This window comes from Carcharhinus amblyrhynchos, chromosome 13 (assembly GCF_965287045.1).
Source record: "Carcharhinus amblyrhynchos chromosome 13, sCarAmb.v2.hapA, whole genome shotgun sequence".
Taxonomy (NCBI): Eukaryota; Metazoa; Chordata; class Chondrichthyes; order Carcharhiniformes; family Carcharhinidae; genus Carcharhinus; species Carcharhinus amblyrhynchos.
In genome coordinates, this window is record NC_137336.1 from 71,978,214 (window position 1) to 72,050,302 (window position 72,089).

General features: G+C 52.0%; 1 protein-coding gene across 1 annotated transcript; it reads left to right on the top strand.

Moving 5' to 3' along the window:
* Nucleotides 1-6,346: 6,346 nt before the first annotated feature.
* Nucleotides 6,347-30,625, top strand: igsf8 (immunoglobulin superfamily, member 8). The gene is made up of 6 exons (XM_080201170.1): nucleotides 6,347-6,426; nucleotides 14,444-14,818; nucleotides 20,748-21,176; nucleotides 28,892-29,293; nucleotides 30,232-30,375; nucleotides 30,514-30,625. Exons 1-5 carry the CDS (start codon nucleotides 6,372-6,374, stop codon nucleotides 30,345-30,347), a joined length of 1,377 nt encoding a protein of 458 aa, XP_080057296.1. The 5' UTR covers nucleotides 6,347-6,371; the 3' UTR covers nucleotides 30,348-30,375; nucleotides 30,514-30,625.
* Nucleotides 30,626-72,089: the final 41,464 nt, after the last annotated feature.

The window sequence follows — 72,089 nt, forward strand, 5'->3', positions numbered from 1 at the left end:
GACATGTGAAATTTCCTTAGTCTTCTGAGAAAGTAGAGGACTTTCTTAACTATAGCGTCAGCATGGAGGGATCAGGATAGGTGATCTGGACACCTCGAGATCTGAAACTCTCAAACATTTCCACTTCATCCCTGTTGATGTAGACAGGGTAACGTCCTCCTCTTTGCTGCCTGAATTTGATGTCTATCTTATTAGTTTTGTTGACATTGAGGGAGAGATTATTGTCTCACTTCACCAGATTCTCTACCTCTTTCCTGCACTTAGACAGGCAAATGACTGAGTTGGAGATGGGTGGATATAGAACCTTTAATTAAGGGTCATTAGCATTGGGGTGTCCCTAGAAATGTAAATGGGTATAGTATGATAATAATGTTTTTCTCTTTTCATTCATAGGTTTTAAGTCGGTCCGCCTCGTGTCCAACGAGGGGCATACACGCGATGGGTCGTACTGGGGCTGCTCTTGGTTGTTCAAGATTGGCCTAGTGCTTCATGTCGTTAGTGTGTGCCTAAACTGGACAAGATACTGGGCAAGACGACAGCTCAGTGACTATCACTGTTTGCTGTGCAGACACATGGATTGGGGCCAGTGTCTGTGGGAGATTGCGCATTCTCCCCGTGCTTGCGTGGGTTTTCTCCGGGTGCTCCGGTTTCCTCCCACACCCCAAAGATGTGCTGTTAGGCTGATTGGCAGGAATAAATTATCCCTAAATCAGTTTTCCCTCAATCTGGATGTCCATAAAACATTAGATAGGGGTCATGGGTAGAGAGGTGGTGTTGAGATGGCAGCGTGGGCTCGTTGGGCCGAAGGGCCTGTTTCCCAGGCTGATTTTGTTCTTTGTTCTTTGTTACTCCAGCTCATCATTGTTGGAGTTCTGACCCAGTACCATGGTGTCATCAACAAACTTGAAAATCGAATTGGAAGGGAATTTGACCACACAGTCATAGGTAGAAAAGGAATATAATAAGAGGTTGAGGATATAGCCTTGTGTTGAGGATAATCGTGGAGGGGTGTTATTACCTGTTATGGTTCAGGTTAGAAAGTGTTTTATGAAATCTGCCTCAATCATAAGTTTTGCATCTTGAATTTGGCAAGAACAAGCATATTTCCCACTTCAGGTATGATTCAAAAGACCCACTAGAGAGCTTTTATCAAACAAAATTTATTGAAGAGGATAATTAACATATACAGAAGGAAAATTAGCAAGAACTTTTATCAATCACAAGTGAAAACAAAACAACCACCAATAATGTATAACCCTTAACCAATATATATCAGATGTTCGAATCAAAACCAATATCCAATAAACAAAACCCTTTAAACAGATCTATCACTGCACAGGCTAGAGCTCACATGATACTGGAATCCAGTTCCCTGGGTTGAACGCTGATTTCAAATGATCTTGAAAACTCCGATCAGCCTGTAGTCGGATCCACTCCCCCAAACACCAAAGCACAGCTTCTTCACTGCAGCATGGCAACGAGCCTTTCTTTCAGCTAACTGGTAAAAATTTCAAAGCAAAGTAGAGAGAGAAAGAGATTTCTTTTCCAGCTTGCTTCTAACATTGCCTCTAACCCTGCAGCCAACATGAAACTGAAAGTTGAAAAATTTTGGTCACCTGACCTGCCCACAATTTCTTTCCTTCTTCCAGCAAAGACATCACCCAAGGCTGTGACAATGATTTAAAAAAAAATCTCTTCAAGGTACACTGACCTCACACCTACCCTTACAGATTATGGTCTGTGAGTTAGGAAGCCTAGGATTCTAGTCACAGAGGGAGGAGCCGAACACTAGGTCACAGAGTTTGGAGACTGGTTTTGTAGGAATAATGGTGTTGAACCCTGAGAGTACAGCATTCTCTCAATACTGACCCTCTGACAGTGCAGCACTCCCTCAGGACTGACTCTCTGACAGTGCAGCACTTTCTCAATACTGACCCTCTGACAGTGCAGCACTCCCTCAGGACTGACTCTCTGACAGTGCAGCACTCCCTCAGGACTGACTCTCTGACAGTGCAGCACTCCCTCAGTGCTGACCCTCTGACATTGCAGCACTCCCTCATTATTGACCCTCTGACAGTGCAGCACTCCCTCAATACTGACCCTCTGACAGTGCAGCACTCCCTCATTATTGACCCTCTGACAGTGCAGCACTCCCTCAATACTGACCCTCTGACAGTGCAGCACTCCCTCAGTACTGACCCTCTGACAGTGCAGCACTCCCTCAGTACTGATTCTCTGACAGTGCAGCACTCCCTCAGTACTGACCCTCTGACAGTGCAGCACTCCCTCATTATTGACCCTCTGACAGTGCAGAGGGACCTCGGGGTCCTTGTGCATGAGTCGCAAAAACCCAGCTTGCAGGTGCAGCAGGTGGTCAGGAAGGCGAATGGGATGCTGGCCTTCATAGCGAGGGGGATTGAATATAAAAGTAGGGAGGTCTTGCTGCAGCTGTATAGGGCATTGGTGAGGCCGCAGATGGAGTACTGTGTGCAGTTTTGGGCGCCGCACTTGCGCAAGGATATTTTGGCCCTGGAGGGAGTGCAGAGGAGGTTTACTAGGCTGATACCGGAGTTGAGGGGATTGAGCTATGAGGAGAGGCTGAATAAACTAGGCTTGTACTCGTTAGAGTTTAGAAGAATGAGGGGAGATCTCATTGAGACGTATAAGATGATGAATGGGATGGATAGGATAGAGGTGGAGAGACTCTTCCCGCTCAAAAAAGACAGTAGGACTAGGGGGCACAGCCTCAAGATAAAGGGGAGGCGGTTTAGAACGGAGTTGAGGAGGAACTTCTTCACTCAAAGGGTGGTGAATCTCTGGAATTCTCTGCCCGTTGAAGTGGTGGAGGCTGCCTCGCTAAATATTTTTAAGAAGCGGGTTGGTGGGTTCTTGATAAGAGAGGGGATTAAGGGTTATGGGGAGAGGGCGGGAAAGTGGAACTGAGCCACAACAGATCAGCCATGATCTTATTGAATGGCGGGGCAGGCTCGAAGGGCTAGATGGCCTACTCCTGCTCCTATTTCTTATGTTCTTATGTTCTTATGTTCTCCCTCAGTACTGACCCTCTGACAGTGCAGCACTCCCTCAGTGCTGACCCTCTGACATTGCAGCACTCCCTCAGTACTGATCCTCTGACAGTGCAGCACTCCCTCAGTACTGACCCTCTGACAGTACAGCACTCTCTCAATACTGACCCTCTGACAGTGCAGCACTCCCTCAGTACTGACCCTCTGACAGTGCAGCACTCCCTCAGGACTGACCCTCTGACAGTGCAGCACTCCCTCAGGACTGACCCTCTGACAGTGCAGCACTCCCTCAGTACTGACCCTTTGACAGTGCAGCACTCCCTCAGTACTGACCCTCTGACAGTGCAGCACTCTCTCAATACTGACCCTCTGACAGTGCAGCACTCCCTCAGTACTGACCCTCTGACAGTGCAGCACTCCCTCAGTACTGACCCTCTGACAGTGCAGCACTCCCTCAGTACTTACCCTCCGACAGTGAAGAGCTCCCTCTGTATCCCTGCGGGGATCTTATAGAGACGTATAAGATAATGAAGGGGATGGATAGGGTAGAGGTAGAGAGATTCTTCCCACTTAGAAAGGATAGCAGGACTTGAGGGCACAGCCTCAAGATAATTGGGGGGGGGGGGTGCGCAGTTTAGAATGGAGTTGAGGAGGAACTTCTTCACTCAAAGGGTGGTGAATCTCTGGAATTCTCTGCCCGTTGATGTGGTGGAGGCTACCTCACTAAATGTATTTAAGACACAGGTAGATAGGTTTCTGATAGACAAGGGAATTAAGGGTTATGGGGAGAAAGCAGGAAAGTGGAACTGATCCACTTCAGATCAGCCATGATCTTATTGAATGGCGGGGCAGGCTCGAAGGGCTAGATGGCCTACTCCTGCTCCTATTTCTTATGTTCTTATGTTCTTATTGAGACTCTTATGGTGCAGTGCTCCCTCATTATTGACCATGCAACAGTGCAAACTCCCTCTTACAGTGCTACACGCCCTCAATACTGACCCTTCCTTTTTGGAAATTGAAAACGGAAAAGGCTTTTGAGGAATACCAGGAAAGTAGGAAAGAGTTAAACACGGACTTTGGAGGACAAAAAGGGGCCACGAACTGTCCTTGGCAGGCAGGATTAAGGAGAATCCCAGAGTTCTTTATGCATCTACAAGGAGGAAGAGGGTAGCTAAGGAAAGTGTGAGTCAGCTCAAGGACAATGGGGGGAATTTGTGCATGGAGCCAGACAAGGTGGGTGAGATTCTTCATAGGATCATAGAAACCCGACAGTACAGAAAGAGGCCATTTGGCCCAATGAGTCTGAACCGACCACAATCCCATCCAGGCCCTATCCCCTTATCCCAACATAATTACCTGCTAATTCTTCTAACCTGCACGTCACAGGGGCAATTTTAGCATGGCCAATCAACCTGACCCGCACATCTTTGGACTGTGGGAGGAAACTGGTGCACCTGGAAAAAACCCATACCGACACGAGGAGAATGTGCAAACTCCACACAGACAGTGACCCAAGCTGGGAACCGAACCCAGGTCCCTGGAGCTGTGAAGCAGCAGTGCAAACCACTGTGCTACCGTGCCACCCATAATGAGTACTTTGCATCAGTATTCACAAAGGAGAAAGATATGGTGGAATGTGGAAAGGAGTATAGAACATAGAAAAACTACAGCACAAAAACAGGCCCTCAGGCCAACAAGTTGCGCCGAACATGTCCCTACCTACTAGGCTTACCTATAACCCTCCATCTTACTAAGTTCCATGTACTTATCCAGAAGTCTCTTCAAAGACCCGATTGAATCCACCTCCACCACCACTGCCAGCAGCCGATTCCACTCACCCACAACCCTATTGTCATGCAGGGACATGTTAAGATGAAAAGGGAGGAGATATTATAGGTTTTGAAAAATATGTATGTGTACAAGTCCACAGGGCAAGATTCCTGGCTTGGGTGACTGTGAGAAGTCTGTACATTTTCCCCATGTCTGCATGGGTTTCCTTCAGGTGTTCCAGTTTCCTCCCACACTCTGAACATGTGCAGCTTAGGTGGATTGGCCATTCTCCTCAGTGTCCCTGGACAAGCACCAGAGTGTGGCAACAAAGGGATGTTCAGAGTAACTTCATGGCAATGTTAATACAAGTTGACTTCTGATACTAATGAATAAATTTTATTTTACTTTCTTTTTACTGACCCTCTGACAGTGCAGCACTACCTCACACTGACCTTCTGACAGTGCAGCGTTCCCTCAGTACTGACCCTCTGACAGTGCAGCACTCCCTCAGTACTGACCCTCTGACAGTGCAGCACTCCCTCAGTACTGACCCTCTGACAGTGCAGCACTCCCTCAGTACTGACCCTCTGACAGTGCAGCACTCCCTCAGTACTGACTCTCTGACAGTGCGGCACTCCCTCAGTACTGATCGTCTGACAGTGCAGCACTCCCTCAGTACTGACCCTCTGACAGCGCAGCGCTCCCTCAGTACTGACCCTCTGACAGTGCAGCACTCCCTCAGTACTGACCCTCTGACAGTGCAGCACTCCCTCAGTACTGACCCTCTGACAGTGCAGCACTCCCTCAGTACTGACCCTCTGACAGTGCAGCACTCCCTCAGTACTGACCCTCTGACAGTGCAGCACTCCCTCAGTACTGACCCTCTGACAGTGCAGCACTCCCTCAGTACTGACCCTCTGACAGTGCAGCACTCCCTCAGTACTGACCCTCTGACAGTGCAGCACTCCCTCAGTACTGACCCTCTGACAGTGCAGCACTCCCTCAGTACTGACCCTCTGACAGTGCAGCACTCCCTCAGTACTGACCCTCTGACAGTGCAGCACTCCCTCAGTACTGACCCTCTGACAGTGCAGCACTCCCTCAGTACTGACCCTCTGACAGTGCAGCACTCCCTCAGTACTGACCCTCTGACAGTGCAGCACTCCCTCAGTACTGACCCTCTGACAGTGCAGCACTCCCTCAGTACTGACCCTCTGACAGTGCAGCACTCCCTCAGTACTGACCCTCTGACAGTGCAGCACTCCCTCAGTACTGACCCTCTGACAGTGCAGCACTCCCTCAGTACTGACCCTCTGACAGTGCAGCACTCCCTCAGTACTGACCCTCTGACAGTGCTTCTGTGAAGCAATGTATGGTTGTGTCTTGGAGAATTGGCGAGTGTGTGCCTGTAAGGAGTAGGTGAGGGAGTGTGAGGGATGGCTTCATGAGGGAGGAGTTGTGGCGAGGGGAGGGCCTGATCAGCTCCTGCCCCTTTCCTGGATTGGGTTTTGACATCGGACCGTGTTTGCTACTGATCTCTAGCTGTTTGGCTTTGACACACTGCCACCTGCAGCCATGCAGAGTCCACACAGAGAACACAGCATATTTCTCATCCTGGTTTTCATTATCGGTAAGTGGATTTATGAGGCCTCTACTTTATATAATATTGATGTGAGAAATGATTGAGAGGGAGGAAGAGATGCAGAGACAGAGGGATAGGTAGAGGCACAGAGAGAGGGAGAGATAGACACATAGAAAGGGAGGGAGAGATAAAGGCAGAGAGATGGAGTGACGGAGGGAGAGATGCAGACACACAGAGAGATGGAGGGAGAGAGAGATAGAGGCGCAGAGAGATTGAGGTGGATATTGAGGTACAGAGACAGAGTGGGGAACAGACACTCAGAGAGATAGTGAGAGGGAAGGAGAGATAGAGGCACAGAGAAAGAGGGAGAGTCAGAGACACAGAGAGCTAGGGAGAGGGTGGTACCAACAGACAGTTGAAAGTGAGAGAGAGATCAAGAAAGGCAAAGACAGCTTGATGGTGAGCAAGGATGTGAGGGAGGGAGAGTGCAACGATCGAGTGATGGAGAGACAGAGGGGCAGAGATAGCAGACTGATGTGAAGTGAAGGGAAACAGCGAGAGAGAGAGAGAGAGCGACAGAGATACGGAGAGAGGGAGGAACAGAGAGAGATTCAGACAGACAGCGATATTGTAATTGGGAGTGGGAGAGATGACAGATTGAGAACAGAAGGGATGCAGTTATTGTGTGATTGAGTAATAAGGGGTCCACCTAATTGTGGTGTGACTGTTCCAGTGTGGAAGAGGGAGTGTTGTCTGTGGGGAGAGGATTACACTGGGGAGCTTGCAGCCTCCCCTGGGTAATCAGACACTCCGCCATGCCCTGACATTGCAGGAAACGTCACTCATCCCTTCCCTTCGATCCCCCTCCCCTCTGATCCCCCTCCCCTCCCAATCCTCTTCCCTCAAATTCCCCTTCCCTCCAATCCCCCTCCACTCTGATCCCCCTTCCCTCCGATCCCCCTTCCCTCCAATCCCCCTCCCTCCAATCTCCCTCCCCTCCGATCCCTTTCCCTCCCCTCCCCCTCTCCCCTGATCCCCCTCCCCCTCCAATCCCCTCCCCTCCGATCCCCTCCCCTCTGATCCCCCTCCCTCCGACCCCCTTCCCTCTGATCTCCTCCCCTCCGATCCCCCTCCCTTCCGATCCCCCTCTCCTCTGATCTCCCTTCCCCTCCAATCCTCCTCCCCTCTGACCCCCCTGCATGCCAATCTCCTTTTCCTCCGATCCTCCTCCTCTCTGATTCCCTCTCCCCTGCGATCCCTCTCCCCTCCAGTCCTCCTCCTCTCCAATCCTCCTCCCCTCTAATACCCATTCCCTCAATTCTCTGCCCAATGCCCAACTCTCAGGCTCTCCTCTCTCCAAACCCCATGTTTGAGCGCGTGCCAAAGTATGACTGTGTGTGTCAGATCACATGTCTCTCTGTGTGAATTGTGTGTTTCGTGTATGTGAGTGTCAGTGTCTGGATGTGTGAGTATGTCTCTGAGTGTGTGAGAATGTGTGTGTGTGTGTGTGTGTGTGTGTGTGTGTGTGGGGGGGGGGGGTGGTGTGTATGCCTCTGAGAGTGCATGACAATCATAGAAATTATAGAAATCTACAGTAGAGAAGGGCCATTCAACCCATCAAGTCTACTCCAACAATAATCTCACTCAGACCCTATCCCTGTAACCCCACAAATTTATCCTGCTAACCCCTCTAACCTATGCATCCCGGGTCACTAAGGGGCAATTCAGCATCACCAATGCACCTAACCTTCACACCTTTGGATTGTGTGTGTCTGTATGTATGTATGTCTGAGTCTATGTGTGTGTGTGTGAGTGTCTGGGTGTGTTTGAGTGACCGTGTATGTGTATCTCTGAGTGTGTGTCTATGTGTGTGAGCGTGTGTATGTCTCTGAGTACGTATGTGCATGTCTATCTCTGAGTATGTGTGTTTATGTTTGAGTGTGTGTGTGTGTGTATGTCTCTGAGGATGTGTGTGTGCATGTCTGTGTGTGTGTGTGTATGTCTCTTAGTGTGTGTGTGTGTATGTCTCTGAGTGTGTGTGTGTGTGTGTGTCTGTGTGTGTATGTCTCTGAGTGTGTGTGTGTGTGTGTGTGTATGTCTCTGAGTGTGTGTGTGTGTCTCTGAGTGTGTGTATGTGTGTGTGTCTCTGAGTGTGTGTGTATGTCTCTGAGTGTGTGTATGTGCGTGTGTCTCTGAGTGTGTGTGTGTGTGTGTGTGTGTGTCTGAGTGTGTGTATGTGTGTGTGCCTCTGAGTACGTGTGTATGTCTCTGAGTGTGTGTATGTGTGTGTGTCTCTGAGTGTGTGTGTGTCTGAGTGTGTGTATGTGTGTGTGCCTCTGAGTATGTGTGTATGTCTCTGAGTGTGTGTATGTGTGTGTGTCTCTGAGTGTGTGTGTATGTCTCTGAGTGTGTGTATGTGTGTGTGTCTCTGAGTGTGTGTGTATGTCTCTGAGTGTGTGTATGTGTGTGTGCCTCTGAGTACGTGTGTATGTCTCTGAGTGTGTGTATGTGTGTGTGTCTCTGAGTGTGTGTGTGTGTCTCTGAATGTGTGTATGTGCGTGTGTCTCTGAGTGTGTGTGTGTCTGAGTGTGTGTATGTGTGTGTGCCTCTGAGTATGTGTGTATGTCTCTGAGTGTGTGTATGTGTGTGTGTCTCTGAGTGTGTGTGTATGTCTCTGAGTGTGTGTATGTGTGTGTGTCTCTGAGTGTGTGTGTATGTCTCTGAGTGTGTGTATGTGTGTGTGCCTCTGAGTACGTGTGTATGTCTCTGAGTGTGTGTATGTGTGTGTGTCTCTGAGTGTGTGTGTGTGTCTCTGAGTGTGTGTATGTGTGTGTGTCTCTGAGTGTGTGTGTATATGTCTCTGATTGTGTGTGTACGTCTCTGAGTGTGTGTGTCTCTGAGTGTGTGTATGTCTCTGAGTGTGTGTGTATGTCTGAGTGTGTGTGTGTGTTTCTGAGTGTGTGTGTATGTCTCTGAGTGTGTGTGTCTCTGAGTGTGTGTATGTCTCTGAGTGTGTGTGTATGTCTGAGTGTGTATGTGTGTGTGTATGTCTCTGAGTGTGTGTGTCTCTGAGTGTGTGTATGTCTCTGAGTGTGTGTGTATGTCTGAGTGTGTGTGTGTGTTTCTGAGTGTGTGTGTATGTCTCTGAGTGTGTGTGTCTCTGAGTGTGTGTATGTCTCTGAGTGTGTGTGTCTCTGAGTGTGTGTATGTCTCTGAGTGTGTGTGTATGTCTGAGTGTGTGTGTGTGTTTCTGAGTGTGTGTGTATGTCTCTGAGTGTGTCTGTGTGAGATGAAGAGTGTCAGGCTGATTCTATTTTGATGGCTTTACTCCAGGGAACTGGGACAATCAAAACAACATTAATAACAGATGGCGAGTGACTCATCGCCCTCATTACCCGAATCTGAACAGCGTGCATTTGACATCGATTATACAACAGCCTTCAATAGTGTAGATTTATAAAGCTCCCTCTACACTGACCCCATCAAACACTCCCAGGACAGGTACAGCGCGGGGTTAGATACAGAGTAAAGCTCCCTCTACACTGTCCCCATCAAACACTCCCAGGACAGGTACAGCGTAGGGTTAGATACAGAGTAAAGCTCCCTCTACACTGTCCCCATCAAATACTCCCAGGACAAGTACAGCACGGGGTTAGATACAGAGTAAATCTCCCTCTACACTGACCCCATCAAACACTCCCAGGACAGGTACAGCGCGGGGTTAGATACAGAGTAAAGCTCCCTCTACACTGTCCCCATCAAACACTCCCAGGACAGGTACAGCGTAGGGTTAGATACAGAGTAAAGCTCCCTCTACACTGTCCCCATCAAACACTCCCAGGACAGGTACAGCACGGGGGTTAGATACAGAGTAAAGCTCCCTCTACACTGTCCCCATCAAACACTCCCAGGACAGGTACAGCATGGGGTTAGATACAGAGTAAATCTCCCTCTACACTGTCCCCATCAAACACTCCCAGGACAGGTACAGCACGGGGTTAGATACAGAGTAAATCTCCCTCTACACTGTCCCCATTAAACACTCCCAGGACAGGTACAGCACGGTGTTAGATACAGAGTAAAGCTCCCTCTACACTGTCCCCATCAAACACTCCCAGGACAGGTACAGCACGGGGTTAGATACAGAGTAAATCTCCCTCTACACTGTCCCCATCAAACACTCCCAGGACAGGTACAGCGCGGGGTTAGATACAGAGTAAAGCTCCCTCTACACTGTCCCCATCAAACACTCCCAGGACAGGTACAGTACAGGGTTAGATACAGAGTAAAGCTCCCTCTACACTGTCCCCATCAAACACTCCCAGGACAGGTACAGCACGGGGTTACATACAGAGTAAATCTCCCTCTACACCGTCCCCATCAAACACTCCCAGGACAGGTACAGCACGGGGTTAGATACAGAGTAAATCTCCCTCTACACTGTCCCCATCAAACACTCCCAGGACAGGTACAGCGCGGGGTTAGATACAGAGTAAAGCTCCCTCTACACTGTCCCCATCAAACACTCCCAGGACAGGTACAGTACAGGGTTAGATACAGAGTAAAGCTCCCTCTACACTGTCCCCATCAAACACTCCCAGGACAGGTACAGCACGGGGTTACATACAGAGTAAATCTCCCTCTACACCGTCCCCATCAAACACTCCCAGGACAGGTACAGCAAGGGGTTAGATACAGAGTAAATCTCCCTCTACACTGTCTCCATCAAACACTCCCAGGACAGGTACAGCACAGGGTTAGATACAGAGTAAATCTCCCTCTACACCGTCCCCATCAAACACTCCCAGGACAGGTACAGCACGGGGTTAGATACAGAGTAAATCTCCCTCTACACTGTCCCCATCAAACACTCCCAGGACAGGTACAGCGCGGGGTTAGATACAGAGTAAAGCTCCCTCTACACTGTCCCCATCAAACACTCCCAGGACAGGTACAGTACAGGGTTAGATACAGAGTAAAGCTCCCTCTACACTGTCCCCATCAAACACTCCCAGGACAGGTACAGCACGGGGTTACATACAGAGTAAATCTCCCTCTACACCGTCCCCATCAAACACTCCCAGGACAGGTACAGCAAGGGGTTAGATACAGAGTAAATCTCCCTCTACACTGTCTCCATCAAACACTCCCAGGACAGGTACAGCACAGGGTTAGATACAGAGTAAATCTCCCTCTACACTGTCCCCATCAAACACTCCCAGGATAGGTACAGCAAGGGGTTAGATACAGAGTTAATGTGACTAAAAAAGCAGTTGGCCTGAAGATTGGGGGCTTTTTGAAATTCAATAAAGGGAAAGTAGGAAAACAAAATAGAAAGTGAAATAGATTAAGCTTGCCAAAGCCATAAAAACAGGCTGTGCGGCAGACAGTAATGATTAGTCAGACAAATGTGGGCCCATTACAGAGAGAACAGAGATTTTATTATGGTGAATAAGAAAACTGCTGAGTAACATTCATGCCAGGCAATGACCATCTGCAACAAGAGAGGACCTAACCATCTCCCCTTTACTTTCAATGGTGTAACCATCGCTGAATCCCTCACTATCAGCATCCTTGGCCAGAAACTGAACTGCATCAGCCATATAAATGTATGGCTACCAGAGCAGGTCAGAGGCTGGGTAACCTGTAGTGAGTATCTCACCTCCTGATTCCCCAACTCCTGTTCACCATCTACAGGGCATAAGTCAGGAATGTGATGGAATTACATAGAACATAGAACATTATAGCGCAGAACAGTTGCGCCGATGTTGCGCCGACCAGTTAAAAAGCAATGACCCTCTAACCTAAACCAACATGACGCTGCGGCTCCTAAATTCAATCCCCCTACCAATAAACGCCAAGACACCGTATGCCTTCCTAACAACCCTATCCACTTGATTCCCAACTTTCAGGGATCTATGTACACATACACCTAGATCCCTCTGCTCGTCCACACTATTCAGAGTCCTACCGTTAGCCCTATACTCGACACATCTGTTATTCCTGCCAAAGTGAGTTACCTCACACTTTTCCGCATTAAACTCCATCCGCCACCTCTCGGCCCAGCTCTGCAACTTGTCCAAGTCTCCCTGTAAACTATGACACCCCTCCTCACTTACTCCCAACTTGTCTGGATGAGTGCAGCTCCAACAATACTCAAAAGTTCAACACCGTCCTGGCAAAACAGGCCCCTGATTTGTTATCCTACCCACAAACATTCACTCCCTCTATCGCTGACACCCAGTGACAGCCGTGTGTACCATCTACAAGGTGCACTGCAGCAACTCACCAAGGTTCCTTAGGCAGCACCTTCCAAACCCACCACCACTTCCATCTAGAAGAACAAGAGCTGTAAGTACCTGAGAACACCACCACTTGGAGGTTCCTCTTCAAGTCACTCACCACCCTGACTCGAAAATGTATCCTTCACTGTCGCTGGGTCAAAATTCCCTCCCTAACAGCACTGTGAGTGTACCTACACCTCAGACACTGCATGTTCAAGAAGGCAGCTCACCATCACCTTCTCTAAGGGCAAACGGAGTCATATAGTTTTACAGGATGGGAAGAGGCCCTTCAGCCCATTATGGCCTGTGCTGGCTCGCACAGGGATGTACAGTGCAGCCCAGATCTCTTGATTAAATTTTAAAAAAAAACAACCAAAACTGTCTTCATGGAGGGAGATATGAGAAAAGTCCCTAAAATACTGCAAAACCAAGGAACTGGTGGGAATGAGGAACTGAGAGAACTTAGTATTCAAAACAAAATGTAGTGCTGGAGAAACTAATGGGGCTGAAAGTTGGTAAATCTCCTGACGATCTACGTCCCCGTTGAAAGAGGCGGGTGTTGGTTCCCGCAGATTGGAAGGTGGCCTAAGTCACCTTGATATTTAACTAGGGGGGGAAGTGAAAATGACAGACCTAGCATCAGGAGTAGGGAAAATGTGTGAGAATCTATTCCGAGAGAAATGACAACTTGGCCCTTAAAAAAATAACGGTAGGAGTGGGGCAGGGTCATCATGGACTTATGGAAGGGAAATTGTGTTTGGAAAACACCATGGGTGTTTTTTGAGGATGTAACAAGCAGAATCGATCAGGGGAAGCAGTGGGTGTGGTGCATTTGGAGTTTCAGAAGACTTTTGCTAAGATTCCATCTCATCCCCACCCCCCAGGAAATCAGGAAACAAATACTAAAGCTCTCTCCATGGTTTTACTGTTCCCTCATGTCTGCTGCACTTTTCCTTCTAAATTGTAGTGCTTGTGGGTTTGCTGCCTAAGGAACCGCGGTGAGTTCCTGCGACGCAACTCGTAAAGCTTTAGTAAGACCAAATGTGGAGTATTGAGTTTACTTGTGGCCTCTTTCCCCAAGGAAACCCCTTTGCTGTGAACTGGGCTGACTCCCCCCTCCTTCCCACCACCACATAACCTGCACTTCAGGCAGCACCCCCCTACTCCTGCAAGTTCTGACACCCCTGCCTCTGAACCCAGGTCCCCAACCCCCTCCCCCCATGAGATATTAAGAACGTAAGAAATAGGAGCAGGAGTAGGCCATCTAGCCCTTCGAGCCTGCCCCGCCATTCAATAAGATCATGGCTGATCTGAAGTGGATCAGTTCCACTTACCCGCTTTCTCCCCATAACCCTTAATTCCCCTGTCTATCAGAAATCTGTCTATATACTATAAAATGTCTATATTAAAAGACTGTTTCCCTTCTGTTTAGGAAATATAGGGCTGAGGGTGGGGGTCACTGTTTCCCGATAAGGGAATGGCTATTTTGGACTGAGATGTCCCTTCACTTGGAAGGTTTGTGAACTTTGGAGTTCTCTGCCCCAAAGTTGTGGATGTTCAGTTGCTGAATAGATACAAGACTGAGAGCTTTTAGTTGCTTGAGAGAGCAGAGGGAACTGGGAAGTGGGCGTGAAGGCAGAGCTAAGGCAGATGATCGGCCGCAAGCTGTCAAGCGTGGGGTGGGCCAAGAACGATGGGCCGAAAGGCCTCCACCAGCTCCCATTCGTTAGGCCTGAGAGGATTTCTCTCTGCCAATCCGTGCAATCTTTTCATTCCCACAGGAATATCGAGTCTCCGGCTAGTTCGTGTCCCCAGGGGGCCTCTTTACAGGGTCGAGGGGACCCACGCTATCATCCCTTGCAATGTGACAGATGACAAGGACAGCGGTGAACTGGACTTTTGGTGGTCAGTCTTCAAACCGAAGACCGCCATCGCCTCAGCCGCGGTGATCAGCTCCCAGGATCCGGAGTACCCCGATTCAACCTATGGGCCCCGCGTGAGGGCAAAAGAGATCTACCTCCAGAAACTCTCCCGTAACTCCATTCAGTTGCATATTTCCAACCTTCGGAAGGACGACGAGGGAGACTATGAGTGCAGGGTGGCCATCAACAACAGAATGAACCTGGCCTCACCCAATGCCAAGGTGGAGCTGAAAGGTTGGCACGGGAAACTGGGTGGCAAGTGAATTGGGTCCATTGGATTGTGGGAGTGAATGGGAAGAGATTTGGGTCCATTGGGATTGTGTACAGTGGGAGTGAATGGGAAGGGGTTTGGGTCCATTGGGATTGTGTACAGTGGGAGTGAATGGGAATGGGTTTGGGTCCATTGGGATTATGTACAGTGGGAGTGAATGGGAAGGGGTTTGGGTCCATTGGGATTGTGTACAGTGGGAGTGAATGGGAAGGGGTTTGGGTCCATTGGGATTGTATACAGTGGGAATGAATGGGAAGGGGTTTGGGTCCATTGGGATTGTGTACAGTGGGAATGAATGGGAAGGAGTTTGGATCCATTGGGATTGTGTACAGTGGGGGTGAATGGGAAGGGGTTTGGGTCCATTGGGATTGTATACAGTGGGAGTGAATGGGAAGGGGTTTGGATCCATTGGGATTGTGTACAGTGGGAGTGAATGGGAAGGGGTTTGGATCCATTGGGATTGTGTACAGTGGGAGTGAATGGGAAGGGGTTTGGATCCATTGGGATTGTGTACAGTGGGAGTGAACGGGAAGGGGTTTGGGTCCATTGGGATTGTGTACAGTGGGGGTGAATGGGAAGGGGTTTGGGTCCATTGGGATTGTGTACAGTGGGAGTGAATGGGAAGGGGTTTGGATCCATTGGGATTATGTACAGTGGGGGTGAATGGGAAGGGGTTTGGATCCATTGGGATTGTGTACAGTGGGGGTGAATGGGAAGGCTTTTGGCTCCATTGGGATTGTATACAGTGGGAATGAATGGGAAGGTGTTTGGGTCCATTGGGATTGTGTACAGTGGGAGTGAATGGGAAGGGGTTTGGGTCCATTGGGATTGTGTACAGTGGGAGTGAATGGGAAGGGGTTTGGATCCATTGGGATTGTGTACAGTGGGAGTGAATGGGAAGGGTTTGGATCCATTGGGATTGTGTACAGTGGGAGTGAATGGGAAGGGGTTTGGATCCATTGGGATTGTGTACAGTGGGGGTGAATGGGAAGGGGTTTTGGTCTATTGGGATTGTGTACAGTGGGGGTGAATGGGAAGGGGTTTGGATCCATTGGGATTGTGTACAGTGGGAGTGAATGGGAAGGGTTTGGATCCATTGGGATTGTGTACAGTGGGAGTGAATGGGAAGGGGTTTGGATCCATTGGGATTGTGTACAGTGGGGGTGAATGGGAAGGGGTTTTGGTCTATTGGGATTGTGTACAGTGGGAGTGAATGGGAAGGGGTTTGGATCCATTGGGATTGTGTACAGTGGGGGTGAATGGGAAGGGGTTTGGATCCATTGGGATTGTGTACAGTGGGGGTGAATGGGAAGGGGTTTGGGTCCATTGGGATTGTGTACAGTGGGAGTGAATGGGAAGGGGTTTGGGTCCATGGGATTGTGTACAGTGGGAGTGAATGGGAAGGGGTTTGGGTCCATTGGGATTGTGCACAGTGGGAGTGAATGGGAAGGGGTTTGGATCCATTGGGATTGTGTACAGTGGGGGTGAATGGGAAGGGGTTTTGGTCTATTGGGATTGTGTACAGTGGGAGTGAATGGGAAGGGGTTTGGATCCATTGGGATTGTGTACAGTGGGAATGAATGGGAAGGGGTTTGGGTCCATGGGATTGTGTACAGTGGGAATGAATGGGAAGGGGTTTGGATCCATTGGGATTGTGTACAGTGGGGGTGAATGGGAAGGGGTTTGGATCCATTGGGATTGTGTACAGTGGGGGTGAATGGGAAGGGGTTTGGATCCATTGGGATTGTGTACAGTGGGAATGGATGGGGAATGACCATAGAAACATGCATAGAACATAGAAGCAGAAGTAGGCCATTTGGTCCCTCGAGCCTGCTCTGCCATTCATTATGATCATGGCTGATCATCAAATTTAATACCATGATCCTGCCTTCACCCAATACCCACTGATCCCTTTCGCCCCAAGAGCTATATCTAATTCTTTCTTCAAATTACACAATGTTTTGGTCTCAACTAAATTCTGTGATAATGAATTCCACCCATTCACCACCGCCTGGTTGAAGAAATTTCTCCCCACCTCAGTTCTGAAAGGTTATCCATTGTCCTCAAACTATGACCCCTAAATATAGACTCTTCCACTATTGAGAACATTCTTTCTGAATCTATCCTGTCTAATCATTTTATAATTTTATAAATTTCTATGATATCCTCTCTCAATCTTCTAAACTCCAGTGAATATAATCCTAACTGACTTAGTCTCTCCTCAAATGACAGACCAGGAATGAGCCTGGTAAACCTTCGCTGTACTCCCTCTATAGCAAGGACATCCTTCCTCAGATAAGGAGACTAGAACTGCACACAATATTTCAGGTGTGGCCTCACCAATGCCCTACACAATTGCAGCAAAACATCCCTATCCCTATACACAAATCCTCTGTCTATGAAGGCCAATATGCCATTTGCCTTCTTTACTACCTACTGTACCTTTTAGCGACTGATGCACAGCAATGTTTCACTGAGTATCCACCTTTCTCAATTTACACCCTTCCTATTATTGCTAACAAAGTGGACGACCTCACATTTATTCACATTATTTAGCCTCTGCCATGCAAATGCCCACACACTCAGCCTGTCCAAATCAGGCTGAAACATCCCTGCATCCTCCTCACAACTCACTCTCCCACCAACTTCGTAACATCTGCAGATTTGGAGATAACACGTACAGTTCTCTCTTCCAAATCATTAATACCTAATGTGAACAGTTGGGGTCCTAGCACAGGTCCCAGCAGAACACTATTAGTCACTGACTGCCAATCAGAAAAAGATCCATTTATGCCAAGTCTTTGTCTCCAATCTGCTCACCAGCTTTCTAACCATCTCAAGACATTACCTGCAACCCCCTGTGCTTTAACTTTATGTACTAGTCTATTATATGAGACCTTGCCAAAAGCCTTTTGAAAGCCTAAATAAACCACATCCACTGGCTCTCCTCGATCAATTCTATTTCTTACATCCTCAAAAAATTCCAATAGATTTGTGAAAGCATGATTTCCCTTTTGTAAATCCATGTTGATTTTGTCTCTTTATACCACTGCCTCCAAATGCTAAGCTATAAAATCCTCGATAATGGACTCTAGCAACTTCCCCAGTACAGACGTTAGGCTCACTGGACTGTAGTTCCCTGTTTTCTCTCTATCTCCTTTTTTACCTTACCTATCCTCCAATCTGTAGGAACTATTCCAGAGCCCAAAGAATTTTGGAAAATAATGACCAACTATTTCCAGGGCCATTTCCTGAAGTACTCTGGGATGAAGATTATCAGGACCTGGAGATTTATCCACCTTCAGTCCCATCAATCTCCCCAAAACTCCACTAATGCTGATTTCCTTCAGCTCCTCACTAAAACATGTTTCTCTCAGCACTTCTGGTACATTATTCATGTCTTCCTTTGTGAAGACTGAAGCAAAGTACGGGTTTAATTCCTCAGCCATTGATTTGTTCCCCGTTATGAATTTCTCTGTTCCTGACTGTAACAGACTTAAATTCACTTTTGTCAATCCTTTTCTCTTTACGTACCTACAGGAACTTTTACAGTCAGTTTTTACATTCCCCACTAGCTTACTTTCATACTTTTTTTCCCTTCCTAATCAATCTCGGTCCTCCTTTGCTGAATTTTAAACTGCTCCCAGTCCTCAGGTCCATTGTTTTTTTCCTCACCCATTTGTATGCTTCTTCCTTGAATCTGATACTATCTCTAATTTCCTTTGTAAGTCATAGTTACGTTGCAGTTCCTTTACCACTCTTGCACCAAATAGGGATAAACAACTTTTGGAGTTCACCTATTCATTCCTTAAATGCCAGCCATTGCCCATCCATTTCCCTTCCTGTGGGAAATGTTTCCCAGTCCATCATAGCCAATTCATGCCTCATACCCTCAGTTACCTTTATTGTGACTCAGAATGAACTACCTCAATATCCACCTGGACAAAGATTATGACTTAAGGTCCCTTTCTGCACTGTATGTCTCTGACTCCACACCATTCTGAAGAGGGAGAGTGAACAGCCAGTCATCGCGGTTGGGGATTGTCTCTTTATAGACTGCCAACTAATCAAAGAACAAACAAAGAACAAAGAACAACACAGCACAGGAAACAGGCCCTTCGGCCCAACGAGCCCGCGCTGCCATTTTAACATTGTGCTTTTCCTTCTCCACCCTTGACCCATGTCTATGCTTATGGTACCCCCATTAGAAACCAGATTAAGGGGAGAATAATTTAGGGACAATTTGTTACACCAATCAGCCTAAGAGCACATCTTTGGGGTGTGGGAGGAAACCGGAGCACCCGGAGGAAACCCACGCAACCACAGGGAGAATGCGCAAACTCCCACAGACACTGGCCCAAATCCATGTAGCTGCACAGCAAACAGTGATAGTCACTGAGCTGTTGTGGTGCCTATCCTTTCTCATTGCACAGTCCCAGTCCGAGATGGCCTGTACCCTTGTTGGTTTCTCAATATATTGGTCCAGAAAACCATCCCAGATGCACTCCAGAAATGTCTCCTCTGTTGTACTGTGATTCACCCAATCTGTACACAGATTAAAGTCACCCAAAATTTCTTTAACACATGCATCATTCTGTCTAATATTTTTCCCAACATTACCACTATAGTTCTGTCTACCATCCTCACCAATGTATTTTGCCCCTTGGCGTTTCTTAACTCGACACATACAGATTCCATGTCATTTATGCTAATAATTTCCTTAATGTCATACCAATATCTTCTTTAATTAACAATGCAACTCCACCCCCTTTTTGTTTTTGTTCCTCTTTCCAAATAGCCCTCAATCTTTAGTTCCCATTCTTGGTTACCTTGGAGCACGTCTCCATAATCCCAACTTTTACATCTACTTATGCAACTACTTTATCAATTTTATTACAAATGCTCTGAGCGTTCGGGTACAAAATCCTAAGGCTAGTCCTTTTAACATTCCTTGTTCTGTTCCAACCAGCTTTTACAATGTCCTTACCCAACTCTGGTCCTTGATTTCTCTGCCAATCATTTCTCTTCTTTGTTGTCTTTTCCACTTATTATTAATTCCCCCTGCTCTGAATCCTTACATAGGTTCCCAGGCTCCTGCTAACTTAGTTCAAACCCTCCCCAAACACTCTAGCAAATACCACCCACCCCAACTCTCCAAGGACATCAGTCCCCGTCCTGCCCAAGTGTAACCTGTCCAGTTTGAAAGGGATAAGATCATAAGAAATAAAGAAGAACAAAGAACAACACAGCACGGGAAACAGGCCCTTCGGCCCAATGAGCCCGCGCCGCCATTTTAACATTATGAGTGTCCTCCTCTACCCATGACCTTTGTCTACGCCTATTGGGGAAGATTGAGGGAAGACTAATTTAGGGACAATTTGTTACACCAAACAGCCTAAGAGCTCGTTTTTGGGGTGTGGGAGGAAACCGGAGCACCCGGAGAAAACCCACGCAAGCACGGGGAGAATGCACAAACTCCCGCACACACTGGCCCAAATCCATGTATCTGCACAGCCAACAGTGATAGTCACTGAGCTGTCATGTTGCCCGTCAGATGGTCCAGTTTAAGCGTACACTAACGATGTGAAGCACTAGGCAACTCTCGAAACACCCAAGAGCAGCCCTTGCATGACCCACCACCTCCCAGCTAAGATGTAAATAGGAGCAGGAGTAGGCCACCTAACCCTGCCCCACCATTCAATAAAATCATGGCTGATCTGAAGTGGATTTAGGGGCTATTGGGATTGTAACGGTAATATATTGAGACACTGTCCCTCGCTGATTGAGATAGTTTTTATCCTCACTATCTCAATCCGTCTGTTACTCTCTCTGAATACCCATCTTCCTTTCTCTTTCTCTCTCGCTCTTCCTCCTTCTCTCTTTCCCTCACAGTCCTCACGGATACACTACTGCTGGGCGGGCCCTCGGGCGACCCTCCCAGCCTCATTCTGCGTGAGGGGGAGCCACTTGCCCTCCAGTGTCGTGCTGCGTCCCGTACAGCGCTACACACCCACCTCTCGGTCACCTTCAGCCTCAACAGGAGTGGGTCCGGAGAGCGCGAGATGGTTATTGGCATCGGGCGGGACCTGACGGTGCAGAGCCAGGAGCATGGGAGATGCTGGGCCCGGTATGCCCAGGGTCAGATCGGTGTGGAGAAGGTGAAAAGTGACAGCTACCACCTGAGAGTGGACCACGTGAAACCGCAGGATTCAGGTCAGTACGAGTGCACGGCCGCTGAGTGGATCGAAGACCCCGATGGAAGGTGGAAGAAGATTCTAGAAAGGACAATCCTTTTGGCACATGTCTCCGTACGGCCAAATGGTGAGAGAGAGTCTGAGTTTGTCTCTCTAAGGGCCAATATATTAGGATGTGGAAATGACGGAGGGAATGGGATTAGACTGGGTGGGATATTAAAGGGTGCGGGGAGTGAGGGGGAGAGTGGGATTAGATTGGGTGGGATATTAAAAGGTGCGGGGAGTGAGGGGGAGAGTGGGATTAGATTGGGTGGGATATTAAAGGGTGCAGGGAGTGAGGGGGAGAGTGGGATTAGATTGGGTGGGATATTAAAGGGTGCGGGGAGTGAGGGGAGAGTGGGATTAGATTGGGTGGGATATTAAAGGGTGCAGGGAGTGAGGGGGAGAGTGGGATTAGATTGGGTGGGATATTAAAGGGTGCAGGGAGTGAGGGGAGAGTGGGATTAGATTGGGTGGGATATTAAAGGGTGCAGGGAGTGAGGGGAGAGTGGGATTAGATTGGGTGGGATATTAAAGGGTGCGGGGAGTGAGGGGAGAGTGGGATTAGATTGGGTGGGATATTAAAGGGTGCAGGGAGTGAGGGGGAGGGTGGGATTAGATTGGGTGGGATATTAAAGGGTATAGGGAGTGAGGGGAGAGTGGGATTAGACTGGGTGGGATATTAAAGGGTGCAGGGAGTGAGGGGGAGAGTGGGATTAGACTGGGTGGGATATTAAAGGGTATAGGGAGTGAGGGGGAGAGTGGGATTAGACTGGGTGGGATATTAAAGGGCGTGGGGAGTGGGATTAGACTGGGTGGGATATTAAAGGGTGCAGGGAGTGAGGGGAGAGTGGGATTAGTCTGGGTGGGATATTAAAGGGTATAGGGAGTGAGGGGGAGAGTGGGATTAGACTGGGTGGGATATTAAAGGGTGAGGGGAGTGATGAGGGGAGTGGGATAAGACTGGGTGGGATATTAAAGGGTGCAGGGAGTGAGGGGGAGAGTGGGATTAGACTGGGTGGGATATTAAAGAGTGTGTGGAGTGAGGGGGAGAGTGGGATTAGATTGGGTGGGATATTAAAGAGTGTGTGGAGTGAGGGGGAGAGTGGGATTAGATTGGGTGGGATATTAAAGGATGCAGGGAGTGAGGGGAGAGTGGGATTAGATTGGGTGGGATATTAAAGAGTGTGTGGAGTGAGGGGGAGAGTGGGATTAGATTGGGTGGGATATTAAAGGGTGCAGGGAGTGAGGGGAGAGTGGGATTAGACTGGGTGGGATATTAAAGGGTGAGGGGAGTGATGAGGGGAGTGGGATAAGACTGGGTGGGATATTAAAGGGTGCAGGGAGTGAGGGGGAGAGTGGGATTAGACTGGGTGGGATATTAAAGGTTGCAGGGAGTGAGGGGAGAGTGGGATTAGATTGGGTGGGATATTAAAGGGTGCGGGGAGTGAGGGGAGAGTGGGATTAGACTGGGTGGGATATTAAAGGGTGCAGGGAGTGAGGGGAGAGTGGGATTAGACTGGGTGGGATATTAAAGGGTGCAGGGAGTGAGGGGAGAGTGGGATTAGACTGGGTGGGATATTAAAGGGTGCAGGGAGTGAGGGGGAGAGTGGGATTAGACTGGGTGGGATATTAAAGGTTGCAGGGAGTGAGGGGAGAGTGGGATTAGATTGGGTGGGATATTAAAGAGTGTGTGGACTGAGGGGGAGAGTGGGATTAGACTAGGTGGGATATTAAAGGGTGCAGGGAGTGAGGAGGAGAGTGGGATTAGACTGGGTGGGATATTAAAGGGTGAGGGGAGTGATGAGGGGAGTGGGATAAGACTGGGTGGGATATTAAAGGGTGCAGGGAGTGAGGGGGAGAGTGGGATTAGACTGGGTGGGATATTAAAGAGTGTGTGGAGTGAGGGGGAGAGTGGGATTAGATTGGGTGGGATATTAAAGAGTGTGTGGAGTGAGGGGGAGAGTGGGATTAGATTGGGTGGGATATTAAAGGATGCAGGGAGTGAGGGGAGAGTGGGATTAGATTGGGTGGGATATTAAAGAGTGTGTGGAGTGAGGGGGAGAGTGGGATTAGATTGGGTGGGATATTAAAGGGTGCAGGGAGTGAGGGGAGAGTGGGATTAGATTGGGTGGGATATTAAAGAGTGTGTGGAGTGAGGGGGAGAGTGGGATTAGATTGGGTGGGATATTAAAGAGTGTGTGGAGTGAGGGGGAGAGTGGGATTAGAATGGGTGGGATATTAAAGGGTGTGTGGAGTGAGGGGGAGAGCAGGATTAGATTGGGTGGGATATTAAAGGGTGCGGGGAGTGAGGGGAGAGTGGGATTAGACTGGGTGGGATATTAAAGAGTGCAGGGAGTGAGGGGGAGAGTGGGATTAGACTAGGTGGGATATTAAAGGGTGCAGGGAGTGAGGGGGAGAGTGGGATTAGATTGGGTGGGATATTAAAGGGTGCAGGGAGTGAGGGGAGAGTGGGATTAGACTGGGTGGGATATTAAAGAGTGTGTGGAGTGAGGGGGAGAGCGGGATTAGACTGGGTGGGATATTAAAGGGTACAGGGAGTGAGGGGGAGGGTGGGATTAGACTGGGTGGGATATTAAAGGGTGCAGGGAGTGAGGGGAGAGTGGGATTAGATTGGGTGGGATATTAAAGAGTGTGTGGAGTGAGGGGGAGAGTGGGATTAGACTAGGTGGGATATTAAAGGGTGCAGGGAGTGAGGAGGAGAGTGGGATTAGACTGGGTGGGATATTAAAGAGTGTGTGGCGGGAGAGTGGGATTAGACTAGGTGGGATATTAAAGGGTGCAGGGAGTGAGGGGAGAGTGGGATTAGACTGGGTGGGATATTAAAGGGTGCAGGGAGTGAGGGGGAGAGTGGGATTAGACTGGGTGGGATATTAAAGGGTGCAGGGAGTGAGGGGGAGGGTGGGATTAGACTGGGTGGGATATTAAAGGGTGCAGGGAGTGAGGGGGAGAGTGGGATTAGATTGGGTGGGATATTAAAGGGTACAGGGAGTGAGGGGAGAGTGGGATTACATCGGGTGGGATATTAAAGAGTGTGTGGAGTGAGGGGGAGAGTGGGATTAGACTAGGTGGGATATTAAAGGGTGTGTGGAGTGAGGGGGAGAGTGGGATTAGATTGGGTGGGATATTAAAGGGTGCAGGGAGTGAGGGGAGAGTGGGATTAGACTGGGTGGGATATTAAAGAGTGTGTGGAGTGAGGGGGAGAGTGGGATTAGACTGGGTGGGATATTAAAGAGTGTGTGGAGTGAGGGGAGAGTGGGATTAGATTGGGTGGGATATTAAAGGGTGCAGGGAGTGAGGGGGAGGGTGGGATTAGACTGGGTGGGATATTAAAGGGTGCAGGGAGTGAGGGGGAGAGTGGGATTAGATTGGGTGGGATATTAAAGAGTGTGTGGAGTGAGGGGGAGAGTGGGATTAGATTGGGTGGGATATTAAAGGGTACAGGGAGTGAGGGGAGAGTGGGATTAGACTGGGTGGGATATTAAAGGGTATAGGGAGTGAGGGGGAGGGTGGGATTAGATTGGGTGGGATATTAAAGGGTGCAGGGAGTGAGGGGGAGGGTGGGATTAGACTGGGTGGGATATTAAAGAGTGTGTGGAGTGAGGGGAGAGTGGGATTAGATTGGGTGGGATATTAAAGAGTGTGTGGAGTGAGGGGGAGAGTGGGATTAGACTAGGTGGGATATTAAAGGGTGTGTGGAGTGAGGGGGAGAGTGGGATTAGATTGGGTGGGATATTAAAGGGTGCAGGGAGTGAGGGGTGAGTGGGATTAGACTGGGTGGGATATTAAAGAGTGTGTGGAGTGAGGGGGAGAGTGGGATTAGACTGGGTGGGATATTAAAGAGTGTGTGGAGTGAGGGGAGAGTGGGATTAGACTGGGTGGGATATTAAAGGGTGTGGGGAGTGGGATTAGACTGGGTGGGATATTAAAGGGTGTGTGGAGTGAGGGGGAGAGTGGGATTAGATTGGGTGGGATATTAAAGGGTGAGGGGAGTGAGGGGGAGAGTGGGATTAGACTGGGTGGGATATTAAAGGGTGCAGGGAGTGAGGGGGAGAGTGGGATTAGACTGGGTGGGATATTAAAGGGTGCAGGGAGTGAGGGGAGAGTGGGATTAGACTGGGTGGGATATTAAAGGGTGCAGGGAGTGAGGGGGAGAGTGGGATTAGATTGGGTGGGATATTAAAGAGTGTGTGGACTGAGGGGGAGAGTGGGATTAGATTGGGTGGGATATTAAAGGGTACAGGGAGTGAGGGGAGAGTGGGATGAGACTGGGTGGGACATTAAAGGGTATAGGGAGTGAGGGGGAGGGTGGGATTAGATTGGGTGGGATATTAAAGGGTACAGGGAGTGAGGGGAGAGTGGGATTAGACTGGGTGGGATCTTAAAGAGTGTGTGGAGTGAGGGGAGAGTGGGATTTGATTGGGTGGGATATTAAAGAGTGTGTGGAGTGAGGGGGAGAGTGGGATTAGACTGGGTGGGATAGTAAAGGGTGTGTGGGGTGAGGGGGAGAGTGGGATTAGACTGGGTGGGATATTAAAGGGTGTGTGGAGTGAGGGGGAGAGTGGGATTAGATTGGGTGGGATATTAAAGGGTGCAGGGAGTGAGGGGAGAGTGGGATTAGACTGGGTGGGATATTAAAGGGTGCAGGGAGTGAGGGGAGAGTGGGATTAGACTGGGTGGGATATTAAAGAGTGTGTGGAGTGAGGGGAGAGTGGGATTAGACTGGGTGGGATATTAAAGTGTGTGGGGAGTGGGATTAGATTGGGTGGGATATTAAAGGGTGCAGGGAGTGAGGGGAGAGTGGGATTAGACTGGGTGGGATATTAAAGAGTGTGTGGAGTGAGGGGGAGAGTGGGATTAGACTGGGTGGGATATTAAAGAGTGTGTGGAGTGAGGGGGAGAGTGGGATTAGACTAGGTGGGATATTAAAGAGTGTGTGGAGTGAGGGGGAGAGTGGGATTAGACTGGGTGGGATATTAAAGAGTGTGTGGAGTGAGGGGGAGAGTGGGATTAGACTGGGTGGGATATTAAAGAGTGTGTGGAGTGAGGGGAGAGTGGGATTAGACTGGGTGGGATATTAAAGGGTGTGGGGAGTGGGATTAGATTGGGTGGGATATTAAAGGGTGAGGGGAGAGTGGGATTAGTCTGGGTGGGATATTAAAGGGTGCGGGGAGTGAGGGGAGAGTGGGATTAGATTGGGTGGGATATTAAAGAGTGTGGGGAGTGGGGTTAGACTGGGTGGGATATTAAAGGGTGAGGGGAGAGTGGGATTAGACTGGGTGGGATATTAAAGGGTGAGGGGAGAGTGGGATTAGACTGGGTGGGATATTAAAGGGTGAGGGGAGAGTGGGATTAGTCTGGGTGGGATATTAAAGGGTGCGGGGAGTGAGGGGAGAGTGGGATTAGACTGGGTGGGATATTAAAGAGTGTGGGGAGTGGGATTAGACTGGGTGGGATATTAAAGGGTGAGGGGAGAGTGGGATTAGACTGGGTGGGATATTAAAGGGTGAGGGGAGAGTGGGATTAGACTGGGTGGGATATTAACAAAGAACAAAATCAGCCTGGGAAACAGGCCCTTCAGCCCAACGAGCCTGCGCCACCATCTCAACACCACCAGTCCCCCTCTCTACCCATGACCCCTATCTAATGTTTTATGGCCATCCAGATTGAGGGAAACTGATTTAGGGACAATTTATCACCTCCAATCAGCCTAATAGCACATCTTTGGGGTGTGGGAGGAAACCGGAGCACCCGGAGAAAACCCACGCAAGCACGGGGAGAATGCGCAAACTCCCACAGACACCGGCCCAAATCCTTGTGTCTGCACAGCAAACAGTGATAGTCAGTGAGCTGTCGTCTTGCCCAGTATCTGGTCCGGTTTAGGCACACACTAACGACATGAAGCACTAGGCCAATCTCGAACAACCAAGAGCAGCCCAAGTACGACCCATCGTCTGTATGCCCCTCATTGGACACGAGGTGGACCGACTTAAAACCTGTGAATGAAAGAGAAAAAAAAACATTATTATCATACTATACCCATTTACATTACCAGGGACGCCCCAATGCTAATGACCCTTATTTAAAACAATCTCCTATATCCACCCATCTCCAACCCAGTCATGTGGCTGTCTAAGTTATTCTTGAAGGACTCCAGCGTGTTTGCCTCCACCACCTTACTTGGCAGAGCATTCCATACCCCCACTACCCTCTGTGTGAAAAACCTCCCTCTAATATCTGTGTTGTACCTCTCCCCCCTCACCTTAAGTCCATGGTCCCTTGTCTTACGTATCTCTATTATAGGAAATAGCTTACCTCTGTTTACTCTATCTATACCCTTCATAATCTTATATACCTCTATTAGATCCCCCCTCAGTTGGCGTCTTTCAAGGGAAAAGAGAGTGGGATTAGACTGGGTGGGATATTAAAGGGTGTGGGGAGTGGGATTAGATTGGGTGGGATATTAAAGGGCGTGGGGAGTGGGATTAGACTGGGTGGGATATTAAAAGGTGTGGGGAGCGAGTGGGGGAGTGGGATTAGACTGGGTGGGATATTAAAAGGTGTGGGGAGCGAGTGGGGGAGTGGGATTAGACTGGGTGGGATATTAAAGGGTGCGGGGAGTGGGATTAGACTGGGTGGGATATTAAAGGGTGTGAGGAGTGGGATTAGACTGGGTGGGATATTAAAGGGTGTGGGGAGTGGGATTAGACTGGGTGGGATATTAAAGGGTGTGGGGAGTGGGATTAGATTGGGTGGGATATTAAAGGGTGTGGGGAGTGGGATTAGACTGGGTGGGATATTAAAGGGTGTGGGGAGTGGGATTAGACTGGGTGGGATAAGACTGGGTGGGATATTAAAGGGTGTGGGGAGTGGGATTAGACTGGGTGGGATATTAAAGGGTGTGGGGAGTGGGATTAGACTGGGTGGGATATTAAAGGGTGTGGGGAGTGGGATTAGACTGGGTGGGATAAGACTGGGTGGGATATTAAAGGGTGTGGGGAGTGGGATTAGACTAGGTGGGATATTAAAGGGTGTGGGGAGTGGGATTAGACTAGGTGGGATATTAAAGGGTGTGGGGAGTGGGATTAGATTGGGTGGGATATTAAAGGGTGTGGGGAGTGGGATTAGACTAGGTGGGATATTAAAGGGTGTGGGGAGTGGGATTAGACTGGGTGGGATATTAAAGGGTGTGGGGAGTGGGATTAGACTGGGTGGGATATTAAAGGGTGTGGGGAGTGGGATTAGACTGGGTGGGATAAGACTGGGTGGGATATTAAAGGGTGTGGGGAGTGGGATTAGATTGGGTGGGATATTAAAGGGTGTGGGGAGTGGGATTAGACTGGGTGGGATATTAAAGGGTGTGGGGAGTGGGATTAGACTGGGTGGGATATTAAAGGGTGTGGGGAGTGGGATTAGACTGGGTGGGATAAGACTGGGTGGGATATTAAAGGGTGTGGGGAGTGGGATTAGATTGGGTGGGATATTAAAGGGTGTGGGGAGTGGGATTAGACTAGGTGGGATATTAAAGGGTGTGGGGAGTGGGATTAGACTGGGTGGGATATTAAAGGGTGTGGGGAGTGGGATTAGACTGGGTGGGATATTAAAGGGTGTGGGGAGTGGGATTAGATTGGGTGGGATATTAAAGGGTGTGGGGAGTGGGATTAGATTGGGTGGGATATTAAAGGGTGTGGGGAGTGGGATTAGACTGGGTGGGATATTAAAGGGTACAGGGAGTGAGGGATCTTTCTGTGCCTCACGCCTCTGTTCCTTTTCTCACGGCAGATGTGAAACTGGGTGTCGTGGCCTCTGTTGCCCCCTTTACCTATTACCGGGGTGATTCAGTGGATCTGCACTGCAATGTGAGCCTGGGTCAGGAGCAAGAGGGTGCGGAGCTGCTGCTGTCAGTGAGTTGGTGGGGAGAGCAGGAGGACCCCCTGGCACTGGTGGATTACCGGGGTGTGAGTCTGCCCACTGTGCTGCGTGGGCTGACTGCGGCGGGCAGCGAACTCAGCTTGGATCGTCCCTCACCCCTCTGCTTCCGCCTGCGCATTCACAGAGCCAAGAAGGGTGACCAGGGCCTCTACCGCTGTGAAGTCACCTGTCGGGCACACCATCCGGGCACAAGTGGGTACCAGGTAGCGTATGCCCGCTCGGAACCCATCACACTCTTCCTCTACCTGTCAGGTGAGTTTGGAGCACCCACCCCGGCACATGGCTTGTCAGGGACAGGGTGAGGGCGGGGGATGGGTGGGTGTTGGTGAGAGGGTGAGGAATCTCACAGCCTGGGCGGGATGAGCAATGTGTTTGTGTCTATGTGTCTGTGTGTGTCTTTGTGTACGTGTGAGTGTGTGTGTGGGTGTGTCTGTGTGAGAGGGTCTGCGTATGTGTGTGTGTATCTGTGTGTGTGAGATTGAGTGTATGTGCGTGTATGTGTGTCTGTGTCTGCGTGTCTGTGTGTGTGAGTGTCTGTGCGTGTCTTTGTGTATATGTGTGTGAGTCTGTGTTTGTGTGTGCGTGTGTGTGTGTGTGTGTGAGAGTGTCTGCGTGTGTGTGCGAGATTGAGTGTCTATGTGTGTTTATGTGTGTCTGTGTTTCTGTTTGTGTGTGTCTGCCTGTGTGTGTGTGTGTGTGAGTGTGTGTATGTTTGTGTGTGTGTGTCTATGTGTGTGTGTGTATGTGTGTGTGTGTATGTCTGTGTGTATGTGTGTATGTCTGTGTGTGTGTGTGTGTGTGTATGTCTGTGTGTATGTGTGTGTGTGTGTGTGTATGTGTGTGTATGTCTGTGTGTGTGTGTGTGTGTGAGGTGCAGAGGGCCTCGATCTCTGCTGTTTAGGGGGTATAGGTTTGAGGTGTGAGGGACAGGGTTTAGAGGAGATGTACGAGGCAAGTTTTTTACAGAGAGTAGTGGGTGCCTGGAACTCGCTGCGGGGGGTGGTAGGGGAAGCGGATACCACAGTGAGTTTTAAGGGGTATCTTGACAAGTACATGAATAGGATGGGAATAGAGGGGTATGGTCCCTGGGAGGGTAAGGGGCCTCAGTTCAATCTGGCAGCATGGCTGATGCAGGCTTGGTGGGCCGAAGGGCCTGTTCCCGTGCTGTAACCTTTGTTTTAATTTCTCAGCTGCGGATACGCTGGTGATCCCCATGGTGATCGGAGCTGCCATCTCCCTGATTGTCACCATCACCATCATCGCCAGTGTAACCTGCTTCTTCCTGCGGAGACTCGCCAAGAGGTAGAGAGGCGCAGAGGCGAGGATCTCAAAGGGTGAGTGCTTCTCTCTCCACCCCGCCCCCCGCCGGCTCCACCCCGTCCTCAGAGCCGATCAGCCCCCAGCTGCACCAGCACAGCAAGATCCCAGTGTCCCTGCCCTGCTGTGACCTCCTCTCTCTGGTCTCTTCACAGAATCTCTCACTGTTCCGAGAACGGGAATCGGTGGAGACCATACAACGGGATCACAACAGGGAAAACTGAAAATACTGAGCCTCCAGAAACCTAGCTCCCCCCGAGTCCCCAATGCCCGGAGCCCCCGATCTCCCTAATCCCCCTGATCCCCCCCCGAGTCCCCAATGCCCTGAGCCCCCGATCTCCCCGATCCCCCCGAGTCCCCAATGCCCTGAGCCCCCGATCTCCCCGATCCCCCCCCGAGTCCCCAATGCCCTGAGCCCCCGATCTCCCCGATCCCCCCGAGTCCCCAATGCCCTGAGCCCCCGATCTCCCCGATCCCCCCGAGTCCCCAATGCCCTGAGCCCCCGATCTCCCCGATCCCCCCCCGAGTCCCCAATGCCCTGAGCCCCCGATCTCCCCGATCCCCCCGAGTCCCCAATGCCCTGAGCCCCCGATCTCCCCGATCCCCCCGAGTCCCCAATGCCCTGAGCCCCCGATCTCCCCGATCCCCCCGAGTCCCCAATGCCCTGAGCCCCCGATCCCCCCGAGTCCCCAATGTCCTGAGCCCCTGATCTCCCCGATCCCCCCGAGTCCCCAATGCCCTGAGCCCCCGATCTCCCCGATCCCCCCGAATCCCCAATGTCCTGAGCCCCCGATCCCCCCGAGTCCCCAGTGCCCTGAGCCCCCGATCTCCCCGATCCCCCCGAGTCCCCAATGCCCTGAGCCCCCGATCTCCCCGATCCCCCCCCGAGTCCCCAATGCCCTGAGCCCCCGATCTCCCCGATCCCCCCGAGTCCCCAATGCCCTGAGCCCCCGATCTCCCCGATCCCCCCGAGTCCCCAATGTCCTGAGCCCCCGATCTCCCCGATCCGCCCGAATCCCCAATGTCCTGAGCCCCCGATCTCCCCGATCCCCCCGAGTCCCCAATGCCCTGAGCCCCCGATCTCCCCGATCCCCCCCCGCGAGTCCCCAATGCCCTGAGCCCCCGATCTCCCCGATCCCCCCGAGTCCCCAATGCCCTGAGCCCCCGATCTCCCCGATCCCCCCCCCCGAGTCCCCAATGCCCTGAGCCCCCAATCTCCCCGATCCCTTCCCGAGTCCCCAATGCCCTGAACCCCCGATCTCCCCGATCCCCCCGAGTCCCCAATGCCCTGAGCCCCCGATCTCCCCGATCCCCCCGAGTCCCCAATGCCCTGAGACCCCGATCTCCCCGATCCCCCCGAGTCCCCAATGCCCTGAGACCCCGATTCCCCCGATCCCCCCGAGTCCCCAATATCCTGAGCCCCCGATCTCCCCGATCCCCCCGAGTCCCCAATGCCCTGAGCCCCCGATTCCCCCGATCCCCCCGAGTCCCCAATGCCCTGAGCCCCCGATCTCCCCGATCCCCCCGAGTCCCCAATGCCCTGAGCCCCCGATCTCCCCGATCCCCCCCCGAGTCCCCAATGTCCTGAGCCCCCGATCCCCCCCCCGAGTCCCCAATGTCCTGAGCCCCCGATCCCCCCGACCCCCCCGAGTCCCCAATGCCCTGAGCCCCCGATCTCCCCGATCCCCCCGAGTCCCCAATGCCCTGAGCCCCCGATCTCCCCGATCCCCCCCCCGAGTCCCCAATGCCCTGAGCCCCCGATCTCCCCGATCCCCCCGAGTCCCCAATGCCCTGAGCCCCCGATCTCCCCGATCCCCCCCGAGTCCCCAATGCCCTGAGCCCCCGATCTCCCCGATCCCCCCGAGTCCCCAATGCCCTGAGCCCCCGATCTCCCCGATCCCCCCGAGTCCCCAATGCCCTGAGCCCCCGATCTCCCCGATCCCCCCGAGTCCCCAATGCCCTGAGCCCCCGATCTCCCCGATCCCCCCCGAGTCCCCAATGCCCTGAGCCCCCGATCTCCCCGATCCCCCCGAGTCCCCAATGCCCGGAGCCCCCGATCTCCCCGATCCCCCCCCGAGTCCCCAATGTCCTGAGCCCCCGATCCCCCCCCCCGAGTCCCCAATGTCCTGAGCCCCCGATCCCCCCGATCCCCCCGAGTCCCCAATGCCCTGAGCCCCCGATCTCCCCGATCCCCCCGAGTCCCCAATGCCCTGAGCCCCCGATCTCCCCGATCCCCCCGAGTCCCCAATGCCCTGAGCCCCCGATCTCCCCGATCCCCCCGAGTCCCCAATGCCCGGAGCCCCCGATCTCCCCGATCCCCCCGAGTCCCCAATGCCCTGAACCCCCGATCTCCCCGATCCCCCCGAGTCCCCAATGCCCTGAGCCCCCGATCTCCCCGATCCCCCCGAGTCCCCAATGCCCGGAGCCCCCGATCTCCCCGATCCCCCCGAGTCCCCAATGCCCTGAGCCCCCGATCTCCCCGATCCCCCCGAGTCCCCAATGCCCTGAGCCCCCGATCTCCCCGATCCCCCCCCCGAGTCCCCAATGCCCTGAGCCCCCGATCTCCCCGATCCCCCCCCCGAGTCCCCAATGCCCTGAGCCCCCGATCTCCCCGATCCCCCCCGAGTCCCCAATGCCCTGAGCCCCCGATCTCCCCGATCCCCCCCGAGTCCCCAATGCCCTGAGCCCCCGATCTCCCCGATCCCCCCGAGTCCCCAATGCCCTGAGCCCCCGATCCCCCCGATCCCCCCGAGTCCCCAATGCCCGGAGCCCCCGATCTCCCCGATCCCCCCGAGTCCCCAATGCCCTGAGCCCCCGATCTCCCCGATCCCCCCCCCCGAGTCCCCAATGTCCTGAGCCCCCGATCTCCCCGATCCCCCCGAGTCCCCAATGCCCTGAGCCCCCGATCTCCCCGATCCCCCCGAGTCCCCAATGCCCTGAGCCCCCGATCTCCCCGATCCCCCCCCCGAGTCGCCAATGCCCTGAGCCCCCGATCTCCCCGATCCCCCCGAGTCCCCAATGCCCTGAGCCCCCGATCTCCCCGATCCCCCCCCCGAGTCCCCAATGTCCTGAGCCCCCGATCTCCCCGATCCCCCCCCCCCCGAGTCCCCAATGTCCTGAGCCCCGATCTCCCTGATCCCCCCGAGTCCCCAATGCCCTGAGCCCCCGATCTCCCCGATCCCCCCGAGTCCCCAATGCCCTGAGCCCCCGATCTCCCCAATCCCCCCGAGGCCCCAATGCCCGGAGCCCCCGATCTCCCCGATCCCCCCGAATCCCCAATGCCCTGAGCCCCCGATCTCCCCGATCCCCCCGAGTCCCCAATGCCCTGAGCCCCCGATCTCCCCGATCCCCCCCCCCCGAGTCCCCAATGCCCTGAGCCCCCGATCTCCCCGATCCCCCCGAGTCCCCAATGCCCTGAGCCCCCGATCTCCCCGATCCCCCCCCCCGAGTCCCCAATGCCCTGAGCCCCCGATCTCCCCGATCCCCCCGAGTCCCCAATGTCCTGAGCCCCCGATCTCCCCGATCCCCCCGAGTCCCCAATGCCCTGAGCCCCCGATCTCCATGATCCCCCCCCCCCGAGTCCCCAATGCCCTGAGCCCCCGATCTCCCCGATCCCCCCGAGTCCCCAATGTCCTGAGCCCCCGATCTCCCCGATCCCCCCCCCGAGTCCCCAATGCCCTGAGCCCCCGATCTCCCCGATCCCCCCGAGTCCCCAATGCCCTGAGCCCCTGATCTCCCCGATCCCCCCCGAGTCCCCAATGCCCTGAGCCCCTGATCTCCCCGATCCCCCCCCGAGTCCCCAATGCCCTGAGCCCCCGATCCCCCCCCCGAGTCCCCAATGTCCTGAGCCCCCGATCCCCCCGATCCCCCCGAGTCCCCAATGCCCGGAGCCCCCGATCTCCCCGATCCCCCCGAGTCCCCAATGCCCTGAGCCCCCGATCTCCCCGATCCCCCCGAGTCCCCAATGCCCTGAGCCCCCGATCTCCCCGATCCCCCCCGAGTCCCCAATGCCCTGAGCCCCCGATCTCCCCGATCCCCCCGAGTCCCCAATGCCCTGAGCCCCCGATCTCCCCGATCCCCCCGAGTCCCCAATGCCCTGAGCCCCCGATCTCCCCGATCCCCCCCCGAGTCCCCAATGCCCTGAGCCCCCGATCTCCCCGATCCCCCCCCCGAGTCCCCAATGTCCTGAGCCCCCGATCTCCCCGATCCCCCCCCCCCGAGTCCCCAATGTCCTGAGCCCCGATCTCCCTGATCCCCCCGAGTCCCCAATGCCCTGAGCCCCCGATCTCCCCGATCCCCCCGAGTCCCCAATGTCCTGAGCCCCCGATCTCCCCAATCCCCCCGAGGCCCCAATGACCGGAGCCCCCGATCTCCCCGATCCCCCCGAATCCCCAATGCCCTGAGCCCCCGATCTCCCCGATCCCCCCGAGTCCCCAATGCCCTGAGCCCCCGATCTCCCCGATCCCCCCCCCCCCCGAGTCCCCAATGCCCTGAGCCCCCGATCTCCCCGATCCCCCCGAGTCCCCAATGCCCTGAGCCCCCGATCTCCCCGATCCCCCGCCCCGAGTCCCCAATGCCCTGAGTCCCCGATCTCCCCGATCCCCCCGAGTCCCCAATGCCCTGAGCCCCCGATCTCCCCGATCCCCCCGAGTCCCCAATGTCCTGAGCCCCCGATCTCCCCGATCCCCCCGAGTCCCCAATGCCCTGAGCCCCCGATCTCCATGATCCCCCCCCCCGAGTCCCCAATGCCCTGAGCCCCCGATCTCCCCGATCCCCCCGAGTCCCCAATGTCCTGAGCCCCCGATCTCCCCGATCCCCCCCCCCCGAGTCCCCAATGCCCTGAGCCCCCGATCTCCCCGATCCCCCCGAGTCCCCAATGCCCTGAGCCCCTGATCTCCCCGATCCCCCCGCCAGTCCCCAATGCCCTGAGCCCCTGATCTCCCCGATCCCCCCCGAGTCACCAATGCCCTGAGCCCCCGATCTCCCCGATCCCCGCCCGAGTCCCCAATGCCCTGAGCCCCCGATCTCCCCGATCCCCCCCGAGTCCCCAATGCCCTAAGCCCCCGATCTCCCCGATCCCCCCGAGTCCCCAATGTCCTGAGCCCCCGATCTCCCCGATCCCCCCCCGAGTCCCCAATGCCCTAAGCCCCCGATCTCCCCGATCCCCCCGAGTCCCCAATGTCCTGAGCCCCCGATCTCCCCGATCCCCCCGAGTCCCCAATGCCCTGAGCCCCCGATCTCCCCGATCCCCCCCCCGAGTCCCCAATGTCCTGAGCCCCCGATCTCCCCCCCCGAGTCCCCAATGTCGTGAGCCCCCGATCTCCCCGATCCCCCCCGAGTCCCCAATGCCCTGAGCCCCCGATCTCCCCGATCCCCCCGAGTCCCCAATGCCCTGAGCCCCCGATCTCCCCGATCCCCCCGATTCCCCAATGCCCTGAGCCCCTGATCTCCCCGATCCCCCCCCCCGAGTCCCCAATGTCCTGAGCCCCCGATCTCCCCGATCCCCCCCGAGTCCCCAATGTCCTGAGCCCCTGATCTCCCCGATCCCCCCGAGTCCCCAATGCCCTGAGCCCCCGATCCCCCCGATCCCCCCGTGTCCCCAATGCCCTGAGCCCCCGATGCCCCCGATCCCCCCGAGTCCCCAATGCCCTGAGCCCCCGATCTCCCCGATCCCCCCCCCGAGTCCCCAATGCCCTGAGCCCCCGATCTCCCCGATCCCCCCCCGAGTCCCCAATGCCCTGAGCCCCCGATCTCCCTGATCCCCCCGAGTCCCCAATGCCCGGAGCCCCCGATCTCCCCGATCCCCCCGAGTCCCCAATGCCCTGAGCCCCCGATCTCCCCGATCCCCCCCCCGAGTCCCCAATGCCCTGAGCCCCCGATCTCCCTGATCCCCCCCCGAGTCCCCAATGCCCTGAGCCCCCGATCTCCCCGATCCCCCCGAGTCCCCAATGCCCTGAGCCCCCGATCTCCCTGATCCCCCCCCGAGTCCCCAATGTCCTGAGCCCCCGATCTCCCTGATCCCCCCCCGAGTCCCCAATGCCCTGAGCCCCCGATCTCCCCGATCCCCCCGAGTCCCCAATGCCCTGAGCCCCCGATCTCCCTGATCCCCCCCCGAGTCCCCAATGTCCTGAGCCCCCGATCTCCCTGATCCCCCCCCGAGTCCCCAATGCCCTGAGCCCCCGATCTCCCCGATCTCCCCCGAGTCCCCAATGCCCTGAGCCCCCGATCTCCCCGATCCCCCCCCGAGTCCCCAATGCCCTGAGCCCCCAATCTCCCCGATCCCCCCCCGAGTCCCCAATGTCCTGAGCCCCCGATTTCCCCCCAAGTCCCCAGTGCCCCGAACCCCCAATCACCCTGATTCCCTGACACTGAGACCCGATCCCCCTGAGCTCCCGATCCCCTCCGCGACTCCTCAGTGCCCTGAGCCCCCCAATTCCCCTGAGCCCCTAATCCCCTCGAGTCCCCGATGCCCTAGGGCCCTCGAGCTCCTGATGCTCCCGAGTCCCTGCTCCCCCCAAGTCCCCGATCACCCCCTCACCCCCCCCCGAGTCCCTGATCCCCCAAGACCTCATTCCCCCCCCCCCCGAGTCCCAGATTCCCCCTTAGTCCCTGATCCCCCGAGTGCCCGATACCCCTGAATCCCTGATCACTGCCCCTCCCCCGGATTCCCCGATCCCCCCCCCGGATTCTCCGATCCCACTGAGTCCCTGATTCCCCCCACCAATCTCCCGGTTCCCCCTGAGCACACGTTCCCCTCTGAGTGCCCAATCCCTCCCGAGTGGCCAATCTCCAACCCCCCTCCCCAACCACCCCAGATCTCTGACCCCCTCCCACCCGGTCCCTGACCCCCTTCACCAGTCCCTGACCACCACCCCACCCCCAGTCCCTGATCCCACCTCCCCACACCCTCCCTCCCCTGGTCCCTGACACCCCCCCAATCCCTGATACCTCCTCCTGGGTCCCTGAATACCCTGGGTCACTGACCTCACCCCCCCCAAGTCCCGGACTCACCCCCCTCCCCACCCTGATTCCTAACACCTCCCCTCTGGTCTCTGACCTCCCCCCCCCCAATCCCTGACACCCCAATTCCTCACCCTCCCCGATTCCTCACCCTCCCCGATCCCTGACCCCCCCGATTCCTGACGCCCCCGATCCCTGACCCATGGCCCCCCTCGACCTGATCTCCCATCCCCACACCCCCCAATCCCCAATCCCGACACACCCCAATCCCTGACCCCGCTGATTCCCTGACTCCCGACACCTGACCCCCTGACTCCTGACCCCCGACCCATGACTCCTGACACCTCCAAAAAATCCTGACATAAATCCACTGTCTCTGCAAACACTGACCCCCAATTCCCTGACTTTCTCTAGTGTTTATTTTTCTCTCTCTCCCTCTGTCTCTCTCTCTCTCTCTCTGTTCCTGTCTTTTTCTTTATCCCTGTCTATCTCTTTCTCTCTTTGTCTCTCTCTCTTCCCTCTCTCTATATCTCTCTCTCTCTCTGTCCTGGTCTCTTTCTCTCTTTCCCTGTCTTTGTCCCTGTCTCTCTCTCTCTCTCTACACCTCCCCCCGCCCTCCGTATCTCTCTCTCTATCCCTGTCTCTCTCCCTCCGTCTCTGTATCTCTCTGTATCCCTGTTTCTATCTTCAGTCCGTGGCTCTGTGCCAATCCTGGATGTGGAGATGCCGGCGTTGGACTCGGGTAAACACAGTGAGAAGTCTGACAACACCAGGTTTAAGTCCAACCGATTTATTTGATAGTAAACTCACAAGCTTTCGGGGTTTGTCCCTTCATCAGGTGAATGGAGTGTTCTGGCCTTAGACAGAGCATATAAAGCACAGACAGTTTACAGATTACTAATCTGTAACCTGATGAAGGGACAAACCCCGAAAGCTTGTGAGTTTACTATCAAATAAATCGGTTGGACTTAAACCTGGTGTTGTCAGACTTTTTACTGTGCCAATCCTGGATCCCACAGCTCTGCTGAGCCAGGGTGGGATCAGGCATTTGTTGTGGTCAGGAGGCCAGAGATCCCATCAGGTCCTGTCACACAGCTTGGCCTGTGGCGGGTGGGTTGTTGGGCTGTTGGGGCGGGGGGGTGGTGGGGTTGTTGGGTGGGGGGTGGGGGATTAGGCGGAGAGGGGAGGGGATGAGGCTCGGCAATAGACAAGCACTCAACTAGTCACCACCGACTCAACACTCAGTTAGATGAGCTTGTAACTCCAAACAGCTAGTCACTGGTTCACGGCTATGAGGCTCTGAATGCTGATTAACAGAAACCAGTTAGCAATGGCTAATAGGCGAACAGAAGTGGGTTAGCGTTGACTGGCTGTTGACACAGTTTGGTGAATAGTTAATGATAACTCTCATCAGTTACTGGTTAATCCTGGGTGACTTGTCAAAGGATAACATACTTGACAATAGTGAGCAGGTTTTGAGTAAAAGGTGATTGGTTAATGGTTAACCGGGTCTAGTTACGTATGTCTGGAATCTCTGGAAGATTGAAATGGTTGGTTACTCCTTAACCAGCAGTTTGCGGGGACGGGTAACTTGCTCTCAGTTCTCTGGTATTTATCCTGATGGTGGAGCTATTGGATTTTCACAGACCTTTTGCACTGAAAATGAATAAATGTATTTACTAAATGAAAAATTCTGGGTTAATTACTGTTCTCAGCTCATTGCACGTGAGGAAGAACAACGCAACTCAGGTTTGAGGGGAGAGCCTCGAGAGGCAGCCACCTCAGAAACAGGGGAGGGACTGTGTTTTAATGGTCTCATTGGGACTGGGGACTGTGTTTTAGTGGTATAATTGGGACTGGGGACTGTGTTTTAATGGTATCATTGGGACTGGGGACTGTGTTTTAATGGTATCATTGGGGTGGGGACTGTGTTTTAATGGTGTTATTGAGGATGGGGACTGTGTTTTAATGGCATCATTGGGGATGGGACTGTATTTGAATGGTATCATTGGGGGTGGGGACTGTGTTTTAATGGCATCATTGAGGGTGGGGACTGTGTTTTAATGGTGTCATTGGGGTGGGGACTGTGTTTTAATGGTGTCATTGGGGGTGGGGACTGTGTTTTAATGGTATCATTGGGACTGGGGACTGTGTTTTAATGGTATCGTTGGGGGTGGGGACTGTGTTTTAATGGTGTTATTGAGGGTGGGGACTGTGTTTTAATGGTGTTATTGAGGATGGGGACTGTGTTTTAATGGCATCATTGGGGAGGGGACTGTGTTTTAATGGTGTTATTGGGGGTGGGGACTGTGTTTTAATGGCATCATTGGGGGTGGGGACTGTGTTTTAATGGCATCATTGGGGGTGGGGACTGTGTTTTAATGGCGTCATTGGGGGTGGGGACTGTGTTTTAGTGGTATTGTTGGGGGTGGGGACTGTGTTTTAATGGTGTCATTGGGGTGGGGACTGTGTTTTAGTGGTATTGTTGGGGGTGGCGACTGCGTTTTAGTGGTATCGTTGGGGGTGGGGACTGTGTTTTAATGGTGTCATTGGGGGTGGGGACTGTGTTTTAGTGGTGTCATTGGGGGTGGGGACTGTGTTTTAATGGTATCATTGGGGGTGGGGACTGTGTTTTAGTGGTATCGTTGGGGGTGGCGACTGCGTTTTAGTGGTATCGTTGGGGGTGGGGACTGTGTTTTAATGGTGTCATTGGGGGTGGGGACTGTGTTTTAATGGTGTCATTGGGGGTGGGGACTGTGTTTTAATGGTATCATTGGGGGTGGGGACTGTGTTTTAATGGTATCATTGGGGGTGGGGACTGTGTTTTAATGGTATCATTGGGGGTGGGGACTGTGTTTTAATGGTGTCATTGGGGTGGGGACTGTGTTTTAGTGGTGTCATTGGGGTGGGGACTGTGTTTTAATGGTATCGTTGGGGGTGGGGACTGTGTTTTAATGGTATCGTTGGGGGTGGGGACTGTGTTTTAATGGTATAATTGGGGGTGGGGACCGTGTTTTAATGGTGTCATTGGGGTGGGGACTGTGTTTTAGTGGTATCGTTGGGGGTGGGGACTGTGTTTTAATGGTATCGTTGGGGGTGGGGACCGTGTTTTAATGGTGTCATTGGGGGTGGGGACTGTGTTTTAATGGTGTCATTGGGGTGGGGACTGTGTTTTAGTGGTGTCATTGGGGTGGGGACTGTGTTTTAATGGTATAATTGGGGGTGGGGACCGTGTTTTAATGGTGTCATTGGGGTGGGGACTGTGTTTTAGTGGTATCGTTGGGGGTGGGGACCGTGTTTTAATGGTGTCATTGGGGCAGTGGGAAGGAAGGTGTTATTATGAAAGCTCTGTTTACTTTTGGTGCCTAAGGAACCACGAGGTAGCCTTGGTAACTAAAGCACTTCATTGTAGGTGTGCACTGTTCCACAGTCAGATCTCAAATTGCACAACCAGGACCCACACTGGGAGGAGCTAATAGGGGTCACCAGACCCACACTCTGAAAAGGGGCAGTGCACACTTCAAACCCCAACATACATTATATAGATATATCACACCCCTCCCCCTTTAATCCAAAACTCCCCCAATCAAAACATATATATGTCCAATGGAGTAACATTTGTACAGAGCAATGCAAACTGCTACAGTCACCAAGGTACAGTACATGGACAGAATAGCCAGAGTTTTACTGTCCCACTTGCCATGGGATCGGAGTGGGTGAGGGCTGGACCATGGGAAGGTCTGTTGACCCCGAGCAGGATTTTACAGTTTCGGGAGGAGAGAGGCTGTAACATCTTGCACGAGACTGTTGGGGGGTGGCAGTTCCATAGAGGTTGTTTCCTTGCTTCCGGAACCTCTTCCAGAGTAGTCTCCCGGGATTCTGGAAGATCCTGCTGTTCAGCATGAGGGTCCCCTTTCTGACGTTCCCCGGGTGGCTGGTGCCACAGATGCTGCGTCCTCCCTTGGGCTAATCAACACTGACTCTGAAATACTCGGCCTGGGCAAACTCTCTGGGGGCCAACGTGGACGGTTCCATCATTTGTGGGACTTCCCACCTCTGATGCAGTTCTGTGACTAACAGATCCGCATGTCCCCCCCCAAACCAATTCATCCCTGGTCTGTATTGTGTACCACGAAGGTCCTGTTTGTGTAACAACGCTGGCCAGTGTCCACTTCTCTTCAGCAGTATAATTCCTGGCTCTGGAAAGTCCTTGACTTCACACTTTCTGCTCATCTGTCCCTCTTGGTTCTGTTTAACTATGTCTTAGAGCATAGAACATTACAGCGCAGTACAGGCCCTTCGGCCCTCGATGTTGCGCCGACCAGTGGAACCAATCTAATGACCCTCTAACCTAAACTATTCCAATGTTATCCATATGCCTATCCACTGACCATTTGAACGCCCTTAAAGTTGGCGAGTCCACAACTGCTGCAGGTAGGGCATTCCACGCCCTTAATACCCTCTGAGTAAAGAACCTACCTCTGACATCCGTCCTATAATTATCACCCCTCAATTTAAAGCTATGTCCCCTCGTGTTAGCCATCACCATCCGAGGTCAAAGGCTCTCACTGTCCACCCTATCTAACCCTCTGATCATCTTGTATGCCTCAATTAGGTCACCTCGTAACCTTCTTCTCTCTAATGAAAATAACCTCAAGTCCCTCAGCCTTTCCTCATAAGACCTTCCCACCATACCAGGCAACATCCTGGTAAACCTCCTCTGCACCCTTTCCAATACCTCCACAGAACTGTATGCAATACCCCAAGTGCGGCTGCACCAGAGTTTTGTACAGTTGTAACATGACCTCATGGCTCCGAAATTCAATCCCTCTACCAATAAAAGCTAACACACCGTACGCCTTCTTAACAACCTTATCAACCTGGGTGCCAACTTTCGGGGAGCTATGCACATGTACCCCGAGATCTCTCTGCTCGTCAACACTACTAAGAGTCCTTCCATTAGCCCAATATTCTGTACCCCTGTTATTCTTTCCAAAGTGAGTCACCTCACACTTTTGTCTTAGGTCTCTTCCGGTTACAGCTCGGGACTCAATTTTCAGTTGAACATCAGTGGAGGTGGCGAGCATTGATTTGTTGCATGTGGCGTGTTATAGAATCATAGAATCTACACTACAGAAGGAGGCCATTTGGCCCATTGAGTCCGATCACAATCCCACCCAGGTCCAATCCCTGTAACTCCACATATTTACCCCACTAATCTTTCCGACACTAAGGGACAATTTAGCGTGGTCAATCAACCTGACCTGCACATCTTTGGACGTTGTGATACATTCTCAGAAATTTAGTTATCCGCTGCACTAGTGACCCCCTCCCCTTCCTGTGACAACATCAGAGTCTGAACAAATCACTCCACCGGACCATTCGTCGCTGGGTGACACGGTGCTGACATCAGATGTCTGATTCCGTGGTGTACTACATACTCCGTCAAATCCTGTGTCACAAACTGGGGTCCATTGTCACTGACCTCTTGTTCCAAACTGGGGAAATATTTCATCAATTTGTTCACTCCGCAGACATGGACTTCATTGCCTTAACCCCCGGCAACTTGGAGTGGGTATCTATTACCACGTAAAGCATCTGCCCTTCTGTTGGCCCAGCAAAGTCAATGTGGATTCACTGTCCACTGATGAAGAGGCGATAAGGGCAGCACCTTCCTGACCAAAGCTCAGGATTCAAACGATCCCACTATTTCCCACCATCTTCCATTCGCACCACCCCCGGGTGCCCTCGGTGCATCTGTTCCAGCACCTTTCCTCTCAATGATGGGGGAATGATGCCCCGTAATAAAAATCCATCCGATGTGGGCGACTCCCATCATCAGGGCATATACGGCCAAAACTCCGGGTGCTTTCTACTCTTCGACCTCCGTCTCAGGACCAGGTCCATTACTTGGCTCATAACCAGATCGTTGCAGATGGCATTCCATACTTGGTGAGCAGTTAGCGGAACTTTATCCTGTGTGAAGAACATTATCTTCAGATTCCAGCCGGGAATATCTTTATCTCCAGGAAAAGGCAGCCTTTACAGAGCATCCGCATTGCTGTGTTTCTCTGACTGACGGTACCGGATCTCATACGGGTAGGCTAACAGCACCAACTCCTAGCTTAGCAATCGAGCTGTCGTCATGGACGGTGTCCCAGTGTACAGAATTAAGATGGACAGTAAGGGCGAGGCGTCACATTCCCACAGGACAGTCCCAACCCCACAGGGCGAGGCGTCACATTCCCACAGGACAGTCCCAACCCCACAGGGCGAGGTGTCACATTCCAGTTGCAGCGGTAACTTTGGGTTGAAGTGAACCAGCACTTCCAGTTTCTTCAAAGGCTGTTTTACTGCCAGGGAGGCCTCCTCGCCTTATTTTGTCCTCTCCTATGGCTGTCCTTTCCCCAGTAACTGCTGCATCAGTTTCAACACTGGTGCCAGAATAATTGATAAATCCTAAAACAATCTCAACTGGGACACATTTTCTGGTCTGGTGGCTTTCATGATGGCCTCCATCTTGTGTAACCCATCACCATCAATAACATGACCCAGGTATTCAATGGAGCCCTGGAATAGCTCACATTTCTCTCTCTTGTAACTGTGCCTCTGCAACCTCTTTAAGGTATTCTCCATATTCGCCAAATCCTTCAAATCATCCTCCTCGGTTGGACCCTTAACCAAGATATTGTCCAGGACTCCTGGACATGGACTCCTGTCAATATATTCAAGATTAGGTCTAGAACAGAAATAGATGATGTGATGCCAAAAGGAAACTGGAACAGGCCTCTGTGTGTGACTATCTTAGTGGTCGTTGTGAATACCTCACTACCCCGATCTGAAGATGGGCCTGTGCTAGTCCATTTTGCAGAATTTCTTTCCCCCTGTCAGGCCACTGAATAGGTCCTTGATGAGGGGAAGCGGATATTGGTCTGTACACAGAGCTGGGTTTACAGTTGCCTTAAAAAACCTCTCAAATCCTCACTGATCTGTCTGATTTCAAAACAGGAGCCATTGGGGTGGCCCATTCACTGGGGTTCCAATGCCCCCAGATCCACCAGTCATTCCAATTCAGACTCAGTCTTAGGCCTAATGGTGTACGGTGCCGGATGTGCCTTAAACACTTTGGCAAACCCTCGGCTCCAACCTTGACACGCTTCATCTCTCCAAGAGTTCCTTGGAACACATTGTTAAATTTTTACAAATGGTCTCGTAACCTCGTGTTCAACCAGCCTATTTACCACACCCCAGTTCAACTTCAATTTCTGTAACCAGGGGTGTCTGAATAACGCCTTTCACCACATATAGTGATAATTCTGCAATTGGTCTCTCAACTGTATCTTCACCAATACATAACCCTTGAGAGGAATCACTTGCTCTGAATACGTTCACAATGTCATCTTGTCATATTTTAATGGTAGGGCTTTTAACTTCTCCTTGTATACTGCTCCTGGCATCAAGGACACCACTGCCCCCGTGTCAATTTCTATTTTCATGTTATTCCCTTCCAGTTTAGAGAGAATCCAGAAATGATCACACCGCACTGACAGAATGTTCAGCCTGAGCTCTTGTTTCTCTGAACTGTCTGCTCCTTCTGCAGACCCAGTTGGCTCCCGATCCTCCCCAGGGCTGGCAACACGGACTCTTTTTTCCCTTCTCCCTGGATTGAGTTGCGCCCTGCAATTCCAAGCAGTGTGACCCACTCGCTTGCAATTGTGACATTGGGCCTCTGGTTTCCAGCAATTCGACTCCCTGTGGCTACCTGGTGAACCCGGGCGCTGACACCCAACCGTGCTGCCTCCCTGGCGGCTAATTCCACGGACGTTGCGATCTCTAAACCTGCCTTAAACTGTTTTCAACTCGAACCTTCCACTGGATGGCTTTGTAGCAGAGGCTGGCATCCTGATGTATATTTCTGAACTTGCCGTGCGCTGTCAGTCTCTTTAGTGTTTCCTCACATTGAACAACGGAATCCCCTTTGAGTTGATTGAGCTTATAAAATCACTCTGCAATTATCAATAGCTGGGGACCAAAGTGAGCTTTTAACCCATTGCACGATTCTTGGTTAGCCTTAGCCGGTTTTTCAGGTTGTACCAAACTTCTTAAAACAGCGAAGGTCTCACTCCCTCTGGTATTTAAGAACAGCACAGTCTGGAGAAAAGTACAGTCAGAACAGTCTGAAAGAAATGCTGGTTAGGTGCATTGAGCCGAAGAGGCACTGGACTATGGTGACAATGGGAATCTGACAGTAACTGCATTGCAGTGTTAATGTGAGTCTTATTTGTGACTAATAAATAAACTTTACTTTAAAATCAGTTTGGCCAGGTCGTTGCCCGCGTTACTGGTGGTCAGATAATCACTGTATAAGGTTCCCAGTTCTTTGCCTCTTTGTCGAAGGGGTCTATCTCATCGGCCGCCACTTTGTTTTGCTTCCAGTGGAAATTTTCTCCAGGTCTCGGCCCGAAGCCCCCTCTTGTCATCGTCAGCAGTCACCAGGAGTCCATGGACACACACACACACACACACACACACACACACACGTGTTTTAACGGTATCTTTGAGCACGGGAGGAGGGGTGGGGGGGGAACCATACTTTAATGGCCTCACTGAGGGTGACCGTGTTTTAATTATCACCTTATTGGTGGCCTTGAGATTGGCCAAATTTTAATGAATTAACTGGGGACTCCCTCACTCTTTTGCACTGTCTCTCTCTCTCTCTCCCCCTGTCTCGCACTCTGTCTTTTTCTCTCTCTCTCTTTCTGCCTCACTCTCTTGAACTCTGTCTGTCTCTCTCACTACCTCGCGTTCTCTTTTGCAATCTGTCTCTCTCTCTCTTGCATTCTCTCTTTCACGGTCTCCCTGTCTGGCTCTCTCTCTCACTCTCCCGCACTCTCTGCCACTCTCTCTCCCTCTCTTGCATTCTGTCCTTCTCTCGCATTCTGTTTCTTCCTCTCGCACTCTGTCTCTCCCTGTTGCTCCCTCTGTCTGTCGCACCCTCTGTCTGCACCCCCCTCTCGCTCTCCATTCCCCTCGTGCTGTCTCGCACTTTGTCTCTCTCTCTCTGTCACTCTCACACTCTCTCTCTCGTACTCTGTTTCTCTCTCTCTCTTTTGCACTCTGTCTCTCTCTCTCTGACTCACTCTGTTTCTTTCTCTCTCTCTCACACTCCGTCTCTCTTTCTCTTGTACTCTGTTTTTCTCTCTCTCTCACATTGTCTCCCTCTCTCTATCTCTCTCTCTCTATCCCGCGCCCTGTCTCACGCACCCTCTCTCTCTCCCTCTCTCTCACACTCTTCCTCCTTGATCAATTACTCTGTTTTCTGGAAGGCCAGGAGAGTGGAGTGGAGGTGAAGGCTGATTATGAGGCTGAAGGTTGCAGTTTGGGGATGGAAATCAGAGGCCGAGAGTGGGGCTGGGGGTGGGGGGTTGCAATGCAGGGAGGACATGTGAATTGGGGCATGGGGTTTGGGCCTTGGCAGCTGCTGGTCTCCAATCCTTTCACAATAAATGCCAACATCCCATTTGCCTCTTTTGTTACATGCTGCACCTGCACACTGTCTTTCTGCGAATCATGAACAAAGACATAAGAACATAAGAAATAGGAGCAGGAGTAGGCCATCCAGCCCTTCGAGCCTGCCCCGCCATTCAATAAGATCATGGCTGATCTGTCGTGACCCAGTTCCACTTTCCCGCCCTCTCCCCATAACCCTTAATCCCCTCTCTTATCAAAAACCCATCAACCCGCGTCTTAAAAATATTTAGTGAGGCAGCCTCCACCACCTCAACGGGCAGAGAATTCCAGAGATTCACCACCCTTTGAGTGAAGAAGTTCCTCCTCAACTCCGTTCTAAACCACCCCCCCTTTATCTTGAGGCTGTGCCCCCTAATCCTACTGTCTTTTTTCAGCGGGAAGAGTCTCTCCACCTCTATCCTATCCATCCCATTCATCATCTTATACGTCTCAATGAGATCTCCTCTCATTCTTCTAAACTCTAACGAGTACAAGCCTAGTTTATTCAGCCTCTCCTCATAGCTCAACCCCCTCAACTCCGGTATCAGCCTAGTAAACCTCCTCTGCACTCCCTCCAAGGCCAAAATATCTTTGCGCAGGTGCGGCGCCCAAAACTGCACACAGTACTCCAGCTGCGGCCTCACCAATGCCCTATACAGCTGCAGCAAGACCTCCCTACTTTTATATTCAATTCCCCTCGCTATGAAGGCCAGCATCCCATTCTCCTTCCTGACCACCTGCTGCACCTGCAAGCTGGGTTTTTGCGACTCATGCACAAGGACCCCGAGGTCCCTCTGCACCGTCGCCTGCTGCAGTTTTTCGCCCCGTAAGTAATAGTCCTTCCTACCATTATTCCTACCAAAGTGGACCACCTCACACTTGCCAACATTAAATTCCATTTGCCATTTCCTGGCCCATTCGCCCAGCCTATCTAGATCCTTCTGCAGACTCTCCACACCCTCCGCACAATTTGCCGTTCCCCCTATCTTGGTGTCATCAGCAAATTTCGACACCCTACACTCGGTCCCCTCCTCCAGATCATCTGTATAAATGGGAAATAGCTGAGGCCCCAGCACCGACCCCTGGGGCACTCCACTAGTCACCATCCGCCAATCCGAATAGCACCCGTTGACCCCCACTCTCTGCCTCCTATTTGACAACCAATCCTCTATCCACGCTAACACCCTACCCCCAACTCCATGTCCCTCGACCTTCTGCAATAACCTCTTGTGAGGTACTTTGTCAAACGCCCAGATCCCTCTGATCAGATGCATTTTGAATTTGCTTTCCCTTTAGGTAATAATTTGCCTTTCGTTTTTTTCTGCCAAAATGGAAAACCTCACATTTATCCACATTAAACTCCATCCGTCAAATTTTGGCCCATTCTCCCAGCCTACCTCTATCTGTCTGCAAGATCTTATTTAAAACAGTCTCCTATATCCCTCCATCTCCAACCCATTCATGTGCCTGTCTAAGTAACTCTTAAACAACTCCAGCGTTCCTGCCTCCGCCACCTTACTTGGCAGAGCATTCCATACCCCCACTACCCTCTGTGTGAAAAACCTCCCCCTAATATCCATGTTATACCTCTCCCCCCTCACCCTAAGTCCATGGCCCCTCGTACTGTGCGTTTCCAATCTAGGAAAAAGCTTATCTCTGTTTACTCTATCTATACCCTTCATAATCTTATACACCTCTATTAGATCTCCCCTCAGTCTCCGTCTTTCTAGGGAAAACAGCCCCAATTTGCCCAATCTTTCCTCATAACCCAGTCCTTCCATACCAGGCAACATCCTGGTAAACCTCCTCTGCACTCTCTCCAGAGTCTGCACGTCCTTCCGGTAGTAAGGCGACCAGAACTGGATGCAGTACTCCAAATGCGGCCTAACCAATGTTCTGTACAACTGCAACATTAGACTCCAGCTCTTATACTCTATACCCCTTCCTATAAAGGCTAACATACCATAAGCTTTCTTCACAGCCTTCTCCACTTGTACTGCCACCTTCAAAGGCTTGTGCACTTGCACTCCCAGGTCCCGCTGCGTTTCTATACTCTTTATAGGTCTACCCTTTATCATATAACTCCCCGCTACATTATTTCTCCCAAAATGCATCACCTCACATTTATCCGGATTAAATTCCATCTGCCATTTATCTGCCCAATATACCAGCCTATCTATATCCCGTTGTATTGCCTGACACTGCTCCTCACTGTTTGCCAGTCCAGCCATCTTTGTGTCATCTGAAAACTTGCTGATCACACCACGTACTCCCTCTTCCAAGTCATTTATGTATATTTGAGGTCTGAGGACTGATCTGTGCAGCACCCGGCTAGTTACACTTCGCCAGCCAGAGGACTCATTTATCCCGACCCTCTGCTTTCTGTCAGTCAGCCAACCCTCAATCCAATCTAGGACTCTACCCCCAATCCCCTGCGATCTCACCTTCTGGCTCAGTCTTCTATGCAGCACCTTGTCACACACCTTCTGGAAGTCCAGATATGCCACACCCAGAGGCTCCCCACTATCCACTTTGCTGGTTATGCCCTCGAAGAACTCAAATAACTTTATCAAAATGAATTTCCCTACATCAGACCCTGCTGATAATGGTGAATTGAGCTTTATCTTTCCAAATGCTCAGTCATTTCCTGCTTAGTGATTGATTCCAGCAACTTCCCCACCACAGAGACCAAGCTAACCGGCTTATAGTTTCCTACTCTCCGCCTCTCTCCCTTTCTGAATAGGGGCATCACATTAGTGTGTTTCCAATCCACCGGGACTTTACCAGGCAGCAAGGAATTTTGAAATGCAACAACCATCATGTCCTGCAGTTTATCTGCCTTTAATTCCATTAGTTTATTCAATACCCTCTCTCTAGTGACAGTTATTGTACCAAATCCCTCTGCATCAATGACAGGTTTTTTGAAAATCTTCATTATTCTCTACTGTGAAGACAGAGGCAAAATATTACTTCAGTGCCTCCACCCTTAACCACCTGTGATCGCCATTAATACCTCACCAATATTGTCCTCTAAAAGGCCAACATTTACTTCAGCTATTCTCTTCCTTTTTACACACTTGTAGAAGCTTTTGGTTTCACGTTTTCTGTTAGTTTCCTTCCATGGTTCATTTTAGCTCTTTTGATTCTATTTTTAGTAGCCTTTTGCTAAACATTAACGTTCTCCCAGTCCTCCAGCTTGCCACCAGCTTTTGCAGTTTAGTACGTTCCAGTTTTTGCTTTATATTCTCTTTGACATCCTTGTCGAGCCATGGAACATTTATCTTTTCTTTACAATTCCTCTTCCTCTCAGGAATATAGTTTAATTGGGAGGTGTTCAATCTCTCCCTGGAAGTACACCATTGTTTCTTAACTGTTCAGCCCTCAAGTATTTGTGCCCAGTTTATTTAGACCAACTCTTTCCTCATGCCTGTATAATTACCTCTGCCCAACTCAAACTCCAGTCTGGCTCTGTCTTCTCTCGCTCAATCGGAATCTGAAATTCTAGCATGCTGGGATCACTCTTTCCAAAAGGATCTTTAACAACAGGACTATTTATCAACCCTTCTTCATTACGTAATACTGAATCTAAAATAGCCTGCTCTCTGGTTGGTTCCATAACATGTTGCTCTCAGAAATAATCCCTCATGTTTTTTAATAGAACGATATGGTCCCCGGAACGGTAGGGGGCTTTAGTTCAGTGGGCTAGCATGGTCGGTGCAGGCTTTGAGGGCCGAAGGGCCTGTTCCTGTGCTGTAATGTTCTTTGTTCATACACTCTATGAAATCTCCCTCGAAGCTCCCCTTGATTAATTCAGGCATATTAAAATCTCACAGCCCTCATTATTTCTTGCTTTATGCTCTGTGGCACTTTATTGCTCGATGTCCTCTAAATTACTCCAACCACAATGATTTTATTCCTTTATTTTTTATTTTCACCCAGATCAATACAACATGTTGTCCTTGGTGCCAAGGTCATTTCTTAATCCAGCTTTGGTGTCACCTTTAACCAATAAAGCACCTGCCCCATCCTGTCTATCCTTCCCCAATACTGAGTAGACTCGGATATTCAACTCTCAGTCCAGGTTCTCCTGTAATCATGTTTCAGTAATCCCCATCAAATCATACCTATTCATCTCTGTTTGTGCCGTCAGCTCATTTACCTGATTCCAAGAGATTTTGCTGCCTTTTTTTTGTTTTCAAACCTACAAACCACCTTGTGACCATTTTGTAACTAGTCCTGCCAGATCAGATGTTCCCAGCTGCTTTCAAACTGCTTAGTTACCTTTTCTTGTGAAATGCTGCCTTTTCCAGGAAAAAGCAGCAACCTCAGTGTCTGCATTAATGCTTTTTAAAAACACAAATTCTTCCAGAATGTTCTTAATTTTTCAAGATGAACCATTTTCAGTGATTAAAGGGTCCATGGTACCTTGAACGTGTACTGTAAGTCGCTCAGCTTCCTTGGAAGGGCGGCACAGTGGTTGGCACTGCTGTCTCGCAGCATCAGGACCCTGAGTTCGGTTCCGGCCTCAGTCTGTGCGGCGTTGGCACATTCTCACCATGTCTGCGTGGGTTTCCTCCGGATGCTCCGGTTTCCTCTCACACTCCAAAGATGAGCAAGTTAGATGGATCGGCCATGCTAAGTTGCCCTTGAGTCTCAAGATGTGTAGGTTAGGGGGATTAGCGGGGTAAATGCGTAGGATTATTGGAATAGGGCCAGAGTAAAATGGTCTTTCGGAGAGCCAGTATTGACTCAGTGGACCAAATGGCTTCCTCCTGTACTGCAGGGATTCTTTAATTCTATAATTATGTTACAGATTAAAGAACTGTTGAATTAAAGTGAAAGGTTATTTTGCTCACAGTCTATGACTCACACATTTACAGTTTCGTGAGAACATGAGCATCACCAGATGTTCCAGACAGGAAGTCTTTTTATCAGCTAGTGGAGCTGCTCAAATATCATTTTAACCCATCCCTCGATCATTAGGTTGAGATACTAGTTTTATCCGAGAGCCAGGGGATGGCAAGATTTAGGGAACAGCAAATTTTGCACAGCATGAGAAAAAGAATCATAGAATTCATCCAGTTAGGAAGGAGGCCATTCACCCCATCGAGTCTGCACTAATCACAAACCCACCCAGGCCTTATCCCCGTAACCCCACATATTTACCCTGCTAATCCCACTGACACTATGGTCAATTTAGCTTGGCCAATCCACTTAACCCGCACATCTTTGGAGTGCGGGAGGAAACTGGAGCACCCGGAGGAAATCCTCGCAGACGCAGGGAGAAAAACACAAACTCCACGCAGACAGTGACCTGAGGTCAGAATCGAACCCGGGTCCCTGGCACTGTGAGGCAGCAGTGCTAACCACTGTGCCACCTGTTAACAATGTCAAGGGACAGAATTTTGGTATGAACAGTTTGAAAAATGTTACAAGTGTTATTATAAAACGATGCTGTGTGTCTGAAATTGTAGGCAAGGATAGCAGAATTCCTTTCCTGAAGGGGATCAGTGAACCATGTGGGTTTTTACAACAATCAATGATGGTTTCACAGTCACCATTACAGAGATCAGCTTCCAATTTTAGATTTTTAAAAACTGAATGTAAATTTCACCAGCTGCCACGATGGGGCTTGAGTCCTCAGCTTTGGCCTCTGGATTACTAGTCCAATGAAATTACCACTATGCCACTTTGCCTTTGCTGTTTTCCCTCATCGCCAATGTAACAGATCGAGGGCGGCTCAATGTGCCTAAACAATAAAAGGCTTCATTGCCAACAGAGGAATAGTATATACAACAGGGTCAGACTCCATTACAATATGACTGCTCCACTTAGCTCCATGGCTCCAACTATGTGCCCCTTCTTGACCTGGTTCACTTCCTTGCTGGGACAACTCACTGATTACATGATCCTTGGGAAGCCACTACACCAACATCTCTCTCTCTCTCTCTTTCTCTTCCTAAAGGTCTGTATCTGTACCTGCCCCTCTCTCTGTCTCACTCATACTCTCTCAAAATATATGAATCTGTCTCTATCTTTTCCTCAGTTTCATCCCCTCTGTCTCTGCATCTTTCTCCCCACTGCCTTTCTCTCACTCTATCTTTCTCTTCCTCTCTCGCTCTCTCTTTCTGTCCCTTTCTCTCTCTGTCGCTCTCTCTCTCCCTATCTCTATATCATTCTCTCCCTCCCTCTCTTTCTCTGTCTCTCTCTGCTTCTGTCTCTATCTTTTTCTCCCTCTTTCTTTCTCTGTCTCTCTCTGGCTCTCTCTCTGACTCTGTATCTTTCTCTCCCTCCCCCTCTTTGTCCTCCCTCTGTCCCACTCTCTATCCCACTTTCTGTATCGTTCTCTCCCTCCCTCTCTCTATCTCTCTTTCTGTCTGTTTCTCTCCCTCTCTGGCTCTCTGTCTCTGTATCTTTCTCTCTCCCACCCTCTCTCTCTCTCTCTCTGCCTCTCTGTGATCTGTTTTGCTATCTCAGGACATTTTTCTTCCTCCTCCAGTCTCTACATTCCAGGATTTGGGTGGGAAACTGAGTTAAGAATACTCAGATTATTCTGTCTCTGGAGGGAAAACTGATCTATAGGTTTGGGCTGAAGTTAGCGATAGACTGGTAAGTGAACTCTCCACACACAGTCATACACATGGAATACACAGCAAGATCCCAGCATCCATGGAGGTTTTATGGCCTTCTGCAAGGTTGGGAACTAAGCAGAAAAAAGGAATGGGAAAAAAAATCTTCTCAGAAAAGCGCACAGTGCTCCAAGTGTGGTCTAACTGACAGATATGGAGACCAGAACTGTGCACAGTGCTCCAAGTGTGGTCTAACTGAGGGATATGGAGACCAGAACTGTGCACAGTGCTCCAAGTGTGGTCTAACTGAGGGATATGGAGACCAGAACTGTGCACAGTGCTCCAAGTGTAGTCTAACTGAGGGATATGGAGACCAGAACTGTGCACAGTGCTCCAAGTGTAGTCTAACTGAGGGATATGGAGACCAGAACTGTGCACAGTGCTCCAAGTGTGGTCTAACTGAGGGATATGGAGACCAGAACTGTGCACAGTGCTCCAAGTGTAGTCTAACTGAGGGATATGGAGACCAGAACTGTGCACAGTGCTCCAAGTGTGGTCTAACTGAGGGATATGGAGACCAGAAATGTACACAGTGCTCCAAGTGTAGTCTAACTGAGGGATATGGAGACTAGAACTGTGCACAGTGCTCCAAGTGTAGTCTAACCGAGGGATATGGAGACTAGAACTGTGCACAGTGCTCCAAGTGTGGTCTAACTGAGGGATATGGAGACCAGAACTGCATGGCTGTGAGGAGTACTTTTGGAATTGTGTTGGAACAGGGAGTTAGGTGAAACCGTCAGCAGAGGCCACAAGGGAGAGTGCTGATTGGTAAGTGTTAATCTTGATTCTCTGAAACTGACTGAGTTTGGACTAAAGCAAACTTAGAAGTGATATCGGTGGAGGATTGTGATTTGATTGGCTAACAGGGAGCTGTGCTAAATTTGAAAACCTATTTAAATTATCGGTTAGAAATTGCTTTGAGACTGAGGTAATAAGGAGGTATATAATAAAAAAAGGTTTTACATAAAAAATTTAAACCCAAATTAAGAACTAATTAAATAAAATAGACATGGAGAGCCAGGTGATGTGCTGTTCATGCACGATGTGGGAGCCGGTGGACCCCATTACAGTTTCCAGTGAGCATGTCTGTAGTAAGTATTGGTTGCTTGGGGAACTCTGGCTCAGAGTGGATGAGCTGGATTCTGAGCTTCGGATGCTGCGACACATCAGGGAGAGGGAGAGATACCTGGACACTGTTCCAGGAGGCAGTCACACCCTTTAGATTAAATATCTTGATTCAGCCAGCTGTCAGGGACAGGAAGGTGTGGCTGCGAGTGAGACAGGTGAGGGATCCAGGAGGTACAATTGCGGGAGCCTCAGTCTCTGAACTTGTCCAACCAGTTTGAGATTCTTGCTCCCTGCGTGGATGGGTACAAGTATTGCAGAGAGAATGAGCAAACTGATTACAGCACCATGATACAGGGAACCGTTCACGTGGAGGGAGGGAAAAGGAATTTAGTCGTAATTGGGGCTAATATAGTTAGGGGCATTGACACTGTTCTCTGTGACCAGGATCGAGAATTGCGAAGGTCGTGATGCCTGCCCAGTGCCTAGTGCTCAGGTTTGGGATATCTCATCTGGGCCACAGAGGAACTTGGAGTGGGAGGATAAAGAACCAGTTGTCGTGACCTACATAGGTAGCAATGATATGGGTAGAACAGGAAGAAAGGTCCTGCTAAGGGAGTATGAATAGCTAGGAGCTAAATTAAAAAGCAGAATCAAAAAGGTAATAATCTCTGGATTACCACCTGAGCCACAAGCTAATTGGCAAAGGGTCAATAAGATTAAGGAGATAAATGCGTGGCTCAAAGATTGGTCTGGGAGGAATTCATGGGACATTGGCACCAGTATTAGGGAATGGGGACTTGTTCCGATGGGACGGTCTTCATCTGAATCATGCTGGAACCAGAGTCCTGACGAATCGTATAACTAGGGCTGTAGATAGGGCTTTAAACTAAATTGTGGGGTGGGAGGGTTCAGTTGTATGGAGAATTATAAAGTCAAAATTAAATGAGAGGTAGAAATGTGGGTTAATGGAGCTCAGGGTTCAAGAGAGGGAGGCACGGTAGCACAGTGGTTAGCACTGCTGCTTCACAGCTCCAGAGACCTGGGTTCGATTCCCGGCTCGGGTTACTGTCTGTGTGGAGTTTGCACATTCTCTTCGTGTCTGCGTGGGTTTCCTCCGGGTGCTCCAGTTTCCTCCCACAGTCCAAAGATGCGCAGGTTAGGTTGATTGGCCATGCTAAAATTGCCCCTTAATGTCCAGGGATGTGTAGATTAGAGGGATTAGTGGATATAATATGTAGGGATATGGGGTAGGGCCTGGGTGGGATTGTGTTCAGTGCAGACCTGATGGGCTGAAGGGCCTCTTTCTGCACTGTAGGGCTCTATGATTCAGTAAAGCTTCCAGATCATGTAATAGAGTGGAGAGCACAGAAGGAATCTAACCTCAGGCAGAGCAAAAAAGGTGATAAGTATGAGAAGGGAGATAGTCAATGCAGGACTGAGGGTGTTGTACCTAAATACATGCAGTTTATGGAACAAGCTAAATGAGCTCGTTGCGCGCATTGAAATTGGTTGGTACGATTTTGTGGGCGTCACAGAGACGTGGCTGCACGGGGATCAGGGCTGGGATCTAAATATCCAAGAATTTGCATCCTATCAGAGGGATGGGCAAATGGGTTGGGGTTGCATTGTTAGTAAGGAATGAAATTAAATCGATAGCAAGAAGTGATATAGGATTGAAAGGCGTTGAGTTGAGGAATTGCAAAGATAAAAACACCCTGATGGGAGTTATGTACAGACGCCCTCACAGTAGTCAGGATGTGGGGCAGAAAATAAATCAGGAGATAGAAAAGGCAAATAAAAAAGGCACTTTTACAATAATCATGGGGGCATCAATATGCAGGTGGACTGGGAAAATCAGGTAGGCGGCACGGTAGCACAGTGGTTAGCACTGCTGCTTCACAGCTCCAGGGACCTGAGTTCGATTCCCGTCTCGGGTCACTGTCTGTGTGGAGTTTGCACATTCTCCTTGTGTCTGTGTGGGTTTCCTCCGGGTGCTCTGGTTTCCTCCCACAGTCCAAAGGTGTGCGGGTTAGGTTGATTGGCCATGCTAAAATAGCCCCTTAGTGTCCTGGGATGTGTAGGTTAGAGGGATTAGTGGGTATAATATGTAGGGATATGGGGGTAGGGCCTGGGTGGGATTGTGTTCGGTGCAGACTCGATGGGCTGAAGGGCCTCTTTCTGCACTGTAGGGCTCTAGGATCTAGTGGATCCCAAGAAAAGGAATTTGTGGAATGTCTAAGAGATGGTATTTTGGAACAGCTTGTGACAGAACCTACTAAGGAACATGCAATCCTGGATTTGGTGATGTGTAATGAGGCAGACTTGATTTGGGAACTTAAGGTGAAGGAACCCTAAGGGAACAGTGACAACAATGTGATAGAATTTACCCTGCAGTTTGAGAGGAAGAAGCTGGAATCAGATGTAACGGTATTACAATTAAACAAAGGTAACTACAAAGACACGAGAGAGGAGCTGGCCAGAGTTGATTGGAAGGAGCCTAGCAGGGAAGACAGTGGAAGAGCAATGGTGGGAGTTTCTGAGAGTTATTCGGGAGGCACAACAGAAATTCATCCCAAGCAGGAAGAAACATGCTAAGCAAAAGACGAGGAATCCATGGCTGACGAAGGAAGTCAAGGACAGCATAAAAGCAAAAGAAAAGCAGACAAAGTGGCAAGGATTAGTGGGAAGCCAGAGGATTGGAAAGCCTTTAAAAGCGAGAGAGGACCTCTAAAAAAGCAATAATGGGGGAGAAGATGAAATATGAGTGTAAGCTGGCTAGTAATATAAAAGAAGAAAGAGTTTTTTTAATATGTAAAAGGTAAGAGAGAGGCAAAAGTAGCCATTGGACCACTGGAAAATTAGGCTAGAGAAATAATTTTAGGAAACAAAGCAATGGTAGAGGAACTGAATAGTTACTTTTCATCAGTCTTCACAGTGGAAGACACCAGTGGGATGCCAGAGCTCCAGGAGAGTCATGGGGCACAGGTGAGTGTATTGGCCGTCACTAAGGAGAAGATTCTGGGGAAACTGAAAGCTCTGAAGGTGGATAAATCACCTGGACCGGATAGACTGCATCCTAGGGTTCTAAAAGAGATAGCTGAGGAAATTGTGGAAGCATTGGTGGTGATCTTTCAGGAATCACTGAAGGCAGGGAGGGTACCAGACGACTGGAACGTAGCTAATGTAACACCACTATTTAAAAAGGGAGGGAGGCCGCAGATGGGAAATTATCGGTCGGTTAGCCTGACTTCGGTCATTGGCAAGATTTTAGAGTCCATTATGAAAGGTGAAATCACAGATTTCACCTGGGAATGAATGATCAAGTAGGACTGAGTCAGCACGGCTTTGTCAAGGGAAAGAATGGCCTCACCAAGGCAATCTATAATTGCAACAACACATCCCTGCTTCTGTACTCGAAACCTCTCGCAATGAAAGCCAACATATCATTTAACTTCTTTATCGCCTGCTGCACCTGCATGCTAACCTTCAGTAACTGGTGCACAAGGACATCCAGGTCTCGCTGCACACTCCCCTCTCCCAATTTACATCCATTCAGATAGTAATCCACCTTATTGTTTTTGATATGGGTCCAACACTACGCACAGTGCTCCAAGTGTCATCTAACTGAGGCATCAATACAAAATCTCCCTGGTCAGTTTTCTCAGTGAAGTCCAGGAGTTAGACATAGATTTTGGGCACTGGGATCTTACTATGCTTGTATGTCCTACTCGTAGCTGCAATATGGGACCAGCACAAGGTCACGCTGTCTGTGGGGATTTGGTGGAGTTTGATTATGGACCTTTCCAACACTGGGCAGTATACGTCGGTGGAGATAAGATAGTCCATTTGACTGTGCCAGGTAGGTGTTTTATATTCCATGACTGTCCTGCAACAATCCAGGAAAAGGTGCAGTCTGAAAGCAATGATGAAATGCACGAAGCAACCAGCTCATATAAGCATCGACTAAACCCCACTGCCCCATTCTTATAAACCCGCAATCCCCACTAGTGAACCTTCCCTAATCGCTCGAAACCAACCACCCAACTACCCAAATCCTTCAATCCTACCCACCCACCTTCTCGCCAGTCCCTCAATCCCACCCACCCACCTTCTCCCCGATCCCTCAATCCCACCCACCCACCTTTTCCCCAATCCCTCATTCCCACCCCCCCACCTTTTCCCCGAACCCTCAATCACACCCACCCACCTTCTCCCCAGTCCCTCAATCCCACCCACCCACCTTCTCCCCAATCCCTCAATCCCACACACCCACCTTCTCCCCGATCCCTCAATCACTCCCACCCACCTTCTCCCCAATCCTTCAATCCCACACACCCATTTTCTCACCAATCCCTCAATCCCACCCAACCTCCTTCTCCCCGATCCCTCAATCTCACCTACCCTCCTTCTCCCCAGTCCCTCAAGCCCACCCACACACTTTCTCCCCAATCCCTCAATCCCACCCACCCACCTTCTCCCGGATCCAACAATCCCAGCCACCCACCTTCTCCCCAATCCGTCAATGCCACCCACCCACCATCTCCCTAATCCCTCAATCCCACCCACCTTCTTCCCAATCCCTCAATCCCATCCACCCACCTTCACCTCAATCCCTCAATCCCATCCACCTACCTACACCACAATCCCTCAATCCCACCCACCCACCTTCTCCCCAATCCCTCAATCCCACCCACCTTCTCCCCAATCCCTCAATCCCACTCACCCACTTTCTCCACGATCCCTCAATCCCACCCACACACCTCCGCAATCCCTCAATCCCATCCACCAACCTTCTCCGCGATCCCTCAAACCCACCCACCCACGTTCTCCTCAATCCCTCAATCCCATCCACCTACCTACTCCCCAATCCCTCAATCCCACACACCCACATTCTCCCCATTCCCACCCACCCACCTTCTCCCTGATCCCTCAATCCCACCCACCCACCATCTCCCCAACCCCTCAATCCCACCCACCCACTTCTACCCAATCCCTCAATTCCACCCACCCACCTTCTCCCCAATCCCTCAATCCCACCCTCCCACCTTCTCCCCAATCCCTGAGTCTCACCCACCCACCTTCTCCCCTATCCCTCAATCCCACCCACCCACCTTCCCACCGATCCCTCAATCTCACCCACCCAACATCTCCTTAATCCCACCCACCCACCCACCTAATCCCCAATCCCTCAATGCCACCCCTCCACATTCTCCCCACTCCCACCCACCCACCTTCTCCCCCCTCTCCCAATCCCACCCACCCACCTTCTCCCCAATCCCTCAATCCCACCCACCCACCTTCTCCCCAATCCCTCAATCGCACCCACCCACCGTCTCCCCAATCTCTCAATCCCACCCACCCACCGTCTCCCCAATCCCTCAATCCCACCCACCCACCTTCTCCCCAGTCCCTCAATCCCACCTACCCACCTTCTCCCCGATCCCTCAATCCCACCCACCCACCTTCTCCCCAATCCCTCAATCCCAACAACCCACCTTCTCCCCAATTCCTCAATCCCACCCACCCACCTCCCCAATCCCTCAATCCCACCCACCCACCTTCTCCCTGATCCCTCAATCTCACCCACCCTCCTTCTCGCTGATCCCTCAATCCCACCCGCCCACCTTCTCCCCGATCCCTCAATCCCACCCACCCACCTTCTCCCCAATCCCTCAATCCCACCCACCCACCTTCTCCCCAATCCCTCAATCCCACCCACCCACCTTCTCCCCAATCCCACAATCCCACCCACCCACCTTCTCCCCGATCCCTCAATCCCACCCACCCACATTCTCCCCGTTCCCTCAATATGACCCACCCACCATCTCCCCAATCCCTCAATCCCACGCACCCTCCTCCTCACCGATCCCTCAATCCCACCCACCCACCTCCTCCCCAATCCCTCAATCCCACCCACCCCCCTTCTCCCTGATTCCTCAATCCCACACACCCACCTTCTCCCCAATCCCTCAATCCCACCCACCCTCCTTCTCCCCGATCCCTCAATCCCACACACCCACCTTCTCCCCAATCCCTCAATCCCACCCACCCACCTTCTCCCCTATCCCTCAATCCCACCCACCCACCTTCTCCCCAATCCCTCAATCCCACCCACCCACCTTCTCCCCAATCCCACAATCCCACCCACCCACATTCTCCCCAGTCCCTCAATCCCACCCACCCATTTTCACCCCAATCCCTCAATCCCACCCACCCACCTTCTTCCCGATCCCTCAATCCCACACACCCACCATCTCCCCAATCCCTCAATCCCACACACCCTCCTCCTCCCCGATCCCTCCATCCCACATTCCCAACTTCACCCCGATCCCTCAATCCCACCCACCCACCTTCCCCCCGATCCCTCAATCCCACCCCCCCACGTTCTCCCCAATCCCTCAATCCCACCTCCCCACCTTCTCCCCTATCCCTCAATCACACCCACCCTCCTTCTCCCCGATCCCTCAATCTCACCCATCCTCCTTCTCCCCAATCCCACAATCCCACCCACCCACCTTCTCCCCAATCACTCAATCCCGCCCACCCACCTTCTCCCCAATCCCTCAATCCCTCCCACCCACCTTCTCCCCGATCCCTCAATCTCACCCACCCTCCTTCTCCCCGATCCCTCAATCCCCCCGCCCACAATCACCCCGATCCCTCAATCCCACCCACCCACCTTCTCCCCGTTTCCTCAATCTGACCCACACACCATCTCCTGAATGCCTCAATCCCACGCACCCTCCTCCTCCCCGATGCCTCAATCCCACACTCCCAACTACACCTCAATCCCTGAATCTCACCCACCCACCTTCAACCCAATCCCTCAATCCCACCCACCCACCTTCTCCCCGATCCCTCAATCCCACCCACCCACCTTCTCCCCAATCTCTCAATCCCACCCACACACCTTCTCCCCAATCCCTCAATCCCACCCACCCACCGTCTCCCCAATCCCTCAATCCCACCCACCTTCTCCCCAATCCCTCAATCCCACCTCCCCACCTTCTCCCCAGTCCCTCAATCCCACACACCCACCTTCTCCCCAGTCCCTCAATCCCACCCACCCACCTTCTCCCCAATCCCTCAATCCCACCCACCCACCTTCTCCCCTATCCCTCAATCCCACCCACCCACCTTCTCCCCGATCCCTCAATCCCACCCCCCCACCTTCTCCCCAGTCCCTCAATCCCACACACCCTCCATCTCCCCGATACCTCAATCCCACCCACCCACCTTCTCCCCCGTCCCACAATCCCACCCACCCGCCTTCTCCCCAGTCCCTCAATCCCACCCACCCACCTTCTCCCCAATCCCTCAATCCGACCCACCCGCCTTCTCCCCGATCCCTCAATCCCACCCACCCACGTTCTCCCCAATCCCTCAATCCCACCCACCCACCTTCTCCCCTATCCCTCAATCCCACCCACCCACCTTCTCCCCGATCCCTCAATCCCCCCACCCACCTTCTCCCCGATCCCTCAATCCCACCCACCCTCATTCTCCCCGATCACTCAATCCCACCCACCCACCTTGGCCCCAATCCCTCAATCTCACCCACTCAGCTACTCCCCAGTCCCTCAATCCCAATCACCCACCTTCCCCCAATCCCTCAATCCCACCCCCCACCTTCTCCCCTATCCCTCAATCACACCCACCCACCTTCTCCCCGATCCCTCAATCTCACCCATCCACCTTCTCCCCAATCCCACAATCCCACCCACCCACCTTCTCCCCAATCCCTCAATCCCACCCCCCACCTTCTCCCCTATCCCTCAATCCCTCCCACCCACCTTCTCCCCGATCCCTCAATCTCACCCACCCTCCTTCTCCCCGATCCCTCAATCCCACCCACCCACCTTCTCCCCGTTTCCTCAATCTGACCCACACACCATCTCCTGAATGCCTCAATCCCACGCACCCTCCTCCTCCCCGATGCCTCAATCCCACACTCCCATCTACACCTCAATCCCTGAATCTCACCCACCCACCTTCAACCCAATCCCTCAATCCCACCCATCCACCTTCTCCCCAATCCCTCATTCCCACCCACCCACATTCTCCCCGATCCCTGAATCCCACCCACCCACCTTCTCCCCAATCTCTCAATCCCACCCACACACCTTCTCCCCAATCCCTCAATCCCACCCACCCACCTTCTCCCCAATCCCACAATCCCACCCCCCACCTTCTCCCCAATCCCTCAATCCCACCCACCTTCTCCCCAATCCCTCAATGCCACCTCCCCACCTTCTCCCCAATCCCTCGATCCCACACACCCACCTACTCCCCAATCCCTCAATCCCACCCACCCACCTTCTCCCCAATCCCTCAATCCCTCCCACCCACCTTCTCCCCGATCCCTCAATCTCACCCACCCTCCTTCTCCCCGATCCCTCAATCCCCCCGCCCACAATCACCCCGATCCCTCAATCCCACCCACCCACCTTCTCCCCGTTTCCTCAATCTGACCCACACACCATCTCCTGAATGCCTCAATCCCACGCACCCTCCTCCTCCCCGATGCCTCAATCCCACACTCCCAACTACACCTCAATCCCTGAATCTCACCCACCCACCTTCAACCCAATCCCTCAATCCCACCCACCCACCTTCTCCCCGATCCCTCAATCCCACCCACCCACCTTCTCCCCAATCTCTCAATCCCACCCACACACCTTCTCCCCAATCCCTCAATCCCACCCACCCACCGTCTCCCCAATCCCTCAATCCCACCCACCTTCTCCCCAATCCCTCAATCCCACCTCCCCACCTTCTCCCCAGTCCCTCAATCCCACACACCCACCTTCTCCCCAGTCCCTCAATCCCACCCACCCACCTTCTCCCCAATCCCTCAATCCCACCCACCCACCTTCTCCCCTATCCCTCAATCCCACCCACCCACCTTCTCCCCGATCCCTCAATCCCACCCCCCCACCTTCTCCCCAGTCCCTCAATCCCACACACCCTCCATCTCCCCGATACCTCAATCCCACCCACCCACCTTCTCCCCCGTCCCACAATCCCACCCACCCGCCTTCTCCCCAGTCCCTCAATCCCACCCACCCACCTTCTCCCCAATCCCTCAATCCGACCCACCCGCCTTCTCCCCGATCCCTCAATCCCACCCACCCACGTTCTCCCCAATCCCTCAATCCCACCCACCCACCTTCTCCCCTATCCCTCAATCCCACCCACCCACCTTCTCCCCGATCCCTCAATCCCCCCACCCACCTTCTCCCCGATCCCTCAATCCCACCCACCCTCATTCTCCCCGATCACTCAATCCCACCCACCCACCTTGGCCCCAATCCCTCAATCTCACCCACTCAGCTACTCCCCAGTCCCTCAATCCCAATCACCCACCTTCCCCCAATCCCTCAATCCCACCCCCCACCTTCTCCCCTATCCCTCAATCACACCCACCCACCTTCTCCCCGATCCCTCAATCTCACCCATCCACCTTCTCCCCAATCCCACAATCCCACCCACCCACCTTCTCCCCAATCCCTCAATCCCACCCCCCACCTTCTCCCCTATCCCTCAATCCCTCCCACCCACCTTCTCCCCGATCCCTCAATCTCACCCACCCTCCTTCTCCCCGATCCCTCAATCCCACCCACCCACCTTCTCCCCGTTTCCTCAATCTGACCCACACACCATCTCCTGAATGCCTCAATCCCACGCACCCTCCTCCTCCCCGATGCCTCAATCCCACACTCCCATCTACACCTCAATCCCTGAATCTCACCCACCCACCTTCAACCCAATCCCTCAATCCCACCCATCCACCTTCTCCCCAATCCCTCATTCCCACCCACCCACATTCTCCCCGATCCCTGAATCCCACCCACCCACCTTCTCCCCAATCTCTCAATCCCACCCACACACCTTCTCCCCAATCCCTCAATCCCACCCACCCACCTTCTCCCCAATCCCACAATCCCACCCCCCACCTTCTCCCCAATCCCTCAATCCCACCCACCTTCTCCCCAATCCCTCAATGCCACCTCCCCACCTTCTCCCCAATCCCTCGATCCCACACACCCACCTACTCCCCAATCCCTCAATCCCACCCACCCACCTTCTCCCCAGTCCCTCAATCCCACCCACCCACCTTCTCCCCAATCCCTCAATCCCACCCACCCACCTTCTCCCCTATCCCTCAATCCCACCCACCCACCTTCTCCCCGATCCCTCAATCCCACCCCCCCACCTTCTCCCCAGTCCCTCAATCCCACCCACCCTCCTTAAAACATAGAACATAGAACATAGAACATTACAGCGCGGAACAGGCCCTTCGGCCCACAAAGTTGCGCCGACCAGTCTTATTTTAAAAAAAAACATTGACCCACTAATCTAAACCAATCCCTTTTCGTCCATAAACCTATCCACCAATCTCTTAAATGCCCCCAAACTAGGCGCATTTACAACTGCAGCAGGCAGGGCATTCCAGTCCCTCACCACCCTCTGGGTAAAGAACCTGCCCCTGACATCCGTCCTATAACTACCCCCCCTTAATTTAAAGCCATGCCCCCTCGTGCTAGATTTCTCCATCCGAGGAAACAGGCTATCACCATCCACCCTATCTAAGCCTCTAATCATCTTATATGTCTCTATAAGATCCCCTCTTAGCCGCCTTCTTTCCAGTGAAAACAACCCCAAATCCCTCAGTCTCTCCTCATAGGACCTCCCCTGCATGGTAACATCCTGGTAAACCTCCTCTGCACCCTCTCCAAAGCCTCCACATCCTTCCTGTAATGTGGGGACCAGAACTGCACACAGTACTCCAAGTGCGGCCGCACCAGAGTTGTGTACAGTTGCAACATGACGCTGCGACTCCTAAATTCAATCCCCCTACCAATAAACGCCAAGACACCGTACGCCTTCTTAACAACCTTATCTACTTGATTCCCAACTTTCAGGGATCTATGTACACATACACCTAGATCCCTCTGCTCCTCCACTCTATTCAAAGTCCTCCCGTTAGCCCTATACTCAACACATCTGTTATTCCTACCGAAATGGATTACCTCACACTTCTCCGCATTAAACTCCATCCGCCACCTCGCGGCCCAGCTCTGCAACCTGTCCAAGTCACCCTGCAAACTTCGACACCCTTCCTCACAATCTACCACACCTCCGACTTTGGTGTCATCAGCAAACTTACTAATCCACCCAACTATACCCTCATCCAGATCATTAATAAAGATTACAAACAGCAGTGGCCCCAAAACAGATCCCTGAGGCACACCACTCGTAACCGAACTCCATGATGAATAATTACCATCAACCACCACCCTCTGTCTCCTATCTGCTAACCAATTCCTGATCCAAGTACCTAAATTACCACCAATCCCATACATCTGCATTTTCTGCAGAAGCATACCATGGTGAACCTTATCAAACGCCTTACTAAAATCCATATATACCACATCTACTGCCTTACCCCTATCCACCTCTTTGGTCACCTTCTCAAAGAACTCAATAAGGTTAGTAAGGCACGACCTTCCCGCTACAAAACCATGCTGACTATCTCTAATCAATTCATTACTCTCCAAATAACTATAAATCCTATCCCTAATAATTCTTTCTAAAACCTTGCCCACTACAGAAGTAAGACTCACTGGTCTATAATTCCCAGGGAAGTCTCTGCTCCCCTTCTTAAACAATGGGACAACATTCGCTGTCCTCCAATCTTCCGGTACTATACCAGAGACCAACGACGACCTGAAGATCAGAGCCAGTGGCTCTGCAATCACCTCTCTTGCCTCCCATAGAATCCTAGGGTAAATCCCGTCTGGACCAGGGGACTTATCTATTTTCAACCCATCTAGAATATCCAACACATCCTCTGTATCAACTACAATACTTTCTATTTTACACCCCTTCACCCCAGTGACCTCCTCAGCTACATTCATATCGTCCTGCGTGAACACCAAAGAGAAATAATGGTTCAATGCCTCTCCAATCTCTTCCGGTTCCACACACAACTTCCCCCTACTGTCTGTAACTGGCCCTAATCTTGCCCTAACCAACCTTCTGTTCTTGACATACCTATAGAACGCCTTAGGATTCTCCTTAATCCTATCAGCCAAAGTCATCTCATGCCCTCTTCTAGCCCTTCTTAACTCCCTCTTCAACTCCCTCCTAGCCAATCTAAAGCTTTCTACTGCACTATCCGAGCCCTCAAGCCTCATCCGAACATAAGCCTCCTTTTTCTTCCTAACCAACAAATCAACTTTTTTAGTGCACCACGGTTCCCTAGCCCTACCAATTCCTCCTTGCCTGACAGGGACATACCTATCACAGACCCGCAGTAGCTGCTCCTTGAAAAAACTCCACATTTCAGACGTTCCTAGTCCCTGTAATCTCCTAGTCCAACCAATGCTTCCTAATTCTCACCTAATGGCCTCATAATTACCCTTCCCCCAGCTAAAACTACTGACCCGAGGTTCATGCCTATCCCTTTCCATCACTAAGGTGAACGTAACCGAATTGTGGTCACTATCACCAAAATGCACACCAACTTCCAAGTCTAGCACCTGGTCTGGCTCATTTCCCAGCACCAAGTCCAATATAGCCTCACCTCTAGTTGGCCTATCTAAATATTGAGTCAAAAAACCTTCCTGCACACTTTGAACAAAAACTGACCCCTCTAACGAGCTAGAGCTATAGCAATTCCAATCAATGTTAGTAAAGTTAAAATCCCCCATAACAATTACCCTATTACTTTTACTCCTAACCAGGATCGTCTCTGCAATCCTTTCCTCAACCTCTCTAGAACTTTTTGGAGGTCTGTAAAAGACTCCCAACAGGGTGACCTCTCCTCTCCTATTTCTAATTTCTGCCCATACTACCTCAACAGACAAGTCCTCATCAAACTTCCTCTCTGACACTGTGATATAGTCCTTGACCAATAATGCTACTCCACCCCCACTTCTACCTCCTTCTCTACTCCGACTAAAGCACTTGTACCCTGGCACCTGCAACATCCATTCCTGACCCTGCTCTATCCACGTCTCTGAAATGGCCACAACATCAAAGTCCCAGGTACTGGTCCACGCTGCAAGTTCATCCACTTTATTGCGAATACTCCTCGCGTTAAAGTATAAACATTTCAAACCTCGCTCCGCCCCACCCACACAATGCCGTGCAATGCCGTCCCCTTCTATGCCCCCCTCACTTTCACCCCCTCTACCCAGGATCCCACCCCCCCTCTGAATCAGTTTAAACCACTCCGCATAGCCTTCACAAATTTACCCCCCAGGATATTTGTTCCCCTCTGGTTCAGATGTATACCATCACTCTTATAGAGATCCCACCTTCCCCAGATTGAGCCCCAATTGCTCAAGTAATTAAACCCCTCCCTCCTGCACCATCCCCTCAGCCACAAGTTCAAACTTTCCCTCTCCCTATTCCTCTCTAAACTATCCCGAGGCACAGGCAAGAGTCCAGAGATAACCACTCTGTTTGACTTGGCCTTTAGTTTCCATCCCAACTCCATGAAACTCTGCTTAATATCCCCTTCCCTTAGCCTCCCTATGTCATGTGTCCCCACATGAATTATAACTTGGGGTTGATCACCCTCTCCCCTAAGAGTCTTGAATATCCTCTCTGACACATCCCGGACCCCAGCCCCTGGTAGGCAACACACCAGCCCTGAATCCCTACCCTTACTACCAACTCTGCTATCCGTCCCTTTAACTGTAGAGTCCCCAATCACGAGGCCCAATCTCTTGCATCCCCTAGACACCTGAGCTTTTACAATAGGCTCACCCCCAGAGTCCTGCTCCCTTTGGCTATCCCCAGTTGATGCTTCCTCAACTGTAGCCTCCAGGACCGAAAACCTATTTTGGAGGGGAACAGCCCCAGGGGATTCTCCTCCCACATGCTTCTTTCCCCTCCTCTTGACATTGACCCAAGACTGATTACTAGGAGTGACTATTTCCTTAAAACTCCTATCAATGTCTCTCTCTGCCTCACGAATTATGCGGAGCTCATCTTCTCCCCGATACCTCAATCCCACCCACCCGCCTGCTCCCCCGTCCCACAATCCCACCCACCCTCCTTCTCCCCAGTCCCTCATTCCCACCCACCCACCTTCTCCCCAGTCCCTCATTCCCACCCACCCACCTTCTCCCCAATCCCTCATTCCCACCCACCCACCTTCTCCCCAAATCCTCAATCCCACCCACCCACCTTCTCCCGGATCCCTCAATCCCACCCACCCACCTTCTCCCCGATCCCTCAATCCCACCCACCCTCCTTCTCGCCGACCCCTCAATCTCACCCACTCACCTTCTCCCCAATCCCTCAGTCCCACCGACCCACCTTCTCCGCGATCCCTCAATCCCACCCACCCACCTTCTCCCCAATCCCTCAATCCCACCCACCCACCTTCTCTCCAATCCCTCAATCCCACCCACCCACCATCTCCCCGATCCCTCAATCCCACCCCCCCACCTTCTCCCCGATCCCTCAATCCCACCCACCCACCTTCTCCGCGATCCCTCAATCCCACCCACCCACCTTCTCCCCAATCCCTCAATCCCACCCACCCACCTTCTCTCCAATCCCTCAATCCCACCCACCCACCTTCTCCCCAATCCCTCAATCCCACCCACCCACCTTCTCCCCAATCCCTCAATCCCACCCACCCACCTTCTCCCCGATCCCTCAATCCCACCCGCCCGCATTCTCCCCCGTCCCTCAATCCCACCCACCCGCCTTCTCCCCAGTCCCTCAATCCCACCCACCCACCTTCTCACAAATCCCTCAATCCCACCCACCCACTCATTTACTCCCCAATCCCTCAATTCCAACCACCCTCCTTCTCCCCAATCCCTCAATCTCACCCACCCTCCTTCTCCCCAATCCCTCAATCCCACCCACACACTTTCTCCCCAATACGTCAATCCCACCCACCCACCTTCTCCCCAATCCCTCAATCCCACCCACCCACCTTCTCCCCAAATCCTCAATCCCACCCACCCACCTTCTCCCCAAATCCTCAATCTCACCCACTCACCTTCTCCCCAGTCCGTCAATCCCACCCACCCACCTTCTCGCAGTCCCTCAATCCCACCCACCCACCTTCTCCCCGATCCCTCAATCCCACACACCCTCCTTCTCCCCGATCCCTCAATCTCAACCACCCACATTCTCCCCAATCCCTCAATCCCTCCCACCCATCTTCTCCCCAATCCCTCAATCCGAACCCCCCACCTTCTCCCCTATCCCTCAATCCCACCTCAATGAAGACCCCCTCTCTTCCCGTCCCTTCCTTCCCACCCACCCTCTTTCATTTTCAGTGAATTCTACGACTTTCAGACTTGTAGTTGTCAAACTTTAATCCTCTTCTATAGAACTTAGGTAACGATAGCAAGAACTAGGTGGGGAAAATATGTTTAAAAAAATCCTTCTCCCCGATCCCTCAATCTCACCCACTCACCTTCTCCCCAATCCCTCAATCCCACCCACCCACCTTCTCCGCGATCCATCAGTCACACCCACCCACCTTCCCCCAATCCCTCAATCCCACCCCCCACCTTCTCCCCTATCCCTCAATCCCACACACCCACCGTCTCCCCGATCCCTAAATCCCCCCACCCACCTTGTCACCGATCCCTAAATCCCACACACCCACCTTCGCCCCGATCCCTCAATCTCACCCATCCACCTTCTCCCCAATCCCAAAATCCCACCAACCCAACTTCTCCCCAATCCCTCAATCCCACCAACCCACCTTCTCCCCAATTCCTCAATCCCACCCACCCACCTCCTCAATCCCTCATTCCCACCCACCCAACTTCTCCCCAATCCCTCAATCCCACCCACCCACCTTCTCCCCAATCCCTCAATCCCACCCACCCACCTTCTCCCCGATCCCTCAATCCCACCCACCCACCTTCTCCCCGATCCCTCAATCCCACCCACCCATTTTCCCCAAATCCCTCCATCCCACCCACCCACCTTCTCCCCAATCCCTCAATCCCACCCACCCACCTTCTCCCCAATCCCTCAATCCCACCCACCCACCTTCTCCCCAATCCCTCAATCCCACCCACCCACCTTCTCCCCAATCCCTCAATCCCACCCACCCACCTTCTCCCCGATCCCTCAATCCCACCCCCCCACCTTCTCCCCAGTCCCTCAATCCCACCCACCCACCTTCTCCCCGATCCCTCAATCCCACCCGCCCGCCTTCTCCCCCGTCCCTCAATCCCACCCACCCGCCTTCTCCCCAGTCCCTCAATCCCACCCACCCACCTTCTCACAAATCCCTCAATCACACCCACCCACTCATTTTCTCCCCAATCCCTCAATTCCAACCACCCTCCTTCTCCCCAATCCCTCAATCTCACCCACCCTCCTTCTCCCCAATCCCTCAATCCCACCCACACACTTTCTCCCCAATACGTCAATCCCACCCACCCACCTTCTCCCCAATCCCTCAATCCCACCCACCCACCTTCTCCCCAATCCCTCAATCCCACCCACCCACCTTCTCCCCAAATCCTCAATCCCACCCACACACCTTCTCCCGGATCCCTCAATCGCACCCACCCACCTTCTCCCCCATCCCTCAATCACACCCACTCACCTTGTCGCCAGTCCGTCAATCCCACCCACCCACCTTCTCGCAGTCCCTCAATCCCACCCACCCTCCTTCTCCCCGATCCCTCAATCCCAACCCCTCACCTTCTCCCCTATCCCTCAATCCCACCCACCCTCCTTCTCCCCGATCCCTCAATCTCACCCACTCACCTTCTCCCCAATCGCTCAAACCCACCCACCCAACTTCTCCCCAATCCCTCAATCCCACCCACCCACCTTCTCCGCGATCCATCAGTCACACCCACCCACCTTCCCCCAATCCCTCAATCCCACCCCCCACCTTCTCCCCTATCCCTCCATCCCACCCACCCACCGTCTCCCCGATCCCTAAATCCCCCCACCCACCTTGTCACCGATCCCTCAATCCCACACACCCACCTTCGCCCCGATCCCTCAATCTCACCCATTCACCTTCTCCCCAATCCCAAAATCCCAGCCAACCAACTTCTCCCCAATCCCTCAATCCCACCAACCCACCTCCTCCCCAATTCCTCAATCCCACCCACCCACCTCCTCAATCCCTCATTCCCACCCACCCAACTTCTCCCCAATCCCTAAATCCCACCCACCCACCTTCTCCCCAATACCTCAACCCCGCCACCCCACCTTCTCCCAAATACCTCCATCCAACCCACCCACCTTCTCCCCAATCCCTCAATCCCACCCACCCACCTTCTCCCCAATCCCTCAATCTCACCCACCCAACTTCTCCTCAATCCCACAATCCCACTCACCCACCTTCTCCCCAATCCCTCAATGCCACCCCTCCACATTCTCCCCATTCCCACCCACCCACCATCTACCCCCTCTCCCAATCCCACCCACCCAGCCTCTCCCCAATCCCTCAATCCCATCCACCCACCTTCTCCCCAATCCCTCAATCCCACCCACCCACCTTCTCCCCGATCCCTCAATCCCAACCACCCACCTTCTCCCCGATCCCT

What these genes read in the sequence shown, in the direction of transcription:
- igsf8 (XM_080201170.1), top strand. Translation starts at nt 6,372, where the DNA reads ATGCAGAGTCCACACAGAGAACACAGCATATTTCTCATCCTGGTTTTC. An exon ending in CATCCTGGTTTTCATTATCG is followed by an intron (nt 6,427 to 14,443) that starts GTAAGTGGATTT and finishes TCATTCCCACAG; the next exon opens with GAATATCGAGTCTCCGGCTA. An exon ending in TGTCTCCGTACGGCCAAATG is followed by an intron (nt 21,177 to 28,891) that starts GTGAGAGAGAGT and finishes TTCTCACGGCAG; the next exon opens with ATGTGAAACTGGGTGTCGTG.